Consider the following 70,111-nt stretch of genomic DNA (forward strand, 5'->3'; position numbering starts at 1 on the left):
TAGCACTGGAATCTAGGTCAGGGGCACACACTCCACCTCGGATGACTGGCGTTTGTGCCTGGGGCTGCTGAGGTGGCATGGGGACAGCACCATCCTGTAGCTACATCTGGAGAGAAGTCATAGCTTGCAGGCAGAAAGCCTAAATCCACATGCAATTTGAGGCTTTGATTTGAGTCCTAGGAAGAGAATAAACAGGATGGGGTGTGAGTGTGGTGACAGAAAAATGAGATGTCAGTGAAAAACCACCTAAAATAATGTAAACATGCAGTCACGGGGTCATGGGTGTGCACATAGTCACACAGACAGAGCTGATGAAACATAGAGCTGTGTGTAACAACAAAACACAATTCTCTGCTGTTTCCCGATGTTTAGAATCCTAAGAGACATTTCCAAAAAACACAGTTGCGGATGACTGTGACATCTGACAATGCAGGCGTTATCTTGTAAGTAAAAGCAAGAAGAGCCTCCTGTGAAGTGCGGCCCTCGGGCTTGGTGTTTTAAGGGGGTGGCTCAATCTGCTGCCTACGTCACTAGCATCCCACATGGATGACAGTTTAGGGCTCTCTTGGGGAGGAAACCAACAGAAAAATCATCTCTCTATTCTGTCGCTCTGTAATCACCCCCCACGTGACCGCCTTTCAAATAAATCTTTTTAGAAAACACAAAATGCGGCATCTGGTTGCCAACGACCAAACCATTCTCAAATGTCCAGGTGCACTAATCCTAATGTCCACAGCACAGAATCTCTCCAAAGCCAAACAAACTCCGTTTCATCTGACCGCACAGCTGGCTGCACAGCTTGAAAAGCTCTTGGAATGAAATGTTGAGAAAACCAAAGGTAACCCATTCATTCAGAGAAACTTCCATCCTCATTCAAAGGCCCCCAACCCACGTGGGTGGGACTTAGCGGGCGCATGAATACTTATTTCCCGAAAGTTCATAACAAGAAAATATCCAAAGGAATGCCTTTGTTCACATACTAGAAAGACTTACTATGGACTGGGACCTCAGGTCTTCAGGTCTCTTGGCATATCCATATTTGCCTCCAACACTCGCAGTCACGTCGGGGTGCAGGGTCGGAATTCCCTCCCCTCCCCACCGCTGGGGTCCGGTTGCCGCGGAAGGCCCCGCCTCTCCGGCGGCAGACCCCTCCCCTCTCGTGCGGCCCCGCCCCTCCCGCTGCAGGCCCCGCCCCCAGGTGCCCTGGGCCCGGCGGCTCCACGAATAGCGGAGCCCGGGAGGCGGGGCTCTCCGTTTGCCCCCAGGTCTCCCGGGCTCGGCCAATCAGCGAGCGCCCTGTTGGCCATCCGCAGCCTCTCGCGTCCCTCCCTCTCCCGCCGGCCTCCGCGTTTCAGAATCCAAGATGGCGGGATCCAGGCGAGGGGGTCGCCAGGCCGGAGTCGGGACGCTTCTCTGCGCCCTGTTGCTGTGGCTCGGTCGCTTCGTCGGGGGCGACGGCGTGGGAGGCGACTCCTTGGCCCCCGGCGCCGCGGGCACCCAGGGCGAGCTGCCGCATCGCCGTTTCGAGTACAAATACAGCTTCAAGGGACCGCACCTGGTGCAGAGCAATGGGAGCGTTCCCTTCTGGACCCACGCTGGGAGTAAGCCGGGGCCGCGGGCGGGGGTCCCGGGTCCCCTCCCCGCCTCCTGCAGCCCCCTGTGGCTGGCTAGGGTCCCACGCTAGGGCCCGTTCTGCCCGCTCTCGCCTCTGCGACCTCGTGGGATACTTTGCGTTTGATCTGCAGGCATCTTGTTTCTTCCCTCGGTTCAGCGTGCTCACACTCGCCTGTGGGCATCGCATTTCCCCTGACGCCACGTCTCCAGGGAACACGGCCCCTGCTGCCTCCTTCCTCGCTGCTTTGCTCTTCTCCCGTGTCAGCCGTGGTCATAATACTCTGGTTTAATGCCCTGTCTCCCCTGATGGCTTCGGAGATGGCAGCCATCTGTCGTCATTTCTTAGTCTTTGTCAAAAAAATTTTTCAGCTATTTGAATGGCAACTTAAGTTTGCCTCTCGGTGACTGCGGTCTTTGGGGCTTGTTTGCCTTGTATTAACACCTCGTGTAACTTTCTGGTCACACTGGCGCCTCTGTTGGGTGGGGAGGGGAGGTATGTTTTTTGATGTTGATTCTGAACGTAAGATGAAGGAAGCATAGAATTCTGTCTTCAGCCCGGTTTTGAAAAGTGGAGAGAGCTCTCCCGCAGGGCTGATCTGCTCTCTGACACTCTTGTTGATTGGCCAAAGAGCTTGCTGGAGTGTTTGCGCTTGTGAAAGAGAACTTGTCTGCACTTTTGAATGCTGATGTGTCACTGCTGACTAAAGAATTGGCCTTGGCACCGGGCCTGCCGGGAGTCTGCCCTGTGACCATCAGCTGTTACCCTCTGAAGCAAGCAGGAGAGGAGGAAGCTATTGTGAGCTCAGTCTTCGTGTGTGATGAAGTAACTGCTTATATAACAGCCACCTACAGATCATTTTCGAGCATCTGATGATTGAGACAAAATGTATCGCTAGGAAGGACTGGATAGGAATCATGCCTTTAGGAAAGGGCCTTTCCCGCAAATTAACGTGTAATTAAAAGTTACAAGCTTCAATTGACTTAATGACCGAGTCATCAAGTATATGAAGTAGAGCACAATTGTTTTGCTCCTGGCACTTGTTTATTACACGCCTGCTCCATGGAGAGGTAAGGCTGGGTGCCTTGTTAACACACAGCAATGGTGCTCACGGTCTCAAAACAGTGTTTTTCTCATTCTCTTTCTGGTGATGGTGAGGTTTTCAGTCATGGTGATGGATTTGTTCATGGTTTTTGCCGCTGCACCTCCAGTGCCTACCCGTTCTTTCTCTGTCTCCATCTCTCTCCTCTTACATGTGGACACAGCACTTCAGCCAATTCGGAAGCACAGTTGCATGCTCAGATTAGTTGCCTTGACCTTCTGCATAGGCCCACTTAGCCTTGCCAGCCACAGAAAGGGCAGGATTCCGCACTGCATGATGAAGGTGTGTGGCTGGCCATGGCAGTGCCACCGACCCTGGGAACCATTGCTGTAGGAAGCCCTTCCTTTTCTTGTCACCACCATTCTTACAGTCTCACTGGTTACTCTATTCATCATCCCTTTTCATTTTTTCCTGCCACCCATTATTTAAAACAATTCAAAACTGAAGAGTTTTTTTTAAAGATTTATTTATTTTTATTACAAAGTCAGATATACAGACAGGAGAGACAGAGAGGAAGATCTTCTGTCCGATGATTCACTCCCCAAGTGAGCCGCAACGGCCGATGCTGCGCTGATCTGAAGCCGGGAACCTGGAACCTCTTCCAGGCCTCCCAGTGGGTGCAGGGTCCCAAATGTTTGGACCGCCCTCGACTGCTTTCCCAGGGCCACAAGCTGCACTGATCCGAAGCCGGGAACCTGTAACCTCTTCCGGGTCTCCCACGTGGGTGCAGGGTCCCAAATCTTTGGCCTGTCCTCGACTGCTTTCCCAGGCCACAAGCAGGGAGCTGGATGGGAAGTAGAGCTGCCGGGATTAGAACCGGCGCCCATATGGGATCCTGGCGTGTTCAAGGTGAGGACTTAAGCCGCTAGGCCATGCTGCCGGGCCCAACTGAAGAGATTTTTAAGGATTTATTTATTAGAAGAACAGATTTTACAGAGAAGGAAGGAGAGACAGAGAGCTCTCTTCCATCCACTAGTTCACTTCCCAAATGGCAGCAATGACTGTAGCCAAACTGATTCAAAACCATGAGCCAGGAGATTTTTCCAGGTTTCCCACATGGGTATAGGGTCTCAAGGACTTGAACCATCATCCACTACTTTCCCAGGCCACGAGAAGAAAGCTGGATTGGAAGTGGAGCAGGTGATACACAAGCCAGCACCCATGTGAGATGTCGACATCCTAGATGGAGGATTAGCCTGATATGCCACAGTGTTGGCCTCAAAAATGAAGAGACTTAAGCCCAGTCCTAGACCCTGTTAGGGCCAGATCTACGCTGTTTGTCTTTCCTAACTCTAGTGTCCTTTTGTGCTATCAGTGCACATCCTTAGGTCCAAAAGGGGAGAAAAATGGCGACAATTTGTAGACCTATGTAACTCTCAACGCTCTTTCACCTTCATCCTCTGATGAGATTGCTAGTAGGCAAGGCTGATATTGCCCGTTTTATAGATGAACGAGAGTGTTCTGAAAGGCTGAGGGTTCCTGGAGAAGCCTGCACAGCTAGTAAGTGTCAGGAAAGCTGAACATAGACGTGGGAACTGTGCCCCTGGCCAGGGTGCTTGGCATGCTGCCACTCCTCCCCAGAGGTGATGGCAGCAACTGAGCTTGTTAAACTGTCCCGACTTTCCTTCACATCAGTTTTCCTGCCTGCAAAGTGGTATTATAGCTGCCTTATTTCCCAGCGTGGATGTCAAACTGATAGTATTTGATAGATATGTTAGAGCCGGTGGGCGTTTTCCTAACTAGTCCTGTAGTGGAAGAGCTGACATCTGTTGTAGAGTCTGTATGCACTTCTATGGGCACCTGTGAGGTTTAGGGAAATGTAGCCATGTGGCAAAGACCAGACAGCTGGCAGGTGGCAGAGTTGGGGTTTGAAGGTGGCTTGAAGGTGAAGAGCACAGTGGTTGGAACCACTGTTTACGCCAAGAATTTGCTGAAGCGATGGTATTGTTTATTGAATGGAAATTGAGTTGTTGCCTCTCCCTAGAATGTATGTATCCACAGTATCTTGCATGTAGCTTTTGGGGGAATTTATAGAGTGACTGAGCACAGCACAGGGGAACATATGGTGAACCGAAGAGAGTAGACCTATTTGTTCAAAGTCACACCACTGAGCTGAAACTGGGAGCCAGTCTGTTGTTTCCTAGTGACCTGTTCTTTTTGCACGCTGTTTGTGCTTTCTGACATGTGTGAAGTGGTAAAATAGTTGCACATTACAGTGTTTTTCTGAATAGTAATGTTTAAGGATACTTCTAAGCAAATATTATCACAATCAAATAGTTTTTGCCTTTTAAGTCATAAATTTCTCCTTTATCCCAACTCTGGAATTTTTGGTATTTTGAATGCAGCTTTAATATATATATGTTTTGCAGAGATATTTTATCATTTGGAGCTAAAGGAAATGTTATCCTTAAACTTTTATTAAAGTCGAAGCTGTTAAGAAATTATTTTCTAACAGAGTTATTGTACAGGTTACTGAGTTAAAATTTGATTTCTCTAGATAGAAGTAGCAGTTTGTTGGTGACTTCATTGAATTGTTCCTAATTATAATGTAAAGTTTTTCTTGTCTGGTTTTTGTTTTAGATGCTATTCCAAGTTCAGATCAAATTCGAATAGCACCATCTTTAAAAAGCCAAAGAGGGTCAGTGTGGACAAAGACAAAAGCGGCCTTTGAGAACTGGGAGGTGGAGGTGACGTTTCGAGTGACTGGAAGAGGTCGGATTGGAGCAGATGGCTTAGTATGATCACTCCATTTTTTAAAAAAATATTTATTTTTTATTTGAAAGGTGCAGTTGCAGAGAGAGGGAGAAACAGAGAGAAAAATCTTCCTTTGCTGGTTCACTTCCCAAATGGTCCCAACCATCAGAACTGAGCAGGATCAAAGCCAAGAGCCAGGAGCTTTTTCCAGGTTCCGCAAGTGGGTGACAAGGACCCGAGGAGTTGGGCCATCTACTGCCACTTTCCCAAGTACATTATCCAGGAGCTGGGTTGGAAGTGGAGCCTGTATGGGACACTGGTGTTGCGGGCTGTAGCTTTGCCTGCTGTGTCACAGTGCTAACCCCACAATCACTTCTTTAATTTAGAAAATTAAATGTTTATAAATACAAATGCCTGTAACACTGGTCCCTAACTCTTCCTTATGTGTTTTCAGGCAATTTGGTATACAGAAAACCAAGGCTTGGAGGGCCCTGTGTTTGGATCAGCTGACATGTGGAATGGCGTTGGAATATTTTTTGATTCTTTTGATAATGATGGAAAGGTATGGATATTGTCCACTTTAATATGTGCTAGAAAGGTTAGGCTGAGAGAAATAGAGCTTATGTGATACTTTGACTCATTTAACAGTAGTTCTTGAGCAGTATTTTAAATATGATGATTAGTTTTTATATAGCTAAAAATTGTGTTAATACTGCGTGGGCATGATTTTTCATAGGCTAACTTTGAGACTTGTGAGACTTGTGCAATGACCTTCCTGCTACGTGTGCTTAATTACTTTCATGGATACACAGGAGTCTTTAGATGTTGACAGGGAAGCCAGTAGCGTTTAGAAGACTTGACAGTTTGTTTTCTTGAGTCCATCCAAGTATAGGACTATAGCTAACTCCCATAATCTTCTCCTATGTTTATCATTTTTTTTTAAAACAATGCTTCTTTCTCTGAAAGGCAGAGTTAGAAAGGGAGAGACAGAGATTTTCCATCTGCTAGCTTACTCTCCAAATGGCCCAACAGCCAGATCTGGGCTAGCCTGAAGCCAGGAGCTTCTTCCGGATCTCCTGCATGGGTGCAGGGACCCAAGCATTTGGGCCATCCTCCTGCTTTCCCAGGCCCATCAGCAGGTTGCTGAATTGGAAGTGGAGCAGCCGGGACTTGAACTGGCCCCCATTTTGGATGCCAGCAAATGGCAGCTCTATGTGCCGTACCACAGCATCAGCCCCAATCATTCTTTGATCATGACAAGTGCCTAATGATCTCTCCTAAAATAATTCAGAATAAAATTTACTTACACATTGTAAATGTGATTTGGCAACCTAGTTACCTTATGTCTGATGACATTCCTGTAGGTTGATTGTTTGCAGATTTTCAGAGATGATGATTTGCAATTTAAAGGATAATTTTAGTGACTCCTTAAATGCCACCATGTTATTTTAAAATTTCGAGTTCTATGAAAAAAAAAATTAAAAATTTTAAGTTCTAGAATTGTTAAGTATGTGAGAGATCTTGTAGCACATCAAGATTGAGCTAGAAATCCTTAAGAATGTAAATGTTTTCTTTATTTTTAGAAAAATAATCCTACTATAGTAATTATAGGCAACAATGGAAAAATCCAGTATGACCATCAAAAGTAAGTATATGATTTTTACTGTATCCTAATTTCAGCTTCCCTTTGGAAACTTTATGAAATATATTGTTTCAAATCTGAACACTTTCCAAAGGAAATGATATGTCTTTGAGAATATTTTGTAACTTGGTGGAAAGATGTTAATCTAGTTTAGTTCTGTTTTGAAATTCTTTTTGTAGGCCAACTCAGATTTCAAAAATAGAATGTTTTTATTCTACCTAAAATTATTATATAGATTTTGGGGAAGTTTGTAGAATATTTCAGCTCTTGATGATGTCAAGAGTCATGCATTTTCATCTTTATTAGAAAAAGATGGTTGATAATCAATAAAAAAAATCAAAAAAAGAAAAAAGGAAGGGGGATCCCCAGAGCCTATGAAACTGTCACATAATGCAAAATAATTAATAAAAAAAAAGAAAAAAGAAAAAGATGGTTGAAAAATAAGGTTGGATTTTGACGAAACTGATGAAGAAGTGGCTTATGCCACCTTATTCAAGTTTAATATTACTTTATTTAAAGATTTAAGTGTGTTACAAAGCTTGAAAGTGTTTAGTGTACTTAGGGTGAATAAACTTGAAATAGCTTAAACTTTGTCCTAACTTTGTATTATTTCAACCTTCCTAAAGCTGTAGATATGGAAAAGCTTTGTAAGTTTCTTGTCTTCCTGTCTCTTGCAGCGATGGTATCGGTCAAGCTTTAGCGAGTTGCCAGAGGGACTTTCGGAATAAGCCCTATCCCGTGCAGGCAAAGATTGTGTATTACCAGAAGACGCTGATAGTGAGTAACGGGAGTTTAGTCGTCGTCAATGAGCAGATTCTCATAGGACTTTTCACTGCAAATTCTTGATAGAAATGAAGCACACCTGCCTTTGAAAATTGTTGTAGTATCTGTCTGCATTGTAAGAGAAAAAAATGTGACCTCAGAGCTCCACGTAAGTGGTGACCTTTGTCAAACCTTGGCAGTGGGCTTCTGATCAGGTAGGCAGTACCTGTGTAGTCACCTTAGAGTATGGCACATGTTTTGTGTGTCCCCAGGCCTTCAGGGTGCCAACCGGAGTAACAGGCCACACTGTGCAGTGTTCTGCTGTGTCTTAGAAACTACCACGATTAGAAACAGGAAAGTCAGGGATGATTTCTTAGCTAGAACTGCTTCATCAGGCAGGAGCAGGCGGTTCCGAGTGGAGGAAGAGTGTGTGTGTGCACGAGTCTCAGAGAGCAGACACACACCTTCAGCAGAGCCGAGCTGTTGGGAAAGGCGAGCAGTTTGTGTGGGGGAAAGTTAGCAGGAGTGGAAGGCACTTGGGAAAGTGGGCAGTGACAAGTGTTGTGTGGCTTATGCACTTTACCTGTAATAACTTTTTAAAAGTTAAAGGAAATTTAGGCAGGAAAGATAACTTAGACCCCCGCATTTTCTTGATGGTATGTATTTATGTAAAGAGCAGAATTAAAATAATACATATTTCTGCATTTTGATGTTTTTTGATTCATACTCGTGGGCTGTCCTGTGGAGTTACCTTCCCGTTTTGTACACAGGATGTTAATATGTCCATGTACCTTGGACAGTGTCATGGCAAATAACAGGATGGATTTTAATCCAGTTTTGTCTACCGGCAAGAGCCTGCCTGTGTTGTTGGTGAAGGTGGTGGCACGGGGAAGGTGCGGGCGGTGGTTAGGAGGTGGGAGCCATTAGACTTAGTGTGGCTTTGCTTGAGATTGGAAGGTGAACACAGTGTAGAGTCAGGGGCAGTTCCTGGATTTCTGGCCAAGTGAACCAGTGACTGGTGCCGCTGACCAGCAGAAAAGCAGCACATTTGTTCGTGTTTGGGAGAGAGATATCAGAGGATCGGTGATGAGTTCAGCTGTAGGTAAATTGAGTTTAGAGGCATGTGCATGGCTGTATTCAACTGGCATTAACAACAGCTAAGATCACACATGTATTTTTTTAGATTTACTTTTTAAATTTTTATTTGAAAGGCAATTATAGAGAGAGAAGGAGGGACAGAGAGAGAGGGATCTTCCATCCACTGATTTCCCTCCCCAGATAGTCACAGTAGCCAGGTCAGGGCCAAGCTAGGAACTCCGTCCCGGTCGTCCACCTGATTGGCCGAGGCCCAAGCAGGAAGTTGGATTAGCTGGGACTTGATTTGACATCTAATATGGAATGGTAGTTGGGCTTTAAAAGCCTTCTGCAGCAGAATGCCAGCCTTTGCTAATGCTTTTTTTTTAAGCTGTTAATGTATGTGCTTTTGGATTTCAGCTTAGCTATATATTTTTATGACTTTTCCTATTAATGTTTTTGTTAACTTCCCAGGACAATCTTGCTTGTTCATAGTCTGTAATGTTGCACATGGCTCAGGTACTTGAATGTTTATTTAATTATTAGTTGTGCCCTCAACCGGTTCCAGTTGTTTCCACGTTTTTGAGAGAGGTAGAGAAAGGAGAGGTTGAAAGCAGGAAGTGCTGTTGGAGGAACAAGGCAAAGCCAGAGAGTTTAAATACCACAGTATAGTCAGGAACAGGGGATGGAAGCTGTAGGAAGAATAAGGGGTCACTGGTGATGTTATAAAGATGTGCTGTGGCATTAAGCCGTGAGTGTATTTTAGCCGGGCTTCAGTTAAACTCCTGACATGCCTGCTCATTCTTTGTGCAATGAATATACTATACCTTTTTGGTGAAAAAAAAAGTCAGTTTGATGAGCGGCGTCGTGATGAGTGGTCGGACCCAGGAGCAACCACAGAGCAGTTGCAGGTTGCTAATGTTGGACTTAGACCACGATTCACTTACTTTTTTCACATTCAGAGGCAGTTGCCTTACCAGGTGTTGATTCCGATTTGAAAGACTGGTTAGATGACCTGTTGTAAATGATGTAAACCGAAATTGTGAAATTACTATTCAGAGGAAACCACTACTAATATTAGTTAACAAAATGACAGGTGATATTGAAAACTAGTGCTTTGTAACTGGTTGTTAGTTTGCATGTTTGCATCTCCCAGTTCATAGAGATGAACCCTTGCGAAAGGCACACCTTTCTTTGCTGAACATTTGGGCAGCATTTTGCCCATGTGACTTAACTGTCCCTGGTGGAGGTGTGCTCTGAGGTCAGGATAAAAGCGACCCACCCCCTTGTATGCACTCAGTATCTTAGTAACTCCCCTGATTGCTTGTCAGGAGCTAATGTTGAGACTACACCCTTTCTTGATTGGATTAAGAAGAATTTCTAGTGGATTCATATGCTTTGTAGAATTCCTTGATACATATGTTCTGTGAAGTAGAAACTTACATGTCTTTTTGGTTTTTTCATTTACCTTTTTTTTTTTTTTTAACCAGTACGACTTGTCACTTTTCTTGGGTTTTCTTAGGCATTCCAATTACCCTTCTAAGTTAATAAAGAGGAACCTACTGCTTGTTGAAGCATTCTTGGTAATCCTCAAGCTGCTGTGGCTAACACTGCAGTTTAGTCTGTTGGTTTCAGCTGTCATGGGTTTTAGCACAGGCCTGGCCTCTTCCAAATGGCCCATTCCAGGAGCAGGAACAGAATGCTCTGGGTCTTCTCAAGAAAGCTTGAACCATATTTCATTTTAGATAAATTGTTTTGGAAACTTCCCAAGTTTTTCTCTTTTTAAGTCTTTGACACAAGTAGAGCCAAAAACATGAAGTGAGAAGTATATTGTTGTGTCGTGATACAAGTAAATGAGGTTATTTAAAATTACTCTTTATAATAATGTAAAGAGGCAGGATTGGGTAGTCTTTGTCATAAGCTTGACTAGTTGAGATTGCCTTAGCAGTGTCTGTATAAAATCTGTAACTGCATTATGTCTTTCTAGGTCATGATCAATAACGGCTTTACACCAGACAAAAATGATTATGAATTTTGCGCCAGAGTGGATAATATGATCATCCCCTCACAAGGGTATTTCGGAATATCTGCAGCAACTGGAGGCCTTGCAGGTGACTCTCGTTAGCTTTTAGTATGTAATGTTTGTGAATTAACGTTTATTAGAAATATTGTGTCTTGGGGATATGTGCCAGTTGGGACCATCCCTTAGTTATGGGACCATCCCATAGCTATGAGTCACACAAGCATGTAGCTGTATGTAGCCAGGGGTGGTTAATACAAATGTGTGAATTCCAACATCAGCTTGGGCACCATTTTACATTAAGAGACACATTTAAAGTCGAGGCTATAGAAGGTTAATTGCCAAGTCTTTTAGATATGTGAGAGGTGTCACCTGACACGCATAATGAATTTGGCCACCTGATAAAATGTTATTTGGGGACTAAACTTTAAAATTTTAGCTACTTTTTTCCCCACGTAGTTGATAAATTATCATTTGATGTTAATACTTTTGGGGTTTATGTTATATGGTACACTATAGTATTAAATATTTTTGAATGTACAGGTTATTCTTTGTAACCCAAGGAGAGACAAGGAGGGGTTATGTTTTTCCTGTTTTTAGGTGGATTTGCCAAATCTCAGACCAAAGGAGTTTTCTGAAGCTCGTAGCGAGTAGCATCTGCCCAGGAAGGGCTTTGCCCCTCTGGCCCTGCACCACCGCACACCTTCTCAGCACTGCGGTGTTGCTAGAGTTCTCCTCAGTGAACCTGGCTGCATTTCCACATCTCAGTCAAAGGAGTGGAGAGCGTAGAGGTTGCTGCACACTGAAGTGAATTCTCTTGCCTTGTGGTGAGCAGTGAGTGAGTGTTGAGTTCAGTGTGAGGAAGCTGTGAGCTGCACAGTTCCTGTTCTCCACTTCAACACTTGAGAGCAGTTGGACTTCTTGTGAGTTTTAGATAAAATTAGTGTTATCTCTTCCATGTGAACCAGATGTGGAGCTAAGGCAAAAAGTAGTATGTGCCCTAAGAAAAGCCCAGGACCAGAAAGGTAGAGGAGATAAGTGGAGAAGAGAGCTTGGTTTTATTCGGTGGGGACAGTGGTGAGACAGTATGGGGCGATCTTGGTGCCAGGATATTGTGTTGTTGTTTTTTAAGGTCGATTCATAGCTAAGTCTGTCAGCGAGTTTTAATCCCCTGCTTTTTTTGTTTCTGATTTGTAGATGACCATGACGTCCTTTCTTTTCTGACCTTCCAGTTGACAGAGCCTGGAAAAGAGCCAGTAAGGACACACAGTTGTTTCAGTGTTCAGTGGGTTGGCCCGTGCTGCACATGGGGCCCAGGGACAGTGGAGCTGGGGTAGGCCGGGCTCCTGCCTGTGGCTGCCGTGTGAGGTCACTCGGCCTCTGTGGCACCCCGTGTCTTCGCGGGTAAAACAGGTGTTTGTGCTGGCCACGTTCTGACATTGTGAGGAAGAAGTTAGTCAGCGCATGCCCCACAGTGGGTCCAGCATATGGCGGCAATGACTGTTCCTTTGTTGTTAGTAGTAACATGAGTAAATTCACCATGATTATATGTAAGGAATAACATTTTTCTGTTAATCTCCCAGCTAGTGGTAGCATGGGTGAAATGAGAAGTAGAGCATACATTGACGTATCTTGCTGGTTTTCTGATCTTTTTCATGATCTGTTCTTAAATGGAAAAAATCTTTTAAAAGCCTACCCCAGATAGAGACATTTTGGACAAAGAAAAAGAAAAGTACCAGGAAGAGTTTGAACATTTCCAACAGGAATTGGATAAAAAGAAAGAGGAATTTCAGAAGGACCACCCTGACCTCCAGGGACAACCTGGTGAGTGGCAGAAGAGCTGATGTGGTGGGGGCTGTGGCTGTGGGATTTGTGTCTGTCTTGGCCTGTTTTCTGAACTGGCACTTTCCAAGTAATTCTGTAAGCAACTTAGGAGCAGATCTTCAGTCTGTAAGGGTCTGGAGGTGGCGTTTATATCAGTGAGAATGTGGCTTGGTCCACTAGACCACGGTTGCATGAGGATGGACAGTGAAGCACTGAACGGGAAGTCCGTGAGGACAGGGATGTTGTTTGCCGTTTTTATTTATTATTAGGAGTTAAGGAGCAATGTTCATTTTTTAAAAAGATTTATTATTATTGGAAAGCCAGATATACAGAGAGGAGGAGAGACAGAGAGGAAGATCTTGCATCCGATGTCTCACTCCCCAAGTGACCGCAACGGGCCGGTGCGTGCCGATCCAAAGCCAGGAACCAGGAACCAGGAACCTCCTCCAGGTCTCCCACACGGGTGCAGTGTCCCAATGCATTGGGCCGTCCTCGACTGCTTTCCCAGGCCACAAGCAGGGAGCTGGATGGGAAGTGGAGCTGCCGGGATTAGAACCGGCGCCCATATGGGATCCCGACGCGTTCAAGGCGAGGACTTTAGCCGCTAGGCCACGCTGCCGGGCCCCTGAAGCAATATTCATTAATGAAGATGTTTTGTCTTTTATTTTAGTGGTATAGAATTACCTTATCATAGGGACAATACTTAAAAAATATAAAGATTAAAATAGTCTAAGCCAGTGTAATTAAGACCTTGAGTATAGTGATGTCAAAATAAAACACATTAGAGCCATATAGAGTGACTTTAATTATATCTGCTCTTTTATTCTGGTTTATTCTCCACCAACAAAAATGGTTGAGGCATTCCTAATAAACCCATCTCTGGCGTTTGAACATTATGTAGTATGTATTTCGTTAAACGATCAATAGTCTCATTCAGACTTAATATGCATTCTTTTCTTGAATTTGTTTTAAACATCATCACATGATTTGTAAATATACCATGAAGCTGATTGTAGTAACTTTGAATAATATAGTTTGCCTAATGTTGACACTTGTGTGTGCCCGTTAAACTATTCCATTAGCGTACAGAATGTATCATCCCAGGTTCCTCATGCCCTCTTCAAGTTAGCACTCCTCTCCATAGAACCCATAGTATTTTGATTTCTATCACCATTGATTAATGCTGCCTATTCATATAAATAAAATCACATAGTCTATATAAAAAAGTTATTTCAAATCTTATTTATATAAAACTCATCTGTTAGAGATGATCATATTATGTTAATGCTTTGGTCACTGGTTGTATTTTTGTTAGAATTTTATTGAAGAAAACAATGAGCATTATTAAACACCGATGTTGTATGTTGTTACATGTACATAAAAGGTAGGTAACAGTGACACTTGGTATACAAGTATTTAACACTGAAGTTTTGAGTGTAAAAAACAGGAAGTACAAAGCCAGTCATTAAGTGCTGCAAAGTTACACTACAAAGCAGAAAAAGTTCAAACAACTATGGGAGAATCTGTGGCATTGATCTAAGTGCTTGCTCAGCCTTTTTGGATTCCTGTTAATGCTTCAGACTGTTAACTGAGCGTATTAAAGTACTGAGAGTCTGCGAGAGCTGGCGTTTGCCGTGCGATGTGCGCTGTCCACACCAGGTGATGGTGTCAGAGCAGTCCTAAGAGACGAGCGCAGGGTCTAGGGCTGTGCTCCCACCTTTATGATTCTTTACGAAGCTGGTAAATGGGGGTCACTCATCATACTTTGAAAGCCACATATATGTAAGTGGTTCTAATTTCAATTTGTAATTTTCTTCTCAGCGGATGATGTATTTGAGAGTGTAGGAGATCGTGAGCTAAGACAAATCTTTGAAGGACAGAATCGGATCCATCTTGAAATCAAGCAGCTGAACCGCCAATTAGACATGATTCTGGATGAACAAAGGAGATATGTCTCTTCACTGACAGAAGAGATCTCCAAGAGAGGAGCTGGGGTCCTGGGACAGCATGGGCAGGTGTGTGCCAGGCTGCACTGGGCGGTGGTGGGGTGGGGCGTGGAGAGGGGGAGAACAGGCCCACTGCGCCCTCTGCCCCTGTATGATGCCAGTGACTGAGTTGGCTGGTCTGCTTTCCTTTCTTCAGATTAAGCAACAAGAAGTGGATAGTGTTGTGAACGCTCAGCAGGAGATTCTGAGACAAGTGAACGAAGTGAAGTGAGTACGCAGGAGGAGTGGCGGGGTGCTTGTTCATCCGGAACTTGTGACCCAGCAAGGTGTGAAGGCACGTGATTGCTGGAAGGTTCCTGCGTGAAGGGAACAGTCATGTCTGGATTCATTTTACAAATGGGAGTAAATATAGGAATTTTGAAGATTAGAAACATTATCTAAAATCTAAAGTGTGATAAGTTACAAAAGAACAAAAATGCTGTTACACCTTTTAAGAAAATAGGGGATTTGTAGTAATTGCTTGACAGGCATGTTCTTGTATTTATAAAATATTTTAAAATGGGGTAATGCTGATAATTGTGTGGCACCCACTGGGGGCGGGGGAAAGAAGCATCTGTGGCTTCGTGAGAACACGATGCAGTCAGATTGGATGCCAGTTCTTCTTTGTGATAAGTTGGAACCATTTTGAAGGAATTAGGTGTGAATGCATATGGTCATTATGAGATCCTTCCAGTCAGCTTCTGTGTTCCTTCAAGCTGTTCCCATTTTTAACTCTTAAGAGAGGCACATGATCCTGTATTCTACTTTCTGGAGCAGCCATCTTGTTGTGTATGCCCCAACTCTGGAATCGGCTGCTTCTGCAGTAAGTCCTAGGAAGGGTATTTGAAAACCAAGATGTAGGCGCCACGTGCGCCCATCACATGGGAGGTCCATTGCTGTGAGTCTGTCTCAGTGTCAGCCAGGGGATGTAGGTGCTGTACCGATTCACAGCTGTGCTCACATCTGTGCGTCTGTACCCATCAGTCTGCTTTTGTGTTCACCATGAGCCACTCTGGATCCCTCTGGGCTCAACTGTTGAGATCAGATTTTCAGCTTCTCTCCCCATTTGAGGATTCTTCTCCAGCAACAGAAAGCTATTTGTAATGTATTATTGAATTTTAATATGTACATGAGTGTAAAAAACAGAAGTGATTTCAAATTGTTAGTGCGTGTCTGTGTAGAAACACATTTACTGATCAGTTTGTCCGAGTTCGCTCTGTCTCTAGCCTTAGGAGTGTCTAGCCCAGCTGTCACTTTGCTGCTTGTTACTTGGTTTACCTCTCTGCCTTCTCACTCTCTTCACTGTGATTAATTTCACTCATGTATAATCACTAGGTTTTTATAAGTGTCTATATTCCTCCTATGTTCTGGTTGATTTTAATTGCCTGTGTGTTGAAATAGAAAAGGTTCTGTGGATTGAGCAGGATTTGGCTGCCCAGTTAATGCAACCGGTTGTCATAAAGCCGTACATTGGTTGAGGAATTGTGGCCTAAGGTCCAGCACGATAGCGTTACAGCGTACAGCAGGTGGCCTGCGCCAGGTCTCCGGCCCACTGGGGCATGCTGTTGGAAAGTAGTTCTCTTTTTTTTTTTTTTAAAGATTTTATTATTATTGGAAAGCCAGATATACAGAGAGGAGGGGAGACAGAGAGGAAGATCTTCCATCCGATGTCTCACTCCCCAAGTGAGCCGCAACGGGCCGGTGCGCGCCGATCCGAAGCCGGGAACCAGGAACCTCTTCCGGGTCTCCCACACGGGTGTAGGGTCCCAAAGCTTTGGGCCGTCCTCGACTGCTTTCCCAGGCCACAAGCAGGGAGCTGGATGGGAAGTGGAGCTGCCGGGATTAGAACTGGCGCCCATATGGGATCCCCGGGGGGACTGACTGAGGGGAGTCCGATGCGGCCGCTCCCTGCTTCCTGGCTAGTCCTGTTTCTCCATCGCCTCGTCTCGCACCTGACCAGTGGGGCTGCCTGGTCCTGGGACGTGAGCCAGAATAAAGCTTCTACTTCCTAAGTGGCTTCTCTCAGATATTTTAGATAAAGCAGCAAAAAAGTGACTAATACAGAAGGAATGAGAATATGCTGGTGATAAGAACCAGAGTCTAAAACTATGTACTCACAGAAGTATTGCTGTCCGACTGCTGCGTTACTCATTCACACGCTCCCTGTGCGCTCTCCCGTGCCGTGCTGGTGACTGCTTTGTTCTCTGGTACGTGGGTGCTTCCTTAGATTTCCTTGCTCCCATGAGGCTAGCATAATCTGGGTACTGTTAGGCTTTATTTGTGTCACTGAACAGCAGTACTAGCAATCTTGACATTTAGTCTTCGTTAGGGCATCCTAGCCAGACAGTTGAATTATCCGTGAGAGCACTTCCTGTGGGTAGTGAGCAGTGCTCACCTCTTCCGCTTACTGGGAACAAATGCTGTAAAAACAGTAAGTTAATATAAAAACTGAACTCAAGATTTTTGGCTTAATCCTCTAGGACTTTTTCTTCAGGATTAAACTTCAGAAAAGATGCAAAGTGATAAATGTTAGCCTTTTGTGCAAAAAATGTTTTATATCTGAGGATTTTCATATTAGGCTAATTCTTTTTCTTTAAAAAATATATTTAAAAAAAAAAATTCAGGGAGACAGAAAGAGGGACAGAGTTGCTGCGGTGGCTGAGGCCACCCCTGGTACCTGGGACGTCAGTTCCGGTCTGCCATATGGGATGCCGCACTGGAGCCGTCACCGCTGCCTCCAGCAGCTGCGCTCACAGGAAGCTGGGGTTGGGAGTGAGACCAGAAATGGAATCCAGTCATCAGTGTCTGAACCCATAGGTCAAACATGTACCTTGAACATATTTTTCTTAGCAGAAAGCAAGCTTCAAGAAGTACATAGTATAACCACCAGTTTATAGAATGAAGAAAGGGGCCCTGAATGATGTTAAGCTATAAGGAAAAGAAACTTTGTCACACACTCATCCAAGGCTTAGGGGCTGTTCTGGTGAATACTTATGGTAAAATGAGACACATGGTGAGAGACAGGGAGTGTGTGTGTACACACATGTGCATGTGTGTCCTCTCTGCTCTGTGTCCATGTAAAATGACCAGCATGCAGCAGCCCTGGTGCCCTGACAGCCTGAAAGGGTAGGTAGCAGGGAATGATTTCAGCTCATGAATTTGGATTGTTTTGGTCTTTGGTTTTGGCGCTGCAGTTGTCTCTGTGGCCGTTAGCAGTCCCTCCAAGGTGGTGTCCGTCCTCTGAGCACAGTGCCCAGGGCCGGGTGGCCTTCCTTCTTGCAGCTGGAAGCCTCTCTCGCCTGCTCGCGAACAGTTCTCTGCATCCGGCAGCAAGACTTTTTAGAAGTGCTGCAGTTTGAATGGGAAACGATATTTGTTGAAAGTTAAGTACATATTACTCTGGGATCGTCATTGCTTCTGGGTCTTTCAGCAGAGTTAGGAAAAATTTTTTCCCTTTGGTATTTGAATGAGGGAACTTAAAAAGTTCATGGAAAATTAAAATATATGACCAAAAACTGCCTCAGTTCTAAATATTTTTGCACTAAAATAAAGCTGTGTTTTTATTGTTTTTCCATGCAGTCTTTTGAAGTACCCTCAGGTATGATGGCTGATGTCATTTGACAATTATTACATTTTAAAATGTTGAATTCAGAATATTAATGCTCTTTTTCATGATTGAGCAACATGTGTCGCTTCATGCTCACCTTACTCGTTGTGTACTGTTGCATTCTAAATATTATGCTAGACATTACCACATGCGTGTGTTAATATTTTCCTCTGGGACTCTATTCTGCTTCTTCAGCCTATCCCCCTATAACAGTACTTATTCATTCCTGATTTTTTTTTGAAGATTTATTTATTTTTATTGGAAAGAAAAGTGTACAAAGATGATAAAGTTCTTCCATCTACTGGTTTGCTTCTAAGTGGCCACAGTGGTCAGAGCTGAGCTAATCTGAAGCCAGGAGCTTCTTCTGCGTCATGCAGGCACAGGATCTTAAGGTGTTGGGCCATTTCACTGCTTTCCCAGGCCACAAGCAGGGAGCTGGATGGAAAGTGGAGCAGCTGGGACACAAACTGGCACTCATATGGGATCCCACTGCTTGAAGGGGATTAGCCAATCGAGCCATTGCTCATTCTTGATTAGCTTTTTATCCATCCCTGCTCACATTGTCTCATTCAGGTACTCTGCAGCCTCCTGCCCTGCATGGGCCCTGGCCACCACCTCTGCTCTTCATGATGGCTGTCCTTGCCGCCTCCGCTCTGCTTTCCCTCCACATACTGGGCTCCATCCACACTGAACTATAAGCTTTCATCTTGCTGCAGAGTATTAATCCAGGGGAAGCATTTTTCTTTTAAGATTATTTTCGTTTGAAAGGCGGAGATACAGAGAGAAAGAGAGGGAGAGAGATCTGTCTTGTGTTCGCTGGTTCATTCCCCATCTAGCTGCAGTGGATGGAACTGACTGATCAGGAGCCAGCAGAAGCCTCTTCCAGGTCTCCCACATGGGTGGCAGGGGCCCAAGGCCTTGAGCCATCCTCCACTGCTTTTCCAGGTTGTAAGCAGGGAGCAGGATCAGAAGTGGAGCAGCTGGGACTCGACATGGCGCCCTTGTGGGATGCGGGTGCCAAGGGAGAAGCTTAGCCTGCTACACCACATCACCGATCTCCTAATCCAGGACAGGTTTTTAACCATGGATCCTCTCCTTTCTGTGAGCCCTGAACCCTGCTTTATTAGTTCTATTTCATCTTCTACCTTTACTCTAGCCCTTAGGATAATTTTCTCCCATTTTTAAAGGACTTGCTCTTCTGTAATTTATGTCTAATCAGATCAGTGCAGATCTTGAACTACACTATTTTCCTGCCTGTCACTGTTACTTTCTCCTTTTCCTTTCCATTTTTGCTGAGTTTCAGGAGAGTTAGGCATAGGACCTGTCTGCATTTTCAGAGTCCTGTAGTTTGACATCACATCACTGAACTCTTCTCTGCAGTCACTGGTACCAAAATGAGCCCCTTCCAGTCCTCCTCCTGCTGCAGCACCTGCTCGCTCTTCTCCATCTGGAAGTTTCTCAAGGCTTCCAGCAGGTCATGCCCTCATGGCATTCTTTAGCTCCAGTCATCCCTGGAAAGGCGTTTTCCTTTAGGGTTCCATCTCGTCCTCTTGTCATTTGGCCCGATCCCTTGCTGCCTGAGCACAGCTCTACTCGGCCGGCCTGGCGCCCAGGTAGGTGAAGCACCTCTGCCAGGGCTCTGGTTCTTCCTCAGTGTTATTCCTCTGACTGGGCTAGGAGCCTCAGCAGGATGGAATCAGATTCCTTCTCACGGTTTATATCCCCAAAAATGTCCAGGTTTATAGCATGAACCAAATCAGTGTTAGCACAGCCAATAGGCAAATGGATGAATGATTAAATAGGAGCTCATTAGGTGACAATCTTTGTGTATTAAAAAGACATTTATATGCAAAGAAGTTCAGGCCTCTGAGAAGTAATATTTTTAAATTCAGCTGCCTGGGGAAGTTGTATATTCTGGGAAGCTTTAGGCTTAATCAGTATTTTAAGTGTATTAAAATGTAATCCTTAATTTGGGTTTTAATGGAGACACTTAAGCTCACATGAATATTTTTTAATGTGTATGCCATTAAAGGAATTTTAATCAACACACGATATTGATGCAGAACACACTTATAATGTTTTGTAGTTAGTTTTTAAGAAGATCTGTAAGTTATTTTCCAATTTAGAAGACATTAATTTTTTAAAAAACACATAACACAGATTTTTTTTTAAAGGTCTAATACATGTATATTGAACTCAAACGGTTATAGCTGTTTGAAGCCCATGACTTGAAAAAGCTCGTCCTCCCAGTGATTACCCGAGGTGAAGGGAGTCTCTGTTGCAGGAATTCCTTGAGTGAAGCGGTCAGGCTGGTGAGCGGGCTGCAGCACCCGGGCTCTGCGGGAAGCGTCTACGAGAGCACGCAGCACTTCACGGACATCAAGGAGCACCTGCACATGGTCAAGAGGGACATAGACAGCCTGGTGCAGCGCAACATGGTGACTTGGCCTCCTCTTCTTCTCCTGGTTGTGGTCTCCTACTCTCTTGTACTGAAAGTATTTTCTTCCATGCTTTCCAAATGTCCCTGTGTCCTGGTTCTCCAGTTTTTCAGATTGAACAGTTCCCACAGCAGGTAACCCCGCATATGCAGAAGTGTGGGCTGGGACTCAGGCCTCCCATACCGTGAATTTTTATATGTAGGGTTTTCATTATTCAGAGAAAATATTTTCTGATTTCACACATTGATTTAAGTGTATTTGATATCTTCTCCTCCACCCCACCAAGATTTTGATCTGATCATTTCTTGCTGTGTTTTTTAGCTTCATTTGCTTTATACTGGGTTTTATGTGTTTGGATTGAATTGGATTAGACCGAATTGAACTGGATTGGTTTGTAGCTCTGCTTTCTTCCATAAGAACTATTTGGCATATGGTTGACCCATATTGCCTAGTTTACCAAAAATAGTTCTAATCCCTTATATTTATGTAGAGTTTATCTTTTTAAAGGCTTTCATGTATGTGTGTGTGTATATATATATGTATATATACACACATATGATAGCCTTTAGGAAATATTTTAAGTGAATATGTTAGTAGTAACATTAGATTAAATTGGCTTTCCTAAGGTCACTAGCTAGTGAGTTGTACAAGAGGGAAAGACTTGTGTCTTGGATTTCTGATCTGTCTGCTTTGTGTTTTTGGAAACTACCTTTCCTTACCCTATTTCTGTGTAGGTGCTCTAGATAGATAGATAGATAGATAGATAGATAGATAGATAGATAGATAGATAGATATTTTTTCTAGATAAAACTAATTTTCTTGTTGATCATGGCATCTTATTCAAAGCACTGTTACCTATTCCTTTAGTTCTGGTTGAGGTAGTTTTTCCCTAACAGTAGCCTGTGTTACCAAGATCCAGTTGATGCTCTGGGTGGTTTAAGTGTGTAATGAAGACCTTTGTTCATACATGTAAACATATGGAGAATGGCTCATCTTAGAAACCATTCTGTTAGCTTTCGGATGAAATCTTTGTTCCTAGTATTTAACTGCCTTCTTAAAATAGAAGGATTACTTCTGGAAATAGGATAGAAGCCTTCCAGTGTCAGCCACTCTTTTTTAAATAAGTTTTTGTTTATTAACCAAAGAAAAAATTTTTAAAGAAAGAGTAAAAAAAAATTTTAGGTGTTGGTATTGTAGTAGAGTAAGTTGAACACCTGTTTGGATACCTGCCTCCTGTGTCAGAGTGCCTGAGGTCCAGTTCTGCCTTCCAGTCCATCTTGCTGCTAACGGGCGTGGGAAGGCAGTGAAGGATGGGGTCTGGGAAGGTGCTGGAGAGTGGGCCAAGTAGGTACTTGGGTTCCGGATGCCCACCTGATAGCCCTAGATGGAGTTCCCGGCTCTGGCCTGGCCCAACCCAGCTCTTCTAGGCATTGGGTAGAATTCTTACCCCTCTCTCCTTTCATTCTGCCTTTCAAGTAAGTTAGAAAAACAAACAAAAAAAAGGCCAAGGGGATAGAAAATACTTTGAGGACCAAATAATGAAAATGTCTCATTAGTAGTAAACTAAGTTGGTAAAGATTTCACATTTATTTCTTTTTCCAAACCACTAGGTTGCCTAGTAATTACAGAAAATTCTTTTGCCTTATAGCCATCAAATGAAAAACCGAAATGCCCAGAACTACCACCGTTTCCATCATGTTTATCTACAATCCACTTCATTGTATTTGTAGTGATTCAGACGGTGTTATTCATTGGATATATCATGTATAGGTAAGCCTCTTAATAACAGTGAAGCTAACATTTTTCCAGGTCAATTTAATTTTGGAATACTCAACAAAACTATCTTCCTGTAATATAGCTTTCGCTGCCTCTAAGGTGCGGTTTCTAGATGGCAAATACTGTCCAGTATTTCTGCTTCCTGTGGAAGTACACATACAGAAGACTGGCTTGATTGACAGCATCGCAGGCATTGCTACTTTTAAGCAATCTCATAGCTTTCCAAAGCTGGATGTGTAGAATGTCTTTCAGTTCTGTTTTTGTTTTGTTTCCGTTTCTCTCTAGGAGTCAGCAAGAAGCAGCTGCCAAAAAGTTCTTTTGACCATCGTGTTCATGTATGTACATCGTGTACGTATGAACAAAACACTGACTTTTTAGGGAATTTAAGTATTTAAATTGCTTCATAGCCTAAATTATTAAATTTTGTATAAAATATCTGTTTAAACATTGGTTTGCAGTGAAAATAAACTTTAAAACAAAGAACCACATGCAGATTTGTTGATAGCACATACATTTGTTGACATTTCAGTGACCTGCTGGTCAGTGGAATGTGGCCACTGGACTGACTTCTGCAGGGAGGGGGAACTCCCCACGAAGGACCCGCTGCTGCGTGGGCACAGCACCCCCTCGCCTACCTCCGCCGTGGGAGGTTCCTGTGCGCACTGTCCACACGGCTGCCCCCCTGCCTCCCTCTTCCCAAGATGCAGGGCTCACGAAGAATGCCTCGTCTTGTTTGTTTTGTAACCCAATTCTTTTTAGAAATTGGGATTGCCTGAGACCTGGTCCTGTATTCCTTTACTCTTCATACAGCTTACTGAAAAAAAGCAAAGAAAATGCTTAGAGCTGTTAGGGTCTGGGTAATAGACTTCAGGGTGCTTTTTGACATTGTTTTTTCCTTTGATGATCAGTGGTACATTTCACTTTTAAAAGAAATGGTTAGGGGATGCTAAGAACTGCTTTTTGCCTGAAAAGTCAAATGTCCTGTAAAAATGGTTTTTAATGGAAATTAGGCCTGGTAATGGATTCATGTCATTGTTACCCATATTGTTGAATATCTTCATTATGTTGATGTCAGTTCAATATTATAAGAATTTTGTATTTGTATTTTAAGGAACTGTTTCTCTTTGTAGAACATGTGGTTCAGGTCAGATAGCATTTTCTGAAGATATTTTAATTTCACAAAATCTAAACTACATTTAGGTTGTTTACATTGTTCCCTGCCACCTGGCATTCGTGGCTGAGGCCAAGAAGCTGTGCTAGCAGCAGGATGTAGATTTCCTGGAGGCAAAATTTGAAAAAGTAACTGCTTGTGATTTTTCATTCTCCTAAGGCCAGAACTAAGGGTGTTGTCAGGCATGTTTCAGTAAACTTAACCTTGAAATACCAGACTGGAAGGGCCTTTTATATATAAAAAATCTTTGTGCATAGTTTCAGGTATTATAGAAGCTATCTGTGATTGACATTTTAAAAAACAGATCCAATTTTTTGTCATCGCTAATGTCAACTATTCTGACTTCAGAATAGTCCGAAGTGCTTGTGTTTCTAGGGGAGTGGGGCAGACTCCGGAACTGTGCTGTTTTGTAAACTATTGCTGATGAGCTCTTCCAGATGTCATTTCCAGATGGGGCTCACCGCCTAGAAGCTACAGACCCTGAGCGAGTGCTGGGTGAGCCCGGGCCTCCCCGCACTGCTTCAGGCTGCCTTTTTCCTGGAACCCTGAAGCAAACGTACTGCTGCTGGTTCGCCACCCCTCAGTGCCTGCAGCATGGAGAGTGCTGTGCCGGCGGCTCTCCTTTGGAGGGCTGACGTGGAGATTCCTGTTTCAGAGACATCATCATCATCATAGAATTTACTAATATTCCATTTTTACAAAGTAATGGCTTCAGAAGAATGTTCAAGATGTAGGCCGTGGAGTTGGAAAGCCTCTCGAGGTAAAAGGCTGCCGGTGCCAGTGTGACAAAGTCGGCCTCTGTGTCTGGACGTAAAAGGAATACCAGATCTATGCAAGGCTGCTTTTTTAGGTTGCAATCGGGGAAAATGGTTCTGGCGGCTCCTAGCACAGGTGGCGACGCTGTCGAGGAAGAGGTGTGTGCAGGAGGCTTCCTTCCACAGCCGGTGAATTAGCTCGGAAAGCAGTCAGTCCAGCATCGCACAGCATGTTGATCATTTCCTCAAAATCAATAACTTGAGGTAGCTCAATTCTGAACAGAAGTGTTTGCTTTGTGGAAAACTCAATCACTGCCGGGTTCTTTCCTCTCTGTACTATTTTGTATAAATTGAATTTGTTCACTTCTCTCACACCAGCAAGTATTTTTACAGGTGCCTTCGATGAATTCAAAATTGATTTTAAAATTTTAACATATGTCATGCTGTGTATGATGCCACTTTTAAGAAGACGCCATTGCGGAGTGGCTGGTACCCTTAGCTAACGTACCTTCTGTGCTGATTGTTTCATTCAGCTTGAGAATTTACCATGAAGTCACAAACAACAGCATTTTGCTGTGTGTTAAAGGGATGTCAATATTTCTCCAAGTCTGGTCCCTGGGCCATTTGGGTCCTGGAGTGCGTGTGAAGACAGATTCCAGGCCCTCATTCCTGCAGCTGCGTCCCCGCTGGCAGTGAGGCCTCGGGCTGTGTTCAGCAGGCACCTGCTGGGCTCTGCACGCTGTGCTTGAGAGCCCTCGGACGGGGAGTGGAGGGAAAAAACGGGCTTTGTGGATTTAAAACTGAACAGAAAGCATGAAACAGTCATTATTACTAAAACTAGCAAATGTGCGCTAATTCTTTGATATTTACAGTATACTTAATGTTCCTTTTGCTAAATCCAGGTTATTTCCTGTACCTCTTAGTACTTTGTGGATAGCTGTTAAACATACAAAGTCAACTTCAGATCGTAATTAGGCCATGAGGACACCCATCTTGAAACCTGCCTGCTAAGCCTTCTGCTTTCCTGATTGTGATTGTGGTGAGGTTTTGTCTCAGCCATTTGTACTTTTTTGTTGACAGGGGAGACAGATATGACTTGAATAAGGGATTGCGTGCCCTGCCAGCATTGCAGAGTCGCACTCTTTGTCAAGAACATTAACGCTGGTGAATGTTGGGCTTGTCCATGTGCTACCAGAGGGAGATGGGGAAAAATAGTATATTGGGTATTTTTTAATTTATAAGATACAGTGTAAAATCAACTCTTGCGCATTTTAAAATCTTTATGTTGCCTGTTTAATATATTTCCTTTATTGTAATACTTAAAGTTTAAAGAGTTTTCTATCCACTGCAATTTCAATTGGAGAACATTTTGTCAAGTTTGTTTTGGATTGTTAATTGATGCTATCTGGAATTCAAAGACATTGACCTTATTGCAATAAAGAAATATTTTAGTAAATTTGCTTTTCTCTCATTGACCTCAAATAGCAAGTAGCTATTTAGTTTCCATGTAGACCAAGATTTTTTTTTAAAGATTTATTTATTTTTATTACAAAGTCAGATATACAGAGAGAGGAGGAGAGACAGAGAGGAAGATTTTCCATCCGATGATTCACTCCCCAAATGAGCCGCAACGGCCGGTACGTGCTGATCCGAAGCAGGGAACCAGGAACCTCTTCCAGGTCTCCCACGCGGGTGCAGGGTCCCAATGCATTGGGCCGTCCTCGACTGCTTTCGCAGGCCACAAGCTGCACTGATCCAAAGCAGGGAACCAGGAACCTCTTCCAGGTCTCCCACGCAGGTGCAGTGTCCCAATGCATTGGGCCGTCCTCGACTGCTGTCCCAGGCCACAAGCAGGGAGCTGGATGGGAAGTTGAGCTGCCGGGATTAGAACCGGCGCCCATATGGGATCCCGGTGTGTTCAAGGCGAGGACTTTAGCCGCTAGGCCACGCTGCCGGGCCCATAGACCAAGATTTGTGCTATTTCATTTATCAGATTCCCCGCACTCCACCTTAGTGACCTTCCACCCATGAAGTCAAAATCACTATGAATGATCATGGGGAAGTATTTTCCCCTACTGGTGATGAAAAAAATAATGTAATTAAAACAATGCATTTGATGTTTGCTCCTTTAATAACCAGATTGTGGGGAGCGGCCGACCCCACATGGATGAGGGGCTTCAAGATGGCGGCTGGTCGAGTGCCAGGAGGCGGGACTTGTCCCCGCCAGTGGGCAGGCAGGAAGTCACAAGGATAGGCTAATTCTCCCTGGCTGCGATTGCTGGCCTATCAGACAGCACCCCGTGGACCACGGGCAGAAGTGATTGGTAGAAGAACTTTTTATAAGCAGCTCGCTTTCTACAATAAAGCCCCTTTTTTGGTTCATCGGCCTTTTTTGGTTTGCCATCTCGTTTTCGTTTTGTCTCTGTCCTTTTTGGTTCAAGACATTCTGGTGGCCCTTACGGGGGGAATACAGAAACAGGAAGAATCGGGAAGAAGGGTGGTGGAAAACGGGAGGAAGGGTGGTGAAGAAGCGGGTAGGAAAGCTTAGACGGGGACAGGAGCAGCGGAGAAAAGGTTTTAAAACGCAGCCGCTTTTGCCAGTTTTTCCCGGACCTCCAAGAATATTGCTCGTCATTTTAGTGTCGCTGCGGGGCGGCGACACAGATGGTAGTGAAGTGTAGTGGGTTACAGCAGGAACTCTTAGTCATTGCTAGTTCAAAGCAGTTTAAAAAAATCTTGTAGTCTTTTAGTCAAGCACCATTTAGCCAAGTGATTCCAGTTGCAAGAGTTAATGTGGTCCTAGGAGGATCGGGCCTGAGTTTGAAGCTTGGCTGTGCCAAGTACTAAAGGTAACTTGAATGTCTTTGTAATAGGTACCTGCAGCCTGGGTGTGCATGTGAAGATGTTTTTGGAAAAATGACCTTATCCTCAATGGAATTCTCTTTTGGGGGACCATCAGAGATGTGTTTGATGAAACACAGGAGGAGAGTCTGTTGCTTGACAGCTCACACATACGTAGATGAACATACATATACGTGTGCAACATACTTACACACACATCCCTATGGATACATGTGCCTGCAGATGTATATATGGACACACATGTACTTACAAATGCATACATGGATATTGCACATACATATATGTATTTGCACATATCTACAGGTACATATACATACATACATACATACACATTTAGATATATACAGGTACATATAAATACATACGTAAACATTTAGAAAAGGGCTGAGCAAGGAAACTGCTTTACAAACTGGCTTTGGAGTTCAGAATTGAGCCCCTCAGTAATATTTCCTAATTGGTAATGAATTGGATTTTTATGATAGATTTTAAGTAATCTAATAGAAAAATGAGTATATTTTCTGGTTGTTTTTTGGCAGTGTTCTTTCAAAGTGTTAATCCTCTGTTGCACTTTGAGATCCCACTTTCTGAACAAACCTTTATCAGGATGGAGTTTCAACAAGGTGTCCTTTTCTTTAGGAAGTAAAAATGGTTTTTAGTATCATGAAACACCTGACTAGTATTTGTTAAAGGAGAATTACCATGTGCTTAGCTAGAAAGCCACACACAAGGAACACAAGGCCATGGCTTTTAGGATACAGTCTGAAAAGTTCTTGGAGACCTTTGTGTTGGTAACGCACCTCAGTGGGGATGAAGTGTGCTTCAATGTGAGGGATCATTTAGAAGTAATGGTTTATTAAGTTCCAAGCAGCCCACCTAAGAGGAGAAATAGTGTGTGTTCACAATCGGGATGCTGAGTGAGGTTTCTGTTTCACCCTAAAGGATCTTTCTTAGCCTTTCTTGTTGAGGAAGGGATAGGCATGTGCACAGGGGTGAAGCTGCTGTCGGGGATCCCCAGCTCCATCTCCAGTGGGGGTGCTCGGGGTCAGGTCCCTGGTCAGCTCTCCATTCCAGCTTCCTGCCGGTGCTTACCGTGGACACAGCAAGTGGTGGTTCAAGTGCCTGTGTCCCTGCCACCTGTGTGGGCCGATGGCTGGCTTCCTAGTTTTGGCCTGGCCTGAGCCTGGCTTTGGGAGCCTCTAGGGAGCATCACATGGAGATCTCTGTTAGGCAGGCTCAGGACTCAGTCCTGCCCGCGTGAGAAAGTGCCCTCTGTGCCCCGTGGGATGGCCCTGGGTTAGGCTCCCTGAGTTTTACAGGTAGATAGCTAACGTGGAGTCAGGTGAAGAAGGCCCAGTGCAGCTGTGGCTTGTAGAACACCAGGACTGCGTTGATCACCAGCCCAGTTGCGCTTGTTGGCTCGCACGCTACGTAAGGCTCTGTTCTGCGTGGCAGCGTGGATGACTGGGCTGTGCAGCCACCATCACCACCTGCCTTGAGTACAGGTAAGTGCCTCTCTCAACCCAATTTCTGGGTGGTTTCCTTTGGAATTTTTGAATGTGTGTGAAACCTGTTGGATTTTGAGCTCCTATGACAAGACACTGTATCTGTTGTTTACATGACAAAGTTATTCCCTTAAATTTTAAAAAATGTGTGCAAGGGAAAGAAAAAATTTGAACCGTATAAAGCAAATGTTTGTAGCAAAAATCCAAATACTGTCATTTAGGCAATCTGGCAGGTGGTTATTTATTTCCTGGTGCCCTTGATTAATAAGCATAGGTTGCAAACAGGTTTTGAGGTGGCCCTCCAGCCTCAGCCCTTCTTCGAGTGCTTTAATTAGAAAGATACTAGTATAGATTAAAGTCTTAGCCATACTCAGTTCCTCCCTTGACCTGAAGGAAGCCAGGACTGTAGAGACCCTGCTACGTTATAAAACATTGCCAGGGTTGTTTACAAAGACAGCAGAACACCTAAGGAGACTGTCTGAGAAATGCAGCGCTCTGGCACAGGTCAGGTGCTCTTAGCTCCTCAACTGGAACTCTGGAAGGCTGATGCGTATCAACCAGAAACACTTGGCGTAGAAGCAGACTCATCTCCCAGATGTGAACTAAAGTTTCTCCAGCTTTCCCTGGCTCGGTTGTGTGTTTCTGGGTGGGCCCCGTGACCACTGACGTGGTACAAAGGTCTAGTCAACACCTGAGCGAGCCTTGAGTACATTTGAGTCCAATGAGAGAAAATGATGGGACCAAGGGATTTTCATCGCTTAATGAAGCACTTGGCTTTTCAGTCTCTGGACTGAGTTTTCAACAGTGTTGTGCCCAGGAGCTGCACTTGGGAAATGCCACCACAGCTGTAAAATGCAGCTCTGATAAACTGTATCGCAACAGGTCTCTTCCATGAAGCCTCCACTGTGTTTGCAATTTCAACTTTACAAACAGGAGTACCACGTGCCTGGGAAATTAGCAGTGAGCGGTTGATGCAGAAGGCAGCCAGTTGCATCTGGCTGTACGGTTGATAATCGGAACCATCTGCCTCCTTCCACTGAGGCGTTCACCATGCTAATCCAGCTTACAGCCGGCAAAGCACCCTTCTCTGTCATCATGCCCTTGGGGAAATGAGACCGGGCAGAATCCTGTGCTAGCAAATGTGCTGCAGGCGTTGGCAATTTTTGGAGGGTTTGCATTGTGTTGGGTTGGTTGGCTGGGTTTCCTCCCTTTTTTCTGAGTTTGGGGTTTGATATTTTCTGGACCAGAGACAATGGCTTTCTTTGTGAAAAGTATGATAAGTAACCAGGTAAAGAACCTGGGATTTGGAGGGGGGTCTGAAGAGAAAAAAGAAGAAGGAGGGACAACGGACCCTGCAGCGGCACAAGGGATGACCCGAGAGGAGTATGAGGAGTACCAAAAGCAGATGATCGAGGAGAAGTGAGTACGCGTGGCTCCGCATCCCTGCAGAGTGCAGCCCTGCCCCACCTTCAACCCCGGGCAAGTTCCTTTTGCAAAGGCAAAGATTTCCCCCAGTGACAGCAGCTTGCACCTGCTACCTGTAAGGATGACTGGAAGGGAACAAAGATAAGAGATTCTCCAGGCCTTTGTTGGAGCAGCTGAGCATGTTCTGGGCAGGCTTACTTTCATTGACCTTGATTTGGTTGTTGAGACAAAAAATGGTGAGCAACCATCTTTGCCATCTTTGTGAAATTCACTCTCCTACCAAATAGAAAGAAACTAAGAATTCCGACTATGTACCTGAGAGAGGGCCTTAAAACATATGATGTAAAGCCCTTGATCTTGCGAAAAAAAAAATCTAAGACCAGTTATGTTGTAAAATTTGACTAACTGAAAACCTAGAATAGAGAGCTGTTCATTGTGAAAATTATAAACTTGCAGTAGAGTAGAATGGTAGGATGAATTTCCATATATGCTTCAGACATGAAGTCAATAGCGTTTGGCCGTACATGTGGATGGATTAAACAGATGACAGATCATCAGTTTAAAATAAATCCCAGGTGCCATTATACATCACCCCTAGACATTTCAGCTGTGTGCCAGCATGCTCTCTAAAATACACTAGCAGCATCTTGGTATTATGGAATGTAACTATCACTCACAGCTTTCCCTACTTGAAGACTTAAGTGTAATCTGTATTTAAATCTATATTTAATTTAAAGTTGAAAGTAGAGTTAGTTTGCATCTTGTAATAAGCAGTTAAGAATTAAAGCATCAATCTACGGGTGGGGACTAAAAAAGAAAGCATCAATCTAAAGGTCAAATGTCATTGTATGTCACAAAAGGAAAGATTCTCTTGTTCTCTTGTCATCATGGCTAGTTTGTTTATGTTAAGTTACAAACTAGTCACCAAAGTCTTTTAGCTAAGATGATTACAGGTAGATAGACTAATGACCCCAGGGGAGACAGTGGAAATACAAAACCAACATTTGGTGGGAACCTTGTCAATTGTATTTTTCTAAAAGAAATGATAGGTTATAAAATACCTGGAATGTGCTGGGATTGGCTCTGAAGTAAATTAAAATCAGTTAACAGCAGCAACAGGTTGTTTTTTAAGTAAGTACAAATACAAAGATGAAGTTGTACTAAACTCAGGCAAGAAGCACCACTCCTGAAGTACTGGCTGGCTTTGCCTTGGCATGGAAAAGAAACGCAGCTGCAAACAGAAAGTAGGAATCACAAGGAACTACAACAATAGCACGAGACATTTTCAGATCAAACAAGATCATAAAGAGCAAGTGGTCAGAGATTCCTACACTACACCTGGGTGTGCAAAATATTATTTAGTGTTTTCAAGTAACAAAGCTCAAAATGCCTTAGTGGTGTGGTCAATCAGCCAATAGGACAGCTTTCTGTGAGGCTGTGAGAATATTATAAATTCAGGTGCTCACCCAGTTTAAGAAATAGTGACAGGACAATAGGGCAGCTGGTCCATTGCTCGAGTTTTCAAGCATTGCAGCATCTGCAATACGGCATCTTACACAGAAGCAGCAGGTGTCAAGAGTGGTACACCACAAGTTCAAAACAGGCAGCTGTAGGCTGTATTGTATATTAAGACAAATATGTGCAAACAAACCTTCCTAAAAATCATAGCTGTTATTTCAGAAAAAATGTGGGATTGACCCCACCAAGTACAAATGAGAAACTACTTAGCAAGGCACTCTATTGCATGTTCATTTACTTCTCTGTACTCAGATTTTTTTCTTCTCTACTGAGAACGTTTGTATGGACAGAAGTCTGAAACTAAACAGAATATCTATGAAGGATATAGAAGTCATTGCTTCATCCCTCAAGCAATTGAAATACACCTTTTCGCTATGTTATGGTTATGCTTCAGTAGTTGCTGCTTCACTGTTGTAACTTGACTGAACTTCACTGGGTTGATTGAGCGATTGGATCCCTACAATGGGGCAGGCTCTGTGCACGGAGATGGGAATTTCTCCTGCTGAATGTTCACGCCACTAGGGAACCAATATTTCTGCATCGTCTTTAGTCTCTGGAGTCCCAGAGTCTGAGCATGAGGTCTACATGTGACTTGGTGCAACCTGCATAGTTTTTTGACTTTTTCACCAAGGTGCTCAAATAATCCAGCAAAGGAATATCTTTTCAACAAATCTGTTGAAATGACTGGAGAACTCAAGTTTGACCTCCACCTTATACTACACACTCAGAATAGTATGACATGCACCGTTGCTTAAACTATGAAATTTTTAGGGGGAGAAAAAAAGTTTTTGCAAGTTGGAAGTAGGTGACGATTTCTTTCTCATAAACCAGAAAGCAATCACCCCCAAATTTGAAAATATTAGTCTATCAAAATTTAACCCATGGTATACCAGAAGGAACCTTTGTGAAAATAGACAAACCACAGATTGAGAGACGATATTTGCAAAATGCTTATCTGACAAAGGACTGGCGTCTAGGATCAACAAAGAATGGCAAATCAATAATAAAAGCAAAAAATTGGTAAGACAATTGAACAAATACTTTGTAAGAGACATACACAATGAGAACTTCTTAATCACTACAGAAATGAAAATAAAGATACCACATACCTCTGTGGGTAAAATTAGGAAGGCCAAAAATAACAGATATGGGTCAAAATGTAAAACCACTAAGAACTCTTGTTTCCTGAGGTGTAAGAAAACACATCATCTTGGCCAAATGTCTGACAGGTTATTTCTTGTAAAACTATATGTATTAAGCAAAAATACCCAGTAGCTCAGCAATATCATGCCTAGGTCTTACCTAGAAGAAATGAAACTACATGTACCGATAGACTTGTGCACAAAACTCACAGTTGCTTCCTTCACCGTAGCCCCAGATGGGAATGAATGCAGGTGAATGTCAATAGGGAAAGGGATGAACTGTGATTGATCTGTGCTCACACGTGCAGTAGAGAGCCCAGCCACAAAAAGGAGCGGATGATTGCTAAAACGACATGGGTGGTGAATCTCGAGTTTTTTTATGCTGTATGAGAGAAATCTTACACCGAAGAATATGAAGTACCTAGTTCAGTGAAAAGTGGTCCTGAACCAGGCAAAGTCTCATATGGTGGAGAAGAAATGATGACTGCCTGGGGATGGGAGGGCACATGTTGACCGCCAATGGGAAAGAGGCCACTTTCACAGTACAATTCATGTTTGAGTTACACAGATGTGTGCATTTGAGGGCACCATCAAAAACGCCACGTGAAGTTTGTGCATTGAGTCATATGAAATTTTTTTCTTAAAAAAACCCATGAACAAGAACGGGCTTGTAGCATTGGTTAATATGCACATTGGATGCAGCTTTGCATCAAAAAATACGGTGAATAAATGAATGGTAGAGAGTGGGTGAGACACAAGAGAAAACGTGGGTAGTGAGATGTGAATTGTAGAATCCAGATAGTGCGAGTTTGAACTGTACTGTAAAATTCCTTTAACATTACTGTACATGTTAAGGGTCTTTTTAAAAAAAAAGCTATTGATTGATTTGAAAGGCAGTTACATAGAGAAAGGGAAAGAGATCCTCCATATATGAGCTCACTCCCCAGATGACTACATGGCTAGGATGAGGTCATGCCAAAGCCAGGAGCTCTTCCAGGTCTCCCGCGTGGGTGCAGGGACCCAAGCACTTGGGCCTGCCTCTGCTGCTTTCCCAGGAGCATTAGCACAGAGCTCAATCAAAAGTGCAGCATCCAGGAAACACCATTTGAGATGCTGGTGTTGCAGATGATTGCTTTGCCCATCATGTCACAACTCCAGTCCCTGCTTAAAGGTTTTAATAATAAAATGTTGCAGCAGGTATAGGTGAAATTTGCTTCCTTCCTGAGTTGCAGGTCGCTAATCTCTTGGACGAGTCGCTGTATTCTACCAGAAGATAGAAACCAATGCTCCCTCCTGCCCACTCCAGCCCTGACATCTTGCAGATGGAAATGATTTCACAGGGGGCTCAGCCCAGGGATCAATAGTTTAATCTGAGTGCTTGCTTCAGACGCAGCCCTTCCTGAGAGAGCGTCTGTAAAAGGTCTAAGATTATTTAGAAACTTGGAGTCAGGGAATGGGAAACCATTTTCACCTGAAAATGAAAACATGAGTTAGACACAACACACACACACACAACATTCCATGCAAAGATACCTTCACAAATCATGAGAAGAATTCCCATCGGGCCTCACAAGCTCTTAGCCTAAGAACTCAAGGCAGTTGGGAAACCAGACACACTCTTAGTCCATCTCTTGCCGCTGTTTGCATCTCGGCAGCCAGTCAGCTCTCTGAGCACTCAGCCACCCAGACCTTGTGGCTGAAGGACAAGGGCAGTCAATGCCTTCAAGTCCACATGTTATGATGTCAGCCTCACTTCCAGACTGCCTGTCTTAGTCACAATTCCACTTCCAGATCTCATTTGTTCAGCTCGGCCCAGCCAAATATGGCCAGAGGAGCAAGGCCGCGTGTTAAGATTTAAACTCCAATACTGCACTTCTGTGTGCAGCCTGGAACGGTAGTGGTTCCAGTGAACCTACAGACATGTCCAAAGGGGTCTGCCTCTGTCCTGGTCAGCATGAGCAAGGAATCCATTGCAAACCGGCCTAAGCCAATCCAATGAGCCATCCTCCAAGCAGCCCCAGGTCTGCCACTACCTTCTCTGGGGATACCTCTTTTCCCAAAGGGGAAAGGAGACTCTGTGATTGCATTAGGGTATGACAATGATGACACTGAAGGGAAACAGGTTAATAATATATCCCCAAATCCCGTGCACCCACAAAAGATCCTCTGGCCCTGGCCGCTGTACCCTTGTGCCACCTTGTATAAAAATCACTCATTCTACGGGGTGGGTGGGAGTCTGGGTGGGGCTTCTCCCTTAATATCCCGCTTTACCTCAGATACATGAAGGAAACAATATGGAAATAATAGTCTCACCCACTTTCCTGTAGCTCTTAAACCGTCTTACTCTAATTAACTATGTAAAGATTGTCAAAAATACAATAAAAAAATGGAACAAGTTAAAAAAAAATCACTCATTCTAGAAGTGCATCTTACCCTTCCAACTCGAGCAATTCTGATGGGACAGGAATGGAATCATTCCAGCTGATCCTCAGACTTGCAATGCTTGGCCGTGCAGTCCTTTGGCAACTCCGCCCTGGCAATGAGCACCCTGCCTCTCTTCCCCATTTTGCGGCATAGGTGATTACCAACTCTAAGGTATTGTTAGAATTTAGAGACCTGTGTTCTGTTATGATAGGGAGGTGACAGAGAGCCTGGGAAAGGAAGGGAAGGAAATCCCCAGTTTGCCAGGTGTCTGCAGGCAGTGTGCCCTAGTGGTCTCTCCTGGGGCCAGTCGCTGGGACAGCCTGAGCTTCTCATATCCTTATGACCTTTTATTCTTCTAGGATGGAAAGAGACGCTGCATTCACCCAGAAAAAGGCTGAGAGAGCGTGCCTCCGCGTCCATCTCAGAGAGAAGTACCGGCTCCCAAAGGTAAGAAAGATGCTCTGAACCCAGGCCTGTGCGGCCATTTCACACACGCTTGGCACAAGGTGACTGTCATGAAGGTACACGCATCTTAATGTGGCCTGAGGTGTTTGATGCAGTGAGAAAGACACTGAGCCAGGAGTTTATAAACACTCAGGCCAGGGATTTCACTCTTGGAACTTGTGTTTCTATCCAGAAAATGAAACAAATAAACAGAATTGAAACAGTTTCTAAATGTAAATGTTTTATCTAGATATTTGGAGAGGGAGAGAGCAAGGCAGACAGAACATTCCCGTTTGCTGAATCACTGCTCAGCTGCCTATGGTATCTGAGGCTGGGCCACGCTAAAGCTGGCAAATGAGCAAAGAACCCAGGCCAGCCATATGGGGGGCAGTGACCCAACTACCGGAACCATCCTCTGCTGTCTTCCAGGTTCCTCATGAGCAGGATACTTTTTACCCAGACAGATTAGCAAGGAGCTTGATGGGAAGAGGAGCCAGGACAGCTCAATAGGCAGGGGCTTAATCTACTGTACCACAACTTTGGCCCCTCTTTTTACCATTAATATTTGGGCATTCTACAAAGTTTTCAGGCAGCTTTCAAATCCACAGGGGATTAAAGTTGAGTGTCAAGACCTGTCCCATCTCCCTGCTTAAAGGAATGGCACCCAGTCCCACCCCCTTGAAGCCAGCCAGGGTCTGATCAGCTGATCCATGACCCAGGAGTGACCATCTGCATTTAGGATAAACGGATGAGAATTTCATGTGGACGGTGGGGTTCCCTGCAGAATGTACTTCCATCTGGAAGCTTCCCACGGCACTGCCATAATATGGCTGCACTTGGTACAAATGGATTATAAACACCGCAGTTCTAGAAGTGCAGTGAATGATAACTGCCTGCTTAGTCAGTCCAGTGCCCTGGGTGCTGCCCCAGAGGACCTCCTGACTGCTAAGCCCACAGCACCACTAGGGCTGCTGCCTGCTGGACTGACCCCCGAAACCCAGCGCCCCCTGGTGTTCCGCAGGCCAGATAGAGCCTGGAGGACACGCACTTGGCTGGGTGAGAAATCAGTCCTCCAGAGATGACTTCCTAGAAGTCCGTGCTTTGGGCGTGATGGAGCAGATTGCGCATTTTAGATTCCGTTGCAGTGTGCCAGGAGAGTGAGCTGGGGGATCTCTGGCGCTGGACCATTCAGCCTGGAGAGGAGCTGACGGGGGAAATGAAGAATGAAGGGGGTCGGGGGACGTGGCGCAGGATGGCTTGCCAGGCTGGGAATGCCAGGTCTTCTAATCCAACACCCAACCAGAGTCTCAGGGCAGCTCACTGCCCGCAGTCACTGGGCTGCAGGTGACTCTGGTCTGTCTGGGTACAGGGGGGCCCTTCCCAAGGGTCCAATGTCCTCAGAAGCCACAATGGGTGTCTTGTTTGTGGGTTTGCAGATGCATCTGCTTAAACAGCAAGGCCTGGCCCCTCCAGGCAGTGCCATTTGGTGCATTGGGGCCGTGATCGGGACAGCCCTCCCACTCCCCCATCCCAGGCATGCAGCAGGCCAGGGAGTGGGGAAAGGTGAGAGGCAGGCCTCCGTTAGGGGGCTGCATGGGGAAGGCACCCTCAGGTCAGAAACAAATGCCTGATCCTGGTGGCAGGGGATCTCACACAGGACACTGGCAGGGGGTGGGAGAAGGGGAAGCCCCCCCCGCATTAGGTGTTTGCTCAATGCATGATCATAAAAATGGCATCCACTTAGCGACTTACCCAAGGTCATAAGACACTGTGACCAGTGGGAATTCACACCCAATTTTTCTCATCCAGTTTTCCATGCTGCCGTCTCCCCACTCCTCTCCAAGAGCACAGCTCCTGCCCAGCGAGATCTGGGACATGGGTACACAGTGACCTTGGACTGAGCCCATACTGCAGCCTCGATGGGCGGGGAGCATGGGTTCCCAGGACTTGAGTGGGTTACTGAGGTCCTTCCCCGCCACCCCATGGTGGAGGGGGGCTTTACAGAATGTTTGGCCTTGGGCCATCTTATAAAATCTATCCTGGGTAAAGCCAGCTGGTAATAGCATGACTGGTCCACAGGGGAACTGGGGGTACTCAATACACCCTGGGGCTAATGAGGGCTGACCCCTCGGGCACCCCATTGACAATTCCCTGGGTTAGGTAACAGCAGGACTCAGTTCAGTTCCCGGGAGCTGTCGGGTCCAATAAGGAAAACCGTGTCACATTTTGGAATTCGAGCTGCATTTTCTAAAGAAATGACTTGACTGGTGTTTTCCTGGGAGAAAGAGTTTCTGCTGCTGCTGACTCAGGGAAAATGGGTTTAACTCCTTGAAAAAGAGCAAAGTAGACCCCCAACCCTCGCAGCTGTGCGAGGTCTTCAATCCCAAACTGGTTTCAATTTTTAAGGACCATCCCAGGTGTCTTTGGGTAACTGTTATTGAGTCCTTAGAGGGGTCATCAAGCAAGTGTGGTAAGCAGATTGCAAGAATGGGGTATGTAGGGCCCAGCAGCGTGGCCTAGCGGCTAAAGTCCTTACCTTGAACACGCCCACATGGGACCCTGGTTCTAATCCCAGCAGCCCCACTTCCCAACCAGCTCCCTGCTTGTGGCCTGGGAAAGCAGTCAAAGACAGCCCAAAGCCTTGGGATTCTGCACCCATGTGGGAGACCTGGAAGAAATTCCTGGCCCGTGGCTTTGGATCGGCATAGCACTGGCCGTTGCGCTCACTTGGGGAGTGAATCATCGGACAGAAGATCTTTCTCACTGTCTCTCCTCCTCTCTGTATATCTGACTTTCCAATAAAAATAAATCTTTTAAAAAAAATTTTTAAATGGGGTGTGTGCTTCTTTTTTTTAATTAATTAAATTTTATCGGAAAGGAAGGTTGGAGCTGAGCCAATCTGAAGCCAGGAGCCAGGAACTTCCGGGTCTCCCACACAGGTGTAGGGCCCCAAAGCTCTGGGCTGTGCTCGACTGCTTTCCCAGGCCGCAAGCAGGGAGTTGCATGGGAAGCGGGGCTGCTGGATTAGAACTGGTGCCCTTATTAGATCCAGGGATGCATTCAAGGTGAGAATTTTAGCGTCTAAGCTACTGCACCTGGCCCTGTGCTTCTTTATCAGTCATTATAGGGTTTGGGTGCATATGGCTAGCCTGTCTGGGTTTCATCACATTTGCAAATTCTAGCTGTCTCTTGAACGATGTTGAGTTCAGCCCCACGCACCATCATCTCTCACCTCTGTCACAGAGGTTTTACGCTTTGAGTCTTGCTTCTCTTAAAACTGCAGACTGAGGTGTTTAAAATATAAACCTTACCCTGCTCCTTCCATTAGCTCTTCCTGATCCCTGCCTTTTTGATTTGACCAGAACTTTAACAAAAATAGCCCAAAGTCTGAAGCTGCCTGCCCGTGATGTGGTCCTGCCCTTGCAGGTTCACCCCTGGCCATCCATGCCTGAACTACACCTGCCTCCTTCTGTGTTCCTGCACCCTGACCTCTGCTTTGTTGTTTTGTTTTTTTTTTTTTAAGATTTATTCATTTTATTACAGCCAGATATACACAGAGGAGGAGAGACAGAGAGGAAGATCTTCTGTCCGATGATTCACTCCCCAAGTGAGCCGCAACGGCCGGTGCACGCCGATCCGAAGCCAGGAACCAGGAACCTCTTCCGGGTCTCCCACATGGGTGCAGGGTCCCAATGCATTGGGCCATCCTCGACTGCTTTCCCAGGCCACAAGCAGGGAGCTGGATGGGAAGTGGAGCTGCTGGGGTTAGAACCGGCACCCATATGGGATCCCGGGCATTCAAGGCGAGGACTTTAGCCACTAGGCCACGCCGCCGGGCCCCTGACCTCTGCTTTGTAAAACGTTGGTTTAGTGCCATTTCTTCCAGAACCTTCCATGATTCTCTTTTTCCTATTTCAGGCTGAGTTGGATCACCCTTGTCCATGTTCCCATAATACTTTGAGTACATGGGTTTTTTTTTTCTGTAGCTTTCTGTACCTTCCACAGACATATGCATGACCCTCAGCACCCAGCATGTACTGGCACATGAAAGTTGTATGCACCGGATACCCAGACACACGCTCTCACAGGGTGTTCACACAATGAACAGATGCTAGATGGAAAAAAGAAATACCCAAAGTATCACAAAACAAGAAAAAGACTTTCTTCTTTTAAGAATCACCTTAAAATTAATTCCCATGAAATTAACAAGTTTGACTCGTGGCTCCAATCACAATATAATTTTGTGTTAGACACAAAGGTGGCTCTGTTTTGAAATGTAAATGTCATATTTTGTCAGAGCAAGGAAGTAACATTTCTAAGAAAGTCACAAGATTCTTCGTAAGAACTAATATGCCCCTCATCCTAGGCAGTTCAGAATATATATGTAAGTCAAGCCAAATTAATAAAAGAAAACAGTTCCACAATGAGCCCTAATCCTATTAACAGCGTTGTCAGTCTGGGTTAGTCACTGAAAAATCATGTTGTGCCCCCTGCTGAGCCGTACGGTTTAGTTACACCTGGTGTTTGTCTGCTGTATTGTCTGGAATAAAGTTGGACCAGGAAGAAACTCTTCAACAGAGCTGTCTCTAAATGGGTCCTGCTTTAAGCTCCATTAGAACCAAATGGAGCCACCTCTTATAAAACAGCAAAGATTCTGGAATCTTCCTCGCCAGCCTCCTTTCGAGCTCTGGAGGTTTCCCAGCGGGGTTTGAGCCTTGGCCCCTCCCGATCCTGAGCAGCTGTTTCTGGTGGCAGGAGGCTGGCGGAGGCAGTGGAAGACAGCCCTCCCCCCAACTCTCCCTCCTGCCCCAGTTCCGTGGGCTCCTTCCCCTCACTGGGAGCTCAGAGGGAACAAGGACCATGGGAAGGAGGGCTCCTTGGACAGCCAGAGGCAGGTGTGCAGGGCGAGTCCAGCAGAACCCACCCCACTTCCCACTTATTGCCGGCAAGCCCTTTGTAAGGCAGCTGGGGATGGCGTTTCCTGCGCAGCCGTGCAGCATCTGACCCCTCTGCTGGCAGCTGAGCCGAATGAGGCTGACCACACTCCTGACCAGGATCATGAGCTTTTGAAAGGACCTTCACCTCCCTGGACCTCGGTTTCCTCATCTGTGTGGAGAGGCTTGGAGAGGTGGCCTCTGGTAGCCAGCAAGTCCCTCTGTGCTGCCTGCAGCAGGAAGATGGGCCTGCAAGAGGTGCACAGCAAACCCCAGGCCTGGGAGGACCCACCCCGGATACTCTCGCAGTCAGCATTAAAAATCCATGCCCGGGACTCGAAAAGACAAATTCACACCATCTATCCTACCTGGGCATGCGGGGGACTCTTTAAGTCCCCAAAAAGGCACGGGCAGCTGAGACAGCAGCCAGCAGGTGCAGCCAAAGGTCTCGGCCATATGACACAAGGTCCTGGGACACTGTGCCAAGCAGGGCCATGCTCAGCCACAGGACAGGGAGACACACGGTGCAGTCAGTCCACGAGGCTCACAAACCTAGCAACAGCAGGTGGTAGATTAATTCGTCTACTAGAAAGAAATCCATTGTGGGGCTCTTTGATATCCTGCCAACCAAGAGTAAACAAACAAGCCAAGACTAAATCATACCGAGCTTGGATCAGGCACCAAGCTTGACTAGACACTAACAAGCAGTGAGCACTCAGCTCTTCTTGAAGATGCAACCATCTAAGATAACATGTCTCGAGCTGGGTGCAAGCTGAAGGTTTGGTTGACCAAGGTTTCCTGAGGCTGGAGCCCAGGGAACACCTACCCTTTCATCAGAAGGTCCCAGGGAGTGCGGCAGGCTGGGGAGTGATTTAAATAATGGAGCAGTCAGCCCTGCCAATGCAGATAATAAGTCTGGTTAAAAACAAGAGATTAAGACGGATCTTGGTCAGCTGGCATAAAAATAATCAGCTTTTAACTGCATTAAACAATATCCCAAATTGATAAGATTTCTCGAAATGAGAAGACCTCTGCACAGACCCTGTAGGAATAAAACAGAGCCCTTAAGTCCCCTAATTATAAGCTGTCTCACTTCCCTGTCCTCTCCCTCCCTCATCTACTCAGGCTGTGGGTCTCAGTTCCCCACACCTCTCCCTTGCCCTATGCCACCTGTGGGGACAGCGATGCATGGTGGCTGTGGCTGCGCTAGTTGGCGTGAGGCATGGCTGCCTTTCCTTTTCATATGAACAGTGTCTAGAGTATTCCTGGCCTCTCCAACCTGAGGTTTGTCGATGCGCAACAGGAAGTGTGGATAAGACATCCCTTGTTGGGATTGTAGATGAGGTCTGATCAGTAGGGTGTTGGTGAGCGAAGACGACAACTGGCTGGCTGGGGCTGCCACAAGCCTTGAGTGGCTGCTCCCTGGTTGCTTACTGTGGCCAGGCTCTCCCACTTCTGGTCACCATCCAGGTCTTCTTTTATCCCTGGGACACTGTGAGCGGCAGCCGTGTTGACACAGAGCTCTCCTGCCTGATATACTAACAGTCTCAGCTGCTGTTTGTCCAGGTCCTGGAAGCCTGTGAGGCCATTTCATGACATGTGTTTATTTAATCTCATAAATCCACCTGGGGTCCTCCCACTGGGACTCAGAGATGTAAGGTGACTTGCCCAAGGACACATGGTGGATGAATGACAAATCCTAGACTTGAATCAGAATCCCCTATTCCAGGCTGCAGCACATGCAGTATTTATAAGTGAGCTGCTTACCTTGGCTGGTCCTTCATCTGGGTTGCTCGTGTAGTTAGGGCCCAGTTCCAGTGAGGCCACAGGCCCAGGTCTGATATCCATGGAATGTCCTCTGTCCACTCATGTCTGAGAACCTGCTGAGCTGGGAGCAGGAAGAGTACAGTAGGCAGGCCCTGTGCCCTTCCAAGGAAAGGTTGGGCCAGGAGTGGGGTGCTGGCACTGACCAGTGGCCCAGGGACCCCTTGGACAGCGTACTCCAGGTGACCTGAGGGCCTGGTGCCTGAAGACTGGCTTGTGAGGAAGATGGGCCTGGGCAGGGGAGGTAGCAGTCATTCCAGGAGAGCAGGGAGGAGCCCAGTGCTGGTGCAGTTATCAGAGCAAGTACACACCCTCCCCTGAGCATTGCTGGTTTGAGCAAAGCTCCCCCTGATTGAGTGCGTAATAGGCTCTAAGCAGTAGTAGTCATCTAATTAATCCTGCACAACTCAGGCTGCAGAGAGATCCCTAATGTATAGACAAGGAAATAAGGCTCAGAGAGGTTGGGTAGAGCGCCCCGGGTCACACAGCTTGAGAGGTAGAACTGACAACTTTGCTGGGGCTGCTGAACTCGGTCCAACACCCTTGCCCTAGGCTGTGGTGTCTCCACGGAAGCAGGGCAATGAACAGACAGCTGCAGCAACACAGCTCTTTCCAGCAGAGTGGACCCACAAACTTAAGTGTCCGTAGGCTCAGTGGATTACTGGGCAGGCACCTGCTGTGTGTGTCTCCATGCCCCAGCTGCTGCTGGACTCTGTCTTCAAGGTGTACGGAGCTGCAGATCTCAGCATAGCAGGCACCGGAACCGCAGGAGGGCTGGCCAAGTCATGAGAATGGGCTGAACCCTGAGTGTCTGACATGTCTTTTTTTTTTTTTTTTTGTCCTGATGAATAGGATATGATTTTATTCTCTGTGTTTAATAACACCTCTTTGGAATCGTGGCAAATCAACCTGTATTTTCCAATTAATCTTATCTCTTGCTAGAATATTTCCAATACCTACTTCTGATCATGGTATGACCACAGACTCTTCTCTTTACATGTAATGCATGCATTAAAAAAAAACTGTTTTACAATACAGTTCCATTCTCCCACCCTTAAATCCCCCCACACTGATTTCCCCCACATTATTACAGTAGTATATGAAGGACTTCCTTTTGATTTTGCTGTGGGCGCCTCTGAGGGGACATTCATCCTGCATTTGCCTGAACTGAAAGGGATAGACTGGTCTCTGCTTTTCCTCTCCTCCTTTGGGGGAAAAACCCATAGAGGACAATAAAAACAAAACAGCTGCCACAGGGGTAAGTAAACAAAACATAAACAGAAATGCAGGATTGGCCAGGAACCTGTAGGGATTAACTAACTAACTAATCCCACAACTGTTTGATGGGGGAACTCGTTAATCCTGCAAACACTTAGAGGGTCCAAGGCTCCGACCAACAGCTTACCCATCATGGAGGCTGCTGCCACTGCCTGGGGCCCTTCTCCAAGGTCCGCAGGGAACGCTGGAGGATGCGTCTCCCTCCCAGAAGCACTGTCCGCTTGCCATCCCAAATCTGCCTCTCACCCTGGCTCCAGAACCAGAGCCCAGAGAGCAGAGAACAGGAGCGCGCTCTGGAGAAGAGCTGTTTGGACCCAGCTCCTGCAAGGACCAGCTAACAAAGTTCAATTCCATAGAGATAGAGCCAGAAGGATATTAACCATGTGGTCCCTCCAGCCCACTTGACAGAAGATAATGCCTAGCACACAGCACCTTGCAATGTTGCTTGTTCCAGAGAGCATGTGTGCCTCTCCGGTCATTTCCACTCAGCACCTGGGTCAGATCTTGCTCCTGGGAATTCAACAGGTGCTGAATTCTTTCTTAAATTCACAGCAGTCTGAGCCCAAGATGATGGCTTTTCTCTTTATGTGGATTTTCATGAGCCCTGCAAAGAAATTCAAGGCTGGTCACAACTGGGGAAGGTAGCCTTAACATACCTCTTTTCTACCATTAGTGACATCTTAAATAATCTTCCATGTTTCCTGTTACAACCTGATCACCAATCTGAGGGTGTCGGTTACAGAGAAGCTCTCCCAGAGACAAGTTCAATTCATCCTATTGAAGCAGTAAAAGAATTCCCAAGTCCAGATGATGTGTACTAAAGAATTCTGGAGCTACTGTGCCTTCAGTCACAAAATGAGATGCTCAAGGCATCCTGTGGCGATAGCACCAGCAGCACAGGGTGCCAAGTAGGAGCTGTGTTGTGGATGGTTCATGTAACAACTGTGACTGGTACACCTGACTCTGGGCAGATCCCTTGCGAGCAGAAGGGAAGCAGTGGAAGTGAAGTGATGTGACTAGTAGAATGACAAAAACTTATCTGGTCACTGCCACCTGCTGGAGTAGGATCAGCCAAAATGCCAAGTTGTAGCATGGACCATGCAAACTTGGCAAAGCAGCCCTCGACTGAAGCTCCAGGTTTTGTGGCCATCTGCATCAGAGAGAGAGCGAGAGAGAGCTTTTGAAAGTCCAGATGACAGTAAGATGCTGGACTCTATGTTTGGTATATGCTTGCAATGGGGGAATCTCAACTGAACTTGAACTGTGGTTATGCAACAAGGTGGAGGAATCCACCATGGTGGGAGGGTTTGGGGAGGGATGGGGAGAATCCAAGTACCTATGAAACTGTGTCACATAATACAATGTAATTAATGAATTAAAAATAATAAATAAATTTAAAATATTTTAAAAAAACAAAAAAAAAAGAAAGTCCAGATGGCTGAATTTCCATCTCAGTAGGTTCAAGGGAGAATCTAAGAATTTTGATATAGATTTTTATCATTATTTGAAGAGAAACACAGACAGTTGTAGGTCTCCGATCTCCTGGCTTGTATCTCAAATTCTTGCCACAGCATGGGCTGGGCCAGATGTAAGTCAGGAGCCAGAACTCAATCCACGTGACCTACACAGGTGTCAGGGACCCAACTGCATGAACCATCACATGATACCTCCTCCAAGGGTGCACGTTAGGAAGCTGGCGTCAGGAGTAGAGCTGAGAAATGCACCCTGCCACTCCATCATGGGTTGTGAGCATATGAAGTGGCCTCTTAACAACTATGCCAAGTATCCACTCCAAGAATTTGCACTTCTAAACAAGCACCTAGATGATGTTAACACTACTTGTCCAGCGACCACCCTGTGCTAGAAGATTCTGGTTGATCCAAGGAATGACCAAGGAGGAGCCTCCCAACCAGGAGTGCCAGCCTCCACAGCTGCCACCAGGACCAGGCTCTGCTGGGAGATGATCAAGTGTGCCATTCACCTCCTCCGTTCTCAACAGACCCTCACTGCCTGCTGTGTTTGCATTCCACTTTTTGGTTGGTTAATTTTTAGAGCTACTCATCTATCTCTGTACTTGTTTCTCACACAGAGTGAAATGGACGAGAATCAAATCCAGGTGGCTGGCGATGATGTGGATTTGCCTGAAGATCTCCGAAAAATGGTAGACGAGGACCAAGAAGAAGAAGAGGATAAGGATTCTATTCTGGGGCAGTTGCAGAATCTGCAGAACATGGACTTGGATGCCATAAAAGAAAAGGCCCAGGCCACCTTCACGGAAATCAAGCAGTCAGCAGAACAGAAGTGCTCTGTGATGTGAGCGAGGGAACCTGGCCATCGCACACACACATGCTCTCATGGGCGTGCGAAGGAGCATAGATTTTTTTTTTTAACACTTCCAGTATGGGAAAGATCATGCTGTTTAAGCTCCCACACGTAGACAAACGTTCTGTTGTCATTCCTGGCAGAGCGTTCAGCTAGCACCCTGCAGTAGGAGGCATACTTTGCTTTTAGTTACGCGTGTGGCTGAGGCCAAAATGTCAGCTACCATTCTCATGTCTGCTCAAAGACCTTCAAAGTCAGAGAGAGAGACCAGAAAGAGACCAAAGCAAAGACATTTCCCTTCCGGCTTTCTTCATAAGAGAGTGGGCTTTCATGCTGTCCCACCATTAACATGGCGGCAGGTCTTTTCAGGGAACAATGGGAAAGGCAGGGAGCCAGCTAAGAGCCAAGGATGCATATTGCAGGGGAAGCAAGGCCACACCACCTCTCCTGTTCCCCCAGTCTGCTCTCCCACTTATTCTCTTCATCTCTGCTCTTTCTTCCTCTCTCTCTATCTTCTTTTTCCTCTCCTGTCTTCCACTTCCCATTACTCTTAAATAATTCTCAGTCACTCTGTATTTGTTCCAAAAGAATACCAGTTTCTCCTTCCTAATACCTCTCTTTCAGAAGGAATTATTTTTAAGACTTGGCAGATTTTTTTTTCTTAAAAACATAAAGCTCTTTCATCAAATCCAACCCAACCAAACTCAAATACTGGGTTTTCACCCACACACCATTTGCCCTGTTGTAACTGGGTTATTTCAGTTAGCATGGTGTCTTCAAGGTTTCATGGTGGCTTTCCTTCCACAGGGTGAATAATGATAATGCGTACACCACCTTGCACTTACCCATTCCTCCAAGGATGGCCCCTTGAGTGACTTGTATGTTTTGATTGCTTGGATGACACCACCAGTGATGAGGTATATAAGAGTCTGCCTGGACCCAGCACAATAGACTAGTGGCTAAAGTCCTCGCCTTGCACACACCAGGATCCCATATGGGCGCCGGTTCTAGCCCCAGCAGCCCTGCTTCTCCTTACTTGTGGCTTGAGAAGGCAGTAGAGGACGGCCCAAAACCTGGGGACTCTGTGCCCACATGGGAGACTCAGGAGAGGCTCTGGGCTCCTGACTTTGGATTGGCTCAACTCTGACTGTTGTGGCCACTTGCAGAGTGAATCATTGGACAGAAGATCTTCCTCTGTCTCTCCTCCTCTCTTTATATCTGACCTTCCAATAAAAATGAAATAAATCTTTGAAAAGAAAAAAAAGAGTCTGCCCATGGCCCTGTTTTTTTTTTTTTTAAGATTTATTTCTTTTTATTGGAAAGTCAGATTTACACAGAGAACGAGAGCCAGAGAGAAAGATCTTCTATGCGCTGGTCCATTCCCCAAGTGATGGCCCTGGTTCTGATTATTCCCCAAGGAGGAGTAGCTGAATCATTCCTGTGTTTTCATCTAAATTAACATAATCAATTTTGGCAACCACAAGAATGACACTTGAGTAATAGAATAGACTCACATAGTGAAAATCAGACTCAAAGGTCTTATAATTTTTTAGTGTTTTTTCAAACTTTATTTTGGAAAATTTTCGAACCTAACAAGCATATGAAGACTCATGTAAGAAACTGACATGCAATAAAGTTTAGTGTTTTTACCTCACTCAAAAGCACTTGCTATCTTCAGTAGACTATATTTTCAATATTCCATCTATTAATTACAGACATTCTTAGGTGGTGTCTCGTTTCGGGACGCATAAAAAGATAGTACCCAGGTACAGAGGGATGTTTGCTTGTTTTCTTAAGCTGTTTCAGAGGCCTTTAAGCATTTCCAAGTTCTGTGCCTTTCAGTCTCACTTCATTGAATTGACAATGCACACAGCTCCTGGACTTGAATAGAGGTACTTCTAGGAGTACCGTGCAAACGCGCTTGAAAGCATTTGGGCCAAGAGGGGCTAATTAGATTCATCAGGACATATAGGATCAGCATTTTCAGGGCTTAAGAGGTCAAAGGAGAAAGCACAATAAAAATAGACAAATGGTGCTAAAACCATGGTAAACTGCAAAATCTATGATAGCAAACAGTCTACAGGATTTGTAGATATCGTGGTAGCCAAAGCAAGACATTCCCACTGCCAGTGACAACAGCTGAACAAGGCGGCTGTGGCAGTCCCTGGGAACCCCCAGTTAATGAACCCTAACATCAAAGGCGGCAGAGGAAACTCCAGCCAGTGCTGATGTTAACAAGACTGGATTGGACTGCAATGTCTTTTGAAAGTGATCAAATGATTTCTGGGGGACCATTTGAGAAGGAAAGCAAAGCAGTTTGACGTGTTCCAAACACATGGGAAATGGGAAAATGGGAAAATTATTATTTTCAAAAATCTCCAGATGACTGAATAGAAGAATGTGGAAAAATGGTATACTTGTGCCAATGAGTTGCAATATGAAATGAAACAGGTCACTTCACTACTTCTTCACTAAACTAGTGAAGAAGCTCCTACTCCCATAGTCATCCATTCAATCAACCTGCACTGGCTGTGGCACAGGCGCTGGATGCTGGGGGGCTGAGAGATACAGGCCTTATTCTCATAACAGGCAGATTCTAATGTGGGGAGCACAGGTAATAGACACATGAACAGATACTAAATATTTTGCAGAGTGGTAGCTCCAATGGGCAGAAGTACTGCAAGATCATGTGAGATGGCTTGAGGCAGAGTCACAAGTGTAAGGGTCCTGGGGTAGGAAAGGGCTTGGGAGATTTCAAGAGAGAGGGAAAAGGTCAGGGTGGCTTTGGCTCAGTGAACCCTGAGCAGGATAGAGAAATGACCAGAATGTTCTGCAAGAAGCCTGCAGACGTGGGCGAGGGGCAGACCTTAGGGAGTGGTGCCAGGAGTTTGGATGTCGCCTAAGCAAAAGAGGGAGCCTTCAGATGGGGTACTGCACAGAGTGCCATGATCTGAGTCCCAGGCTTGCATGGTGGTTGACTGGCTGGCTAGCTGCAGGTTGAAACATGGAGGGAAAGCAACTAAGAATAGCAGGAAGGCTAACAGAAGGCTAATTCCTTGCCAGCCATTGTGATGCAGGTCACTTAAGCTGCCTCTGGAGAAGGTAATGGCATCCCATATCATGAGCCAAGTATTTGGCCCCTGCCAGCCTCCTCGGAGACTTGGCTGGTATTCCTGGCTCCTGGTTTCAACTTGCCCCAACCATGTCTTTTGTGGCCACTTGGGGAGTGAATCACTAAATGAAAGATTCCTTTTTTTCTCTCTCTAAACAGAATTGCCACATGATCCAGCCAAAGAATTGAAAGTAGGGACTCAATGTTGGTACGTTTTGTGCTCAAGGTAGCTCTTATTCACAGGAGCCAACAAGTGGAAGCAACTCCAGTGGATGGATGGATGGCTGGTTAACCAGACTTTGCTCTCTAACCCAGTGCAACATTACTCAGCTTCAAATAGCTAAGACATTCTGACATGCTGCTAGATGGAGGAAGCTGAACACAGTGTGTCGAATGACCTAACCTTCAGCAAAGGGCAAACATGCAAAGCTTCCATCCTGGAGGGTCTTCGAGAAGTCAAATGCTTAGGGATTGTGAATGGTGATTGCCAAGGAGTAGGAGAGCTTGAGCAATTGGTATTCATTGGGGACAGTGCAGAATTCCAGTCTGGGACAAGGAGAACTTCTGGGAAAAAGGAAAGTGGTGATGGTCCCAGAGCCATGTGACTACGCTCAGTGTCACTCTGAGTGACATGCTGCAAGATGGCAAAACTGTACATGCTTACTTACACATAATATTTGACCACATTTTTAAAAAAGACGTAGGAGAGGTAATCCTATGATTTTTTTTTTCAGAAGTCACTCCTGCCTAGTTTTTCAGGAGGTGGCTACATTCTGGGTTCTCTTTCTCTCTAAATTCAGACTAATAAAAATGACCATGGTAGCCTCCTATTTTAAGAAGCCAACCAGGATGCTGGTGCTGTTGGCGTAGCAGGCTGATCTTATACCTGTGGCGCCAACATCCCATATGGGTGCCAGTTATTGTCCTGGCTGCTCTAGTTCTGATCCAGCTTCCTATTAATGCTCTGGGAAAGTGTGTGGGCCTCTGCACCCACATGGGAGACCTGGAAGAAGCTCCTGGCTCCTAGCTTTGGACCAGACCAGCTGTGGTCATGGCAACATTTTTGGGAGTAAGTAAATAAGTGTCTCCCTGTATCTCTCAGTAATTCTGACTTTCAAGTACCATAAATAAATCTTTTTTAAAAAAGAATTGTATTCTTTAAAAAAAAACAGCCATCATTGGTTGGAAAAAAGAATGAGTATGTTGACTTTGAACTAGAATGGATGATGTGTAATGTAAAGCAGACTTGACAGATTTGAGTTCACAAGACAGACTTGTGCTATAATTACTTCTCTGGACATGCTGTATGGAAAGCTAATGTTTGTCTCCAATATAGTGGTGATTATGGAAGTGTGAGAGTGCCCATGTGGCGAAACCTCAAGTGACAATTAAAAGCTGGCAGCAACTCTCACCACAGGGGCTTAGCAATGGCACACTGAGCAGGTGGGGCTAGGGTCCCCTATCACACAGAAACCCTTTGGAGGCAAGAACTGTCTGTGGGTGAACCAAGTGACCAACTGTACAGCAAAATTCAGTCCTTCGTAAGCCACCTTCATGATCCCCACGGACCTGCAATTCTGATGTTGAATCATTCTCTGTCAGCAAAACCACTTTGTAAATAGACTTGACTTGGTACACACATGGGAACTCGGTGTGTCCTAATGAGATGGTAACTCCAAATGCATGTACTAAGGAGACCAGGTGGGATGCTGATAATTCCAGCAGGCCACTGATGCCTGCTGGAGACTGAGTGGGAGGCCCATTCTATACTGTAAAAAAAACATTTGGAGCATCAAGGTATGGGTGTCCATAGAGTGGTCAGGGGAGACCCTAAGGAGCACCACCATCTAATCAAAGGCTTGAAGGAGATAAGGAAGTTAGCCCCAAAGTCATCAGAGGTAATATATGGCAGCAAAAGCAACACCCAAGGTCAAGGCCCCAAGTGTGCTCCACAAACAAAGAGGCAGACACAGGAGCTGAATCTGATGTGTCAAGAGAAAGAGGAGCATGAGGTAAGGTTGGAGCAACTGAATCATGCAGGACTTTTTAAGACACTCAAAGACTTTAAGGCAATGGGGAACCATTGCAAGGGTCCAAGCAGGGGTCATCACAATGATTGACATGCTTTGACATGTGTTCAAAGGACCTCTTTGGCTTCCATGCTGAGAAGAGATCTAAGGGGGAGGGTGAGAGGAGTCTGGAGAGATGTAAGGGTGGCTTCCAGCAGGCTGGAGATGCTGACAAGCCACTGGGATCTGTCCACCATTTGAAGTTAGATTATCTGCCAACAAGATTATCTGCATCTAAGCAAGAGAAATGTGTGGTTCAGCCTAAAAACCATGGGGGGATGGAACAGACCTTCCTAAACATGAGGCAGACGGGGATAGAACAGGTTTGGGATGGAGTTTCTGTTCACATTGCAACATGCTAACATGGCAGTGCTCACGCCCACACAGGCAGATAACTGGGTGCACCTGGCAGACAGGAGAGAGGCCTGGGGTAGGGAATCATCAAGGAAGGGAGACAGGAAAAGGAGAGTCAGGACTTCTCAGTTTGAAAGGTCAAAGTCAGGGGTGAATCCGCAGAGGATATCGAGAAGCAGCATAGGTTGAGGTAGAGAGAAAACCAATGGTTTTGAAAAACTGGAAAACAGATGATTTCTTAGACCCCTGCCTTGCTGTGTGCATGCCATGATCACTAAGCGCTTGTGATCCGAGCTGTCTCCCTGTTAACTCTTCTTTCACAAGAGAATAGAGGGCAGAAGGCATTGGGACTGCAGGTAAGCTGCTGCGTGGGGAAGCCTATTTTCCATATTAGAATCTTTTGAATTTAAGACCCAGCTCCGCTTCCAATTCCAGTCTTCTGCTGGTGCACTCTCTGAAAGGCAGCAGCAATTGCTCAAGTTCTTGGGACCTTTCCTTCCACACACGGGAGACCCCACTGAACTGATGAGCTCCCTGCTCTAGTCCGACCCAACTCAGGCTATTGAGAGCACCTGGAGAGTGAATTGGTGGATAAGGTATCTCTCTCTCTGCCTTTACAAGAAATGAAAATAGTTTTAAATTAAAGCAAGAGGGAAAGAGTGTGCTGGAGATCTTAGGCCTGGCTGGGGGTTGGGTCAAGGCTGTTGCACAATGAGTGTCCTTGGATTTGCCTTCTTAGCACCCTAAGAGGATTGAGGAGCTTCCAGACCATCATCCCCTCAAGATAAATGTCTCTACTGCTTCCCCTAGTCACTCTGAATTCAATTAGTTTAAGTAGAAAACAAGTAAAGAGGAATTATCTTAATATAGCTTTGCTCCTGACAACTGAAAAAGAAGGTCTATTTCTTTGGCAGAAATCCAAGTTTGCCACTTTTATATATGTACTCTAAGATCACAATAAAAATTTCCATTTCGGGAAAAAAAACTGGACATCTCAATATATTGATGATGGTTTTTGTTCTTTTTTATGAGAAATGTTTAAAAAAAGTCATTTCTGTTTTATTTAACGATCTGCTAGTAGATGTTTGAAAACCATTAATTGAGGAGAGGACACCCTGGTTTTTGGTGTATGCTAATTAATGTGGTGGCAACAGTCCCAGAAAAGCTGCTTTCAAGCTATGGAAGAGAATCATTGAGCTCGGCTGGAAGGAGATGTTACCCATCGGCTGTCTTAAGCCATTCAACTCACCAGTGGACAGGAGGGATCAGATGCTTGCCAAAATGTCCTGCAGTCTGCTGCCACATGATCTTTTCCCCTTACACAGAGGATACTTGAACTTGCATCAGCTGTGAAAGCAAACTGAGAACCAAGGTAACTGGGTTGGTAAGTGATGAGGGAGTCATACAACAAGTGACTTCTTTGTGTTTGTACCAATTCTAAATGTTGGTTCACTAAAAACCAATGTATCCAGTTATGTTCAGATTGTGTGTAAGAGATGTGCAAACTGAAAATGAATCTCACGTTTATTCTTGGATCTGTCCTCAAGACACTACAGATACACAATGACTTTAAAATCTGAAGCACACCCAAAATTTGAAGCACTTTTGGTCCCAAGCATTTCAAACTAGGTAAACACAACGTATGGGGAGAATTCACACTATTAAAAACAAATGTTTGGAATTCTAATGTCACTAATTATGGAGTTATTTGGAAAAAACTTTGGAAAGGAAAGTTCAAAAGCATATTTAAGTTATTGTAAGTGGATCTGTTATCATTGAAACCAGCAATAGACTAGACACACATACCTGCTTCATTTCTGTCATCCTTGCCTCCCAAGTGTCTTGCTCTAATTTACTTTGTAGTTCTCCTATAGTTAGTGGAAAATGGACATGCCCCTCTTAATATACACACAGCATAGTGAGAGATAATACTCATGGTGATTAGGGGGACACATTCTGGAATAAAACTCCTGGGTTCAAATCCTGGCTTCACCTGAAGGTCAACTGCATGTCTTTTTTTTTTTTTTTTAAAAGATTTATTTTATTTTTTATTACAAAGTCAGATATACTGAGAGGAGGAGAGACAGAGAGGAAGTGGAGCTGCCGGGACCAGAACCAGCGGCCATATGGGATCAAGGCGAGGACCCCAGCCACTAGGCCACGCTGCCGAGCCCAACTGCATGTCTTGAACAACCCATTCCTAACCTGAAAAGTGGAGATAATAATAGTGTCTGCCTCATAGGGTTTTGGTAAGGATGAAATTTGGTAATCCATCATTCAGTGCTTAAAAAATTCACACATAGTTGGGCTCCGCTACAGAGAAAGTGGCCAATATTCACTTGCATACAGTTAGTGTCAATAAATAAAAGTTCTTAGGGACAGACATTGTGGCACAGCAGGTTCAGCCAGCTTTTGGAAGTGTGCATCCCACAGGAGAGGGCCAGTAGTTTGAGTTCCAGCACATTTGCTTCTGATCCAGGTCCCTGGTTGTGCATCCTGGGAGGCAGCAGGCGAGGACTCAAGTGCTTGTGGCCCTGCCATCCACATGCCTGGAGCTCCTGGCTCCTGACTGTTACAGGCATTGGGAGCGTGCATCAGTGGACAGAAGGAAGCAGCTCGCCCTCTTTCTCTGTTATTCTACTCTCAAATAGATGAAAAAAAAAATAAGCGCTTCAAATAAAAACGACCAGCTCTTAACATGTATATTGTAACTCTTGACAGCTGGATTTGATGAACTTCAGAGTGTGTGGACTGCTGAGTGTTGTGATTAGTGATTATAGGATCTGTGTGTTCTGTTTTAGCTAAAACTGAAGTTGTCTTCCTTGAACATATGTCAGCTAGCAGGAGAAGGTGGCTCTCTATTGTGGGGTGACACGGGATTAAATCACATCTACTCAAGAGGTAGTCCACACACCAGCAGGAGGATGGATTTCATGCACTTCTGCATTGATATCTCATAGCCCCGTAAGTAGACCTTTTATTTCACCAAAATGTAAAATATAGCTGATGGATGAAATTACTAGAAGCTGTGGCCAAATTAATTTATAGACACCTTCTCCCGCCCCACCAAAGGCACAAGGAGTCCATATTCATCTGTCCTAGGATGGCCCAAGAACATTCCCAGGCACTGGACTGCTTATACACACTCAGAATCAAATTCATTTTATCCCGCAATTTTCCTACTTTCATGAACATATTTCTCCAAACTGTGCCAAGTTTAATGGGCTAAGGTCAACCCGCAGGTGGGAGCCGCCACCCTCTTTGATCCAGCTAATGAATTGATGAATGTAACAGAGGTAGAGTTCAGAAGCCAGGCTCCCACTTTTGCTGAAGCTGGGCTGATTATGAACTGCTGGAAAGAGGCAGCTCTGGGCTAGGAGAATTAGGGACATGGCCAGTCCATTCATTTGCTCTAATCGAGTTCCTGGGAAATACACATGTAGATTAGCCCCTAACAATGACCCCCGGCTGATTGCTTGGAGTACCCTCCACTGTGCCCACAAAGCTATTGACTGGCCCTTTATGTCCTGCACAAAGGAGGCCCCAACCTCCTCTTGTCCTGCTCTGTCCCACAGGCCCCTGCTGCTTCTCTCCCCAGACTCTGAAATAAACAGTAAATAAAAGCTCACTTCAACAGGACCTATTAAGGAGAGCTGGGCACTTCCAAAGGGAACAGACTTTGGAAAACAAGTCCCTAAACCCCTTAGCCGCGTGTGGGCAGGGGCTTAGGAAACTGGTGCCAATCCTCGTTTAGCGGTGATTAAAGAGATCAATGCAATATTGGGGAAGTTTCCACAGAAAGCATGCCCAGTCACGTGGGGATGCAACAAACAGCAATGCATTGCCCCTGATGGCTGTCCATTGCTTACCAGGGCCACAGTCCCACAGCCACCTGGGCTTCATACCTGGCATGTGAGACCTTGTCTGGGTGGCACCAGGTCATTGCCAGCCTTGGAGAGCCAGAGGAGGATACTAGGCAGCCTTCATCCTCCCAGGGCTGGAAAAGTCACCTAAGTCCCAGGACCCAAGGGCTACACTGTATAGACTTGAAAAAAACAAAACAAACCCAGAGTTCTTATTTGATTGGTTAATTTTGGCAGAGACACACAGAGGGAAAGCTCTCATCCACTGGTTCACTCCTGAAGGGCCCTCTGGGGTCAATGCTGGGCTGAGCTGAAGCCAGAACTCCATCCTGGTTCCGCAAGTGGATGGTAGCACCCCAGTTCAAACCCCATAAAATGGGACCCCATAATTACAAAGCGATGCATACAACTCTGAGGTGCTGTTCATTTTGTCTGCCTTAAAAATAACTTCTGATTTAATTGAGTAGTTAAATTTCTTGTTAAAATTCCTTGCATTCACTTTTTCAAAATTTTATTTGCAAGGCAGAGATTTTTCCACCTGCTAGTTCTTGTGCCAAATCTCTGTACCTCCAACCCCTTCTGCCCCCAATAGCCAGGACTAACCACCTGGAAGTCAGGAGCCAGAAGCGTGATCAGGGTCTCCCTCATGGGCAGCATAAACCCAAGTGCTTGGTGGCCATTACCTGTTACCTGGGAGAGTGTTGAAGCTGGGTTGGAAGCAGAGCCACGTATTGGGTTGTTGGGCATCTCAAGCAGATCTTAACTGCTGCTTCCAGGGCCCATCCCCAAATAGTCCCATTTGTACTTACTACAGTACCGCTTTTTGTTTATTTCATAGAGCTGATCTAAAAATGGGGAGATTCGGCACTGGCATCCCCACATGGGCGCTGGTTTGAGTCCCAGCTGCTCCACTGACGATCCAGCTCCCCATTTAAGGCCTGGGGAGATAACAGAAAATGGCTCAAGTTCTTGGGCTCTGCATGTGGAAAACACAAGAGACTCCTGGCTCCCAGCTTGTGACAGGCTCACCTCTGGCTGTTGCTGCCATTTGGGAAGTGAATCAGGGGATGGAAGGTCTCTCCCCTCTCCTCCTCCTCTCTCCCTCTATTTCTATAGCTTTTCAATTTAAAAAAAAAGGGAAGTATTTGAAAAAAAATAGCTTAGTTAATACAAATGGGCCACTCTCCATTCCATATGCCCATCACGGAGTTAACCCTTTAACAAATCCTTAGTGTGTTCACTTGTCCTTGACAAATTGTCCTTGTAACCCTAATTTAAACCTAGACGATGGGAGCGAGTGTGTTTCTCTGTCTTGCCTTCCAGACAGGCCTGATCCTTGCTGTTTGATGCGATGGTTGCAAGGTATTTTCATTCTCTTTCTGAGGGCCGAAGATACCGGTGGGTGAGCCCGTGGCTGCCTGTTGTGGGGGTTGGGGCTCCATCTGGCTTTGGCCACGGCAGGGTTCCCAGTGCCAGCGTCCACCCACACCGCATCACCCTTCTCCCTCCTCCACCTGACTCGCTCTTGGACCACACCAGCCTCCATGGGCCCCTTAAGGGAGGCAGAGAGGGAGGTGGGGGACAAATGCAATCGGATTACCGCGGAAGCCTCACGCAAGTGCGAGCCCACGAGGTCCTGCCCAATGCGCAGCGATCCCTCAGCTTGGAGGAGTATTAGGTGGTGGGGACAAGCAGGGGCAACGGGGCAGAACTTGGCCCTTCCAAGGCACAGTCCGGAAATCAGACTTGGGCCTAGTCTTGCGGGTGCTGGAACCGTGGGCGCAGATGGGCCCGCCGCCTGCTGGGCCTGGAGCCGCCAGGGGCGAGGCGGGTGGGCCAAGGAGGAGCCCTTGAAACAGACAAGTAGACAAACCCGACGTGGGACCGGCAAGCCTGGAGAGGAGTGCGCTGGAGCAGAAAGGCGAAGGAGAGAGGGAGACCGGGCATCCTGAGCCGTGCAGATTCCCACAGGAGCCACGATCTCTGCGCTCCCCCGGGTTAAGGTGCGCCCCTGGCTGTGGAGCTGGGAGAGATCGGTCCGGAGGCCGACAAGAACAGGGACCAGCTCGCAGCGGGAAGCAGTCCAGGACCACAGAAGGGTGGGGAGAGAGGGCCTCGGGTAGGGATCCGTGGTCTGTCTGACTTCTCCGAGACTCGTTGGTGAGGGTTGGAGCGGATCAAGAAGTGATGTGAGACCTTCCGAGTGCTCGACTCAGGGTGGCAGGGCAAGGACCCGCCCCCTGGGGGGGGGGGTCCTAGAGAAGGGGCTGGGTCCCGGGAGATAGGGGTGGAGTCCGAGGCCTGTGGCTCCCAGCCGTTAGTGCCTGGAGCCCCAGCTGCCCGGGGACCGAACTTCCATCTCCTGCAAGGACAGAGTCGGTTGCAGGGCCGAGTGTTCGCCCACCACCAGTGGGCTCAGCCGGGGCGGGCACGGTCCACTAAGCTTGAACTTAGGAAGTAGCCCGTCGGGTTCCACCGCTGACCAGGGAGAGCCTTCTTGGAGCTTCTTCTGTCTCCAGGTCGTTTCTTGCCTCGGGCGCTCCTCATGCACCTGCCGGGCTGTGCGCCCGCCATGGCCGACGGGAGCTTCTCGCTCGCGGGCCACTTGCTCCGCAGCCCAGGCGGGAGCGCCTCTCGGTTGCACAGCATTGAGGCTATCTTGGGGTTTACCAAGGATGACGGGATTCTTGCTGCTTTCCCGCCGGAGAGAAGTACCCGGAGCAGCGTGAAAGAACGCGATCAGAGGCTGGGTGTGAGCCCCACTGATCCCAAGGAAGCCGGGGAAGACACAGAGCCCCGGTCTGCACACGCCCTGGAGTATGACGGTAAGTGTTCACCTCGACTTGTGCCCAAGCGTAGAAGTTCTGCAAGACAGCAAAGCTGGCACCTGGGCGCAGGGATGAGAGTCTCTGTCTATGGCAGGAGCAAAGCATTAAAGACTCCTCGTAACCCTCACCTCCCACCTCCCCAGGCCCATCTAGTCACCAGCAGTAGCACTGGTCAGCGCTCACGGGAAAGCAGGGTACTCCCAAGGGTGCTCGGAGCCAGAACCAGGGGAGTCCATCTGACCCTTCTGGGCCTTGTTGCCCCAGCTTCTCGCCCCTACTGCCCCAAGGAACCCGGGGAGGTACGACCGAGCTCTGGGCTGCCAAGTGCGCCGGCTGCCAACGAAGTGAAGCCGTCTGAGGAGGAACAGCCTAAGAAGAAACATCGGCGCAACCGTACGACTTTCACCACGTACCAGCTACATGAGCTGGAGCGCGCGTTCGAGAAGTCCCACTACCCCGATGTGTACAGCCGCGAGGAGCTGGCCGGCAAGGTCAACCTCCCCGAGGTCCGGGTCCAGGTAAGGCGCTACTCTCGCGGGTGGAGGAACCAGGAAAGACCCAGGAGGGGCGGGGAACAAGGTCTTAACAATTCCTCAAATAACCCAGGCGATAACGCATTTGTTGGGGGTGCGCTCTGGACTTGGTGGAAAGTGAGGGCCTTGATCCGCAGGCATTACTCGTTTGGATAGGCCGGTCCAATTTACAGTATGACTTGCCCTCTGGGGAAGCCCCATTGGGAATAGAAAAGAGGAGGTGGAAAGGGAATGCCAGATACAGGGGTAGACGGGGTCTTAGGCTCTAGGGTCCACAGAATGGACCCCCCAAATACCACCTCGGTTGCTAGCTGCCGGTTGAGTTTGGAACCCCCACCCCTTTTCCAGGGTCTTTGCCAAAGCAGTGGAAGCTTTGGGTGGATTTGCCCAAGGCTGGTGCGCATCCAGCCCAGCTCCAGGCACCGTGCTGCAGAGGCTCTTTCTCTTTATTGTAGAGGGGTTTTTCGCTTTAATTAAAGTTGAATTCTCTTTAATCCCTCATCATTAAAATATTTGAAAGCCTTAAATATATTTGTTAGTCATCTGTGAAAAAATCCGGGAGGAGTTCCAAATTGGGAGAGTTTATCGAGGCCTGAAAGCGAAGACACTGGGAGCTGATGTTCCGGGAGCTGAGAGGCAAGGGAACCGAGTTGGGCTTTCTGTGTTCATCTGATAAATTAGGTTTCCAGGAAATGCAAATATTCAGGTGTGTGTGTGTGTGGGGGGGGTGATGCTGTCACCAGTACCCACGGAAAGTCAAAGAGACAAGTCCTAGCTTTGGGTCTCTGCTGCTTAAGTTTAGGGTTGAGTTAATGAGGCAACTGCACCCAGGATTAACTAGCAAGGGTAGTTCAATGCCTCCTAATCTGGGACCATAATATCACAATTATTTCATGGAAGGGGTGGAGATTTCTAGCACCTGCTTTCCAGGGAGGATGGTGCAGGACAGAGAGGGAGGAGGAGCAGTAAGGCTTCGAAGCTGCAGCAAGTGAATGTGTGGCTCCCTGCTGCCAGTCCACCTGCTGTCTTCCCCTGGTGCCCCTGCTTGAGGGCTTCTTTCTGGTAAGAGATTCTTGAGCACTCTGTGACCAGCAGAGCACCCAGCCTGTGGCTGTGCTCTTTCTTAAAGATGAAACTTGTTAATTTGAAAGTCGGAGTTACAGAGAGAGTGAGAGAACAGAGATGGAGAGGGTGTAAGAAATCTTTCATTCCTCATGGTTCACTCCCCAGATGGCCTCAATTGCCCGTGCTGACACAGATTGAAGCCAGGAGCTTCTCCCAGGTCAGGGAACCAAACACGGGGGCAGCATCTGACACTGCTTTCCCAGGGAATGAAGCAGGGAGCTGAATCAGAAGTGGGGAAGCCGGGACACAACCACTGCTTACACGGGATGTTGGTGTCCCACCATGGCATAGCTGGCATCCCACTATGCCATAGCCATGACCTAACTACATTCTTGACATATGACTGATGTAATCAGATGGAGTTGTGTGTGGGGACAGAGTACCAGGCAGGGTCTGCTTCCATGTGAACGGCAGCAGTAGGGAGGTCTTTAGCCCTTTGTCCCTGGATAATGGATCCAAAGGTGCTGGTGAGGGAAGGGACCATGATTCAGGTAGCCCCCCCAATCCCCCACCAGGTCTGAATTTTCCTTTACACCAACAGAACACATCTGGTGTTTTCCTCACCCACAGGTCTTGGGCACCCAGATGAACCTTTTATAAGAAGGGGCACGGCTACCTACATCTTTGCTCTTTGCCTCTTTCTTCCTAATCTCTTTCTCTCTCTCTCTCTCTCTCTCTCTCTCTCTCTCTCTCTCTCTCTCTCTCTCTCCCTCTCTCTCTCTCCCCCCTCTCTCTCTCTCCTCTATTCAGTATTGGGTCTTGTTATCTCTGTTCTCCTAGAAGCCCCTCTTACCCTCCTTTTTGACTCAGAGCTGCTTTCTCCCCTCACAGTCCCCACCTTTTAAGCAACCAATGTGGCCACCGTTCTTTCACAGTTCTCCGGACTCAGCCACTTAGCTCTGCTCTGTTTGCAAGGGAGGAAGGGAAGCATTTTGGCAATCTTTCTGGTCTTTAAAAATCATTTTTAAAAAAACATCTGAGGGAGAGGACAAGTGTGAAAGGAAGAGACCGAGCTCCCAGCACGGGCAGTTCAATCCAGGAACCAGCGGCTAGAGTCGTTGTGGCTGAGTTATCTGTGCTGGAAGGACAAAGTTGCACTAAGTTAAGAACTTAGGGAAAAGTCTGCACTCTTTCACAGAGTAGGAACAGAATAAACTCGATTGATTTGGGCTCTCTGAAAATCACCAGAGAGAAACCCCGGAAACACTACATCAATTTAAAAAGAAAAGAAAAACCTTATTCATGAAGCAATTCCAACATACATGGGGGTCAAATGGACCCACTGGCTTCCACCTGGGGAATCCAAGCAGTGGGCGTGGGAGGAGCCGCATGCCTGGATGTTCGCATCTGCAGTGGAAGCAAGGGGTGGTGCGCAGATCGCAGGAGCCTGCGGCCAAAGTGTGGTCACCGTAGCTGGACCAGGAAGTAAGGTGGGGTGGGAGGAAGGCAAACCTAAACTACGGAGTTCAGTTCACTCTCCCCCTCCCCCGCCCAGGCCCTCTGAGCTGGAAACCCTGTACAGCCACAGCCGGGTGGGGATGAGGAAGGTGGGGACGCGGAGCAGAGCTGAGACGAGACAGAACTATGAAAAGAGAAGGAGAAAATGGAGAATAAGGGGAAGAGCTGGGAGCCGAAATTCCGGGTCAGACCCTGCTGTGCTCTCTCCCTCCAGGTGTGGTTCCAGAACCGCCGCGCCAAGTGGCGGCGGCAGGAGAAACTGGAGGTGTCGTCCATGAAGCTGCAGGACCCGCCCCTCCTCTCCTTCAGCCGCTCGCCGCCCTCTGCCACCCTGGCGCCCCTCGGGGTGGGCCCTGGCGCCGGTGGCAGTGGCGGGGGTCCGGCGGGGGGTGCCCTGCCGCTGGAGCCGTGGCTCGGTCCGTCACTGCCCGGCGGGGGCGCCACGGCCCTGCAGAGCCTGCCGGGCTTCGGGCCACCGGCGCACGGCCTGCCCGCCAGCTACACGCCTCCGCCACCACCGTTCCTCAACTCCCCGCCGCTGGGCCCCAGCCTGCAGCAGCTCGGGCCGCCGCCACCTGCCTACCCCTGCGGGCCGGGCTTTGGGGACAAGTTCCCGCTAGACGAGGCGGACCCTCGCAACAGCAGCATCGCAGCGCTGCGCCTGAAAGCCAAGGAGCACATCCAGGCCATCGGGAAGCCGTGGCAAGCCCTCTAGGGACGCTGGCTGCGTGTGCTGCACCTGTGCCCTCTCCATGGCCCAACGCTCGGCCCTTTCCCTGTCCCTCTGGCCAGCGGCAGGCCAGGCTTGAATCAGGGATGCGCTCTGGTTGCAGGTCCTGCAGTGTGGAAGAGGCTGCGGAGCCTCCTGGACCCAAAGGACTAAACCTCTTGGCCTTGACCGCTCCGGACGTGTCTCGGCGATCCGGATGAACTTTTACCAGGGAGGAAGGGGAGGCAGGAAACCTAGAATTTGCGGACCTGTTGTAGTTGCAGAGTCTTTGGGAGCATTAAAGAGCTGCTGCTCGCTGTGGTTTGGCGCGGAAGCAGCGCGGGATGGCGAACATGGGGGTGCATGGGCCCGGGTGTTCTGGGGCAGGGGAGGAAAGCACGCTTTCTGACCTTTTTCTGGGGATACTTGGTGGCAGCGGAGAATCGTCAGAGCCTCATGATTGCCTTCACTCTTCCCCGCCGTAGGAGCTTTCCCCAGTCCGGGCAGAGAGCGCAACAATGGGAGGCGGCTCCTGGCATCCCCGCGTCGGGATTTTTGGGAGTCGCTGTGTCGTGCACCGGCTTGGTGGCAGGCCTGTCCGCCGGGTGGGAGGGGGGGGTTGGTGTCATTAGTCCTCGGAGGACTGCGGGCGGAGCAGCCCTTCCCGAGCCTTGGCCCGCACCCAAGCAGGAGCGGGCTGTGAGACGCATGTGGGGTGCTGAGCGCTGCCTCCCTTCGCGGACGTGTGGCATCACGGTCCCCCTTGCCTTGCAGCCCTCTCTGGGACGCGGGGAGGAACTCAAGTTTTGCCCCGGCCTGGCGTAGTAAAGTCTCGGTCTCCCAGGTCCCTTTCCTGATCTAAAGATACTCTGCCTCACTAGAATGGCTGAAAAGATTGTGTGTGCTCTACCAAGGATCTGTTATCCACCACCCGAGTTCGCATTGCAATTTCCGAAACCTACCTGGGAAAGGGTAACTGGGGACAGCGGAGGTTGTCCTCAGGGACCAGTCCGGACACTGAGCCATGAGAGGCTATGGCAAACTAGGGCGGGGACCTCCTAGACCTCCACCTGTGCCTGCCTGGCACACAGCAGGCTGAGAGGTGAGAGGTCATGGAGCCTGGCACACAGCAGGCTGAGAGGTGAGAGGTCATGGAATCGGTTCTTCACCAGGGGTAAGGGGGTAATACCTGCACTTTCCCACATGTATAAAATAATAATAATGACAATAATAATAAGCCAACACAGGCTGCAGGGTATCCAAATCTGTCTCATCCTTTAAGATCCTCATTCCAACAGGGCTGACTTACACTCAGAAGACACACCTCCTCCCAGCACCACACCTGCTCTGCCCTCTAGTCCTTAAGGCAGCCACGGATGTCCATGACCTTGACCAGCCCACCACGAGCTTTTCCTTCACTTTTCTTAAGTCATGACCACTCTGCTGTCCTTCCCACATACACTCTTCCCACACCCCCTCTTTCTCTTCTGTTTTCTGTTGTCCCTGGAGAGTGGATGTTCTTCAAAACCCACCCTCCTAGGCGCCCATTGAGCAAGCCCTACTTAGGTTTCAGGGACCCATCCTAGGAAGCTGATTCTTAAAACAGCCGAACCCCTGAAACCGGCCCAGTAGCTACAGTTCACTCAGGGTTTCCTGCAAGTGAACAACTTCTAAGAAGTTCTGTGTAGGAGATACAATTTGTTCCATTTTTTAAAAAGTTTTGTTTATTGGAGAGGCAGATTTACAGAAAGAAGGAGAGACAGAAAGATCTTCTATCCACTGGTTAACTCCCCAAATGGCCCTGGCTGGAGCTGGTTGAGTCTGAATCCAGGAGGCAGGAGCTTCTTTTGGGATACCCACATGGGTGCAGGGACCCAAGGACCTGGGCCATCCTCCACTGCTTTCCCAGGCCATAAACAGGGAGCAGCCTAGACTCCAACAGGTGTCCACATGGGATGCTGGTGCTGCAAGCAGAGACTTGGCCTACTATAAGATGGTGGGGAGTCCTTACTCTGCTTCTTAGATAAGGAAAGTGAGGCCAAGAAACCACACTAAATATGGTAGCTGAAATAACCAGATGTGCAAAGCAGTTCCCTGTCACAGTACCTGTGACGGAACCTCTGCTGAATTCCTGGAGACAGCTCACTGAGCCGCGTTTAGAATCCTATGGCTGCTGTAAGGACTTTCCTGCAGCTCCCTGCAGGCAGCCTTCCTCCGCCCCGCCCCCTCACCCGCTCCAGGCAGTCTCACCGGAAAGAAGGAGCGACGCAGGTGGGGTGGAAACCGGCCCTAACTCGGGCTACAGCTGAGACAGCTTTGTGATCAGGGGTGGTTAAACTCCACTGGGCTGGGGGCGCACGCTTGCTACCTCAGAGAGCGCTTCGCAGAGGCGGCGGCCGCGGCAGCGCATGGCTTCCAGGAGCAGGCCACCAGCTCAGGTCTCAAAAATCCGAGGGGAACGCGTCTCCCGCGGTAAGCCTTCATCGCTTTCCCAAGAACCCCTTTCCACGGTTCTTGACTCCCTACGGAGGCTGTAGGTTTGGCTCCACGCTGCCAGCAGCGTCCGTGCAAGGGACACTGGGGGTAGCCTGCTGGGAATTCGGGAGGAAGGTCACGGAGCTGTTCCCGGCACAGCGACGGCCACTAGGGCTGACGGGGCTCCAGGGACTGTCCCACGCAGCGCTCCGCTCTGGCGCCCGTCCGGAGCCAGCAGGTGCGTCTTTTCTGCTCGCTGGAAGTAGGTGGCACACTAGCAAAGGCGGGGTATAATGTGGCCGCGTGCGCAGCGGGGAGCCCTGAGCGACCCCAGCGAGGACCCCAGCGCGGACCCCAGCGCCCGCCCGCAACCTGCAGCCTGGTCCTTGGCGAACTCCTTGGCTGTGGGGTGGCGGCCTGCGGCTTCTCTCCGGTCTGGCTCGGGGCGGGTCCATATTGTTCGTGGCTTCTCGTGGGTTTCTCTTGCATTCTGGAGCTAGTGTTGTGGTGGAGTCCCACGTGTGCGGTAGACTGGGCTCAGCTACGCAGGAGGCCTGCGGTAGGGACCTGGTGCTTCCCTCGCCCCCCACCCCCACTCCAAATGGTTGTCCCTTCTCCCAACCTCCCCCCAGCCTGCTTCTTGCCTCCATCCTGAGCGTTCTTTTGAACCAAACCTCCGGACAGGCAGGCAGGAGACGGCACCGATTCTTCTCTGTCCGGGCAGGAAAGAAACTTCCTTTGCCTGCCTACAAACTGCTCCCACCTGTTCTGGGACCAGCGCGGTCAGCCAGACCCTTCCAGAAGTCCGCCAGTGCGTTTGTGAGCACTGTCACCTCGCCGGTGGGGGCCCCCACACTAGTAATTTGGCCTCAGCTTGTTAACTGTACAATGGTGGGCAGAGTTAATGACTCGTGCGTGATTAATTCCTTAAACCGCGCCTTAATTGCTGCCCATAAAAGCCCCTTCGTGAAACTGGATTAAATCATCTAGATCCTGGGCGTGCCTCGCATGGGCCTTCCAAGAGGTGGAAACTGTGGGGCTCTCCGGCCACCTTGTGCGTTCTGTTTCCTAATTACCAACAGGTGTGGTGAATGCCCGCGGACCTGGACACCAGGTCTATGGACCAGTGGTGGCCATGAGGTGGCTGGTTGGGTAAGGAGAGCACCCAATGCGTCTAGACCTCTAAGATCTGCCTGGTCACCCCACTGCCCATGGCTAATAGGTAACTCCTAATTATAGGAAGTGTTTTCACCTGCTGTGTTAGCCAGGCGTGAGTGGATGAGGTACAAGGACACATTTCTGAGCATAGGGATCTGAGAAAGGTTTTTCCCTCACGCTAACCTTGACTGGGGTCTATTATTTGACAGAAAACACCATGAGCTTCCATCTTTTTTTTTTTTTAAAGACTTATTTATTTTTATTGGAAACACAGATTTAAACAAAGGAAAGACAGAGTGAAAAGGAATTTCCATCTACGGGTCACTGCAGAAATGGCCACAATGGCCAAAGCTGAGCCAATGCAAAACCAGAAGCCAGGTGCTGCTTCTGGGTCTCCCACATGGGTGCAGGGTCCCCAGGCTTTGGGCCGTCCTCAGCTGCTTCCCCAGGCCACAAGCAGGGAGCTGGATGGGAAGTGGGGCTGTCAGGATTAGAACTGGCACCCATATGGGATCCCAGTGCGTTCAAGGCGAGAACTTTAGCTGCTAGGTTACCAGACGGGCCCCCAAGTGATGTTTTTAAGATATTAGCACCTGGTAGATTTCCCCACCTTCTTTCCTGCTTTGTTTATCAAATCTGGAGACACTTACAAGGTGTGGTGGGCGTGTCAAGATAAAGAAGGTCTGGACACTCAGGAGACATCACTAAAGGAGAAGAAATAAGGACGCAACTGCGCATGTGACGGTCCTTCCAAAAGTTTATGAAAAGTGGAATAAAAAGGCAAACTTAGTTTGGTTCCCCAAAAAATTGAAATCTGTCCCAACGACAGGTTTTCAAAGATCCATGGAAAATAGATAATGAAAAACTGCATGGGTTTCCTTTTTTTTTCCCACCAAAAATACACTTGCCTTGTAATCCAACTTTTCACATGCATTTGGAAGTACCTTCATACTTCCACGTGCCTGCTGGCATCTGCCAGCTGGGATCCCACTGGTCATAGTAATTATATTCACAACATTTTTTACTTTGTGACCTCCTGCAAGCTCATTATGTCCTCATTCTCTCTACATTCATATCCAAAAGGTGTAAGACCATTCACTCACTGGTGAGAAATAATGGTGTTTGGTGTCCTCAAAAAGTGGTACTGGGACACCTGGATTTCCACATGCAAAATGACCATTTTGGATCACATGCAAAAATTAACTCGGACCAGTTACCGTAAGCAAAGCTGGGAAACTGCTAGAGGGAACACTGTAGCAGATCTTCATGACTCTGGCTTTCACAAAAGAGGCTTAGCTATGGGCCCAGCATGACGGCTCAATGGCTCAATCCTCATCTTGAACAAAGCTTGCACGCTTAGAGTTGAGATGCTGAGATATGGGGCAAATGATAGATGAAAGCTGTGGGGCTTCTTGACTGTGATGATGTGTGAACTGTTTCCTCTGTTCAGGCGCCTTTTCTTCTCTCCTGGCGTTTTTCCTTCTGTGCCATATTGAAGTTCACCACCAGCCCTCCCCTCTCTCTACGCTCCACCCCCGCAATCTTTCCTTGGTGTCCCATCCTCCCTGCTCTCTTGGAGCCTTCACTGAACCGCCCTACCTGGTAGCTGACCAACAATGCACTTACAGCTCAGGTTATAGCCAGATGACTTGGTTTAAGTACTCAAATCACAGTACCTTTGGTTTTCTTTTGCTGCTTTAAGGTAAAGGCATACTCTTTTCAGGTTACTGTCACGTAGGACTTCTTGCTTGTCAGGGCAGTGTGGGAATCCTGGCCCTGTTACCAACTTTATAGGTGGCATTAAGGCAGGTAATCTTACTGGGGCTGAAGTTCCCTGAGACTGTAAATTTAGGGCAAGATTAATGGTTCTCTTTTCTTTCTAGCAACAAAATTCAGAGCCCATGCACACAAACCAGGTAATTTGGTGGAGGGTGCCATCTGATGGTTGTTTTGAAAATTGTACCTGCTGGTAGTGCATGAGAATTTCTAATGGACAAAGGAGAAAAGCTTTTCCCCAACCAAGGGATGACCTTCCTCTCTGAGTCTCTAGGAATTCCTACACTTCATGCTTCATTCTGGATGAATCTACTCAGATTTCCGCCATGACAAAATCAACCTACCCTACAAGAAATCACAGTGGCCAAAGAAGTTTATGTCAGTCTGTTGTTCCAGAATTCTAGTTAGAAAAGAACTGGTTCTAAATGGATGTATTCAAGTGAATGTATCATTGACTTACACTCTTAAATCTCTCATTAGAAATTACTTGCATTTTTATGAAATGAACTCTAACATGGGGTACTGGGGTACTGGCTTAATTAAAATCTCAATTTAAAAATTCTATTAAAGGTAGACTTTAGATGCCTGATCAGTGTATTAACTATCAAATATATATTTATTACAGCGCATCCCTCTCCTGACACCTTCAAATCACAGCAAATGGGTAATGGATTTAGTCCTACCTTGCCTTCTGTAGAATTGCTCGCAAATGTTTGTCATTTAATACCAACATGTTAATGATGGAAATATTCCAATATCTCCCCCATCCCGAAATATTTAAGCTTAGAGTAGATTTCTGGTGTTAGGACGGGGTACAGTGAGAACTTGAGTGAATGGTGCTTTCACGGTGGTATTGTAGGTGTTAGAGGTATCTGGTGGGAGCGACTTTGTAGCTCGTCATTTGTAGATGATCTGCTGTGGTGCGGTCAGCCTCCAGTTAGCTCACGTGTTCCTGGGATGCTGATAATGCTTCAAGATGAAAGGCAGGGAGAGGTGCAAGGAATTTGTGATACACCTGCTCCTTAGAAGTTATTAACTTTACCTGCCTGAGAATTCTGTTCTTTTTTTTTGTCCTGGGGGTTTTTATGGGTAAATTTTTAAAATTTTATTTTAAATATTATATAGTTGAGAGGGATGTATGCTCACATGGACCTCTGATTAGGATGGGGAAGGTCAAGGTGTGGAGGTAGTTGGGTTAGATAAATGCTCCAGTTCTTTTTCCCCCCTTCCTCCTATGTGCATGGAATCAGAGGGAGAGGAGTGGGGCCTACTTTTTGCTGTCAAACTACATCAGCACCCAAGGATGGAAATGGTCATTTGATGTTGCCTTGGAGATCCCAGTGTGGGGAAGAGTGTTCCAAGAGTGCTGCTTGAGTGGTCATGGTGGTTGAGATATTGTTGCACCAGGGCTGAGAACATTTTTCTAAGGTCTGTTGCTGGACCAGGTCTACTTCAATGTATATAGACCTAGACATTTGCTGCAAAGCCTGGCCAGGAGAGTTGTTTAACCTGTTCTGCTTTCCATCTTTAGGTAAGGTATTCGATGTCTTCTGTTGGCTTAGATGAGCTGGCTGTTGTCTTTCATGTGCACCTGAGCATGTTCTCTGTCACATGGGTGTCAGCAAATGAGGAGGCCCTATCCTGATACGTGTACTCCTAGGTTTGATTACCTATCTTGTGATTTTTCTCTCAGGCTGGGGTTTGCGTTCTGTGGTCTAGTTGGGGAACACCCCACGAAACCTTGTCTAGGGAGTCCTCAGACTTGACTCTTGTGTGTGCCAGCCAATGTAGTGTCAGGTTCTGTCTGTCACCTGCACCAGCCAGTGCATGTAGTGGTGGATGCAGGTGTCTGGTCAGCTCTGCTTCCAGTTCATCTCTGTCTCAAGCCAACGGGTGCTGCAGCCTAGCACAGCCTAGCTTGCTGGAGGCCTGGGCCTCATGCACACTGGCAGATGCTGTGGCTTTTTTGGGATGATCCTAAAGAACTCCCACCAGGCCCACCCCTGGTCCTAATTTTTGCACATGCCAGCAAGTACTGTGGCCTATCCTGACCCATTTGTGGAAAAATACCAGAATTTTCCCTCAAGTTAAAGGAACTTGTTTTATTCTTGTTTTTTCTAATTTATAAACCAGGGGCCCTTGAGCTAGGCCTGCAATTACACACCTCAAGTTGCCACTCTTAAAATTGGCATCATGTCATCCACCTTAAGGGTTCTTCCTAAATACTAAACTGGAACATCTCTCTGGAAGCTCTGAGTGTGATTGCTGTACATGTTTGTGGTGTCTACCCCCTGGCTACAGGCGAAGGCATGAGCCCATCTTTCTTCTAATTTTTAAAGAGTTCATGTTTCAGCATAAAAAGTTTTGTGAGACATCTTCCCTTCTTATCTCTTCCTAGATATTATGTAAATAAATAAATCAACCCATAAATCTCTGAAACCAATGCAAGCATTAAAAATGAGAAGGTAGTGACTTCAGCTTTAAAAGAAAATGTGTAAGTGCTGACCCAAATAG

The 70,111-nt window shown here is 46.8% G+C and overlaps 3 protein-coding genes across 4 annotated transcripts; all 3 read left to right on the forward strand.

The window, feature by feature from the left end:
* Window positions 1-1,304: 1,304 nt before the first annotated feature.
* LMAN1 (lectin, mannose binding 1) lies at window positions 1,305-24,701 on the forward strand. 2 transcript variants are annotated; one of them, XM_058676784.1, is made up of 14 exons: window positions 1,305-1,601; window positions 5,295-5,449; window positions 5,863-5,970; window positions 6,992-7,053; window positions 7,728-7,827; window positions 10,874-10,997; window positions 12,104-12,162; window positions 12,598-12,730; window positions 14,552-14,745; window positions 14,873-14,943; window positions 20,607-20,760; window positions 22,409-22,530; window positions 22,822-22,884; window positions 23,066-24,701. In XM_058676784.1, the coding sequence occupies exons 1-13, from the start codon at window positions 1,364-1,366 to the stop codon at window positions 22,856-22,858; spliced, it is 1,557 nt and encodes a 518-aa protein (XP_058532767.1). In that variant the 5' UTR covers window positions 1,305-1,363; the 3' UTR covers window positions 22,859-22,884; window positions 23,066-24,701. The 2 variants fall into 2 exon arrangements, with proteins under 2 accessions (XP_058532767.1, XP_004579517.1); XM_004579460.3 differs by lacking the exon at window positions 23,066-24,701 and having other exon boundaries at window positions 1,306-1,601; window positions 22,822-23,022.
* Window positions 24,702-30,067: 5,366 nt separating this feature from the next.
* On the forward strand, window positions 30,068-46,141 carry CPLX4 (complexin 4). Its single transcript, XM_004579461.1, has 3 exons — window positions 30,068-30,245; window positions 35,695-35,782; window positions 45,905-46,141. Exons 1-3 carry the CDS (start codon window positions 30,079-30,081, stop codon window positions 46,130-46,132), a joined length of 483 nt encoding a protein of 160 aa, XP_004579518.1. The 5' UTR covers window positions 30,068-30,078; the 3' UTR covers window positions 46,133-46,141.
* An 11,939-nt stretch (window positions 46,142-58,080) lies between these two features.
* Window positions 58,081-62,194, forward strand: RAX (retina and anterior neural fold homeobox). The gene is made up of 3 exons (XM_004579462.2): window positions 58,081-58,360; window positions 58,628-58,881; window positions 61,694-62,194. The coding sequence occupies exons 1-3, from the start codon at window positions 58,081-58,083 to the stop codon at window positions 62,192-62,194; spliced, it is 1,035 nt and encodes a 344-aa protein (XP_004579519.2).
* Window positions 62,195-70,111: the final 7,917 nt, after the last annotated feature.

This window comes from Ochotona princeps, chromosome 18 (genome assembly GCF_030435755.1).
Source record: "Ochotona princeps isolate mOchPri1 chromosome 18, mOchPri1.hap1, whole genome shotgun sequence".
Classification (NCBI taxonomy): domain Eukaryota; kingdom Metazoa; phylum Chordata; class Mammalia; order Lagomorpha; family Ochotonidae; genus Ochotona; species Ochotona princeps.

What these genes read in the sequence shown, in the direction of transcription:
- CPLX4 (XM_004579461.1), top strand. Translation starts at nt 30,079, where the DNA reads ATGGCTTTCTTTGTGAAAAGTATGATAAGTAACCAGGTAAAGAACCTG. An exon ending in AAGCAGATGATCGAGGAGAA is followed by an intron (nt 30,246 to 35,694) that starts GTGAGTACGCGT and finishes TTATTCTTCTAG; the next exon opens with GATGGAAAGAGACGCTGCAT. An exon ending in AGAAGTACCGGCTCCCAAAG is followed by an intron (nt 35,783 to 45,904) that starts GTAAGAAAGATG and finishes TTTCTCACACAG; the next exon opens with AGTGAAATGGACGAGAATCA.
- LMAN1 (XM_058676784.1), top strand. Translation starts at nt 1,364, where the DNA reads ATGGCGGGATCCAGGCGAGGGGGTCGCCAGGCCGGAGTCGGGACGCTT. An exon ending in CAGAGCCTGGAAAAGAGCCA is followed by an intron (nt 12,163 to 12,597) that starts GTAAGGACACAC and finishes ATCTTTTAAAAG; the next exon opens with CCTACCCCAGATAGAGACAT. An exon ending in AGACAAGTGAACGAAGTGAA is followed by an intron (nt 14,944 to 20,606) that starts GTGAGTACGCAG and finishes TCTCTGTTGCAG; the next exon opens with GAATTCCTTGAGTGAAGCGG.
- RAX (XM_004579462.2), top strand. Translation starts at nt 58,081, where the DNA reads ATGCACCTGCCGGGCTGTGCGCCCGCCATGGCCGACGGGAGCTTCTCG. An exon ending in ACACGCCCTGGAGTATGACG is followed by an intron (nt 58,361 to 58,627) that starts GTAAGTGTTCAC and finishes TTGTTGCCCCAG; the next exon opens with CTTCTCGCCCCTACTGCCCC. An exon ending in TCCCCGAGGTCCGGGTCCAG is followed by an intron (nt 58,882 to 61,693) that starts GTAAGGCGCTAC and finishes CTCTCCCTCCAG; the next exon opens with GTGTGGTTCCAGAACCGCCG.